Raw genomic sequence first — 71,366 nt, 5'->3', positions numbered from 1 at the left:
GCCTGGCTGAAGACGGCTGAAATGCCACAAACCGGTCCTAGGAAGCTTGTTTCCGGTCCAGGGAAGGCATGGCTTGGCAGTTCGGGCTGGAGTGTCCCCATGAGGCAAAGGGTCAGACTGAATTGCATATGGCCATGTCTGAACTGGGGTGGCAGAGTGGGCTAAAGAACAGTGATGGATCAAACTCGGATCTGTTGACTGGGTGTGAGTGTTTGATTGTTTCTCATGCTCCGTCCATCACCACCCCCTTTTGTACCGCTTTGTTCGCCATAAGTTGGCAGGGTATGCTCAGACGTGAGTCCCTTGCTCACTTTGCCACTGGATTCTGGCAAGCCTGGCTGAAGACTGCTGAAATGCCAGAAACCGGTCCTTGGAAGCTTGTTTCCGGTTCAGGGAAGGCATGGCTTGGCAGTTTGGGCTGGACTGTTCCCATGAGGCACAGGGTCAGACTGATTTGCATATGGCCATGTCTGAACTAGGGTGGCAGATTGGGCTAAAGAACGGTGATGGATCAAAGTCGGATTTGTTGACTGGGTGGGAGTGTTTGATTGGTTCTGATGCTCCGTCCATCACCACCCCCTTTTGTACCGCTTTGTTCGCCATAAGTTGGCAGGGTATGCTCAGACGTGAGTCCCTTGCTCACTTTGCCACTGGATTCAAGCAAGCCTGGCTGAAGACGGCTGAAATGCCAGAAACCCGTCCTAGGAAGCTTGTTTCCTGTCCAGGGAAGGCATGGCTTGGCAATTCGGTCTGGACTGTTCCCATGAGGCACAGGGTCAGACTGATTTGCATATGGCCATGTCTAAACTGGGGTGGCAGAGTGGGCTAAAGAACGGTGATGGATCAAACTCGGATCTGTAGAATGGGTGTGAGTGTTTGATTGTTTCTGATGCTCCGTCCATCACCATCCCCTTTTGTACCGCTTTGTCCGCCATAAGTTGGCAGGGTATACTCAGACGTGAGTCCCTTGCTCACTTTGCCACTGGATTCAACCAAGCCTGGCTGAAGACGGCTGAAATGCCAGAAACCGGTCCTAGGAAGCTTGTTTCCGGTCCAGGGAAGGTATGGCTTGGCAGTTCGGGCTGGACTGTTCCCATGAGGCACAGGGTCAGACTGATTTGCATATGGCCATGTCTGAACTGTGGTGGCAGAGTGGGCTAAAGAACGGTGATGGATCAAACTCGGATCTGTTGACTGGGTGTGAGTGTTTGATAGTTTCTGATGCTCCGTCCATCACCACCCCCTTTTGTACCGCTTTGTTCGCCATAAGTTGGCAGGGTATGCTCAGACGTGAGTCCCTTGCTCACTTTGCCACTGGATTCAAGCAAGCCTGGCTGAAGACGGCTAAAATGCCAGAAACCGGTCCTAGGAAGCTTGTTTCCGGTCCAGGGAAGGCATGTCTTGGCAGTTCGGGCTGGACTGTTCCCATGAGGCACAGGGTCAGACTGATTTGCATATGGCCATGTCTGAACTTGGGTGGCAGAGTGGGCTAAAGCACGGTGATGGATCAAACTCGGATCTGTTGACTGGGTGTGAGTGTTTGATTGGTTCTGATGCTCCGTCCATCACCACCCCCTTTTGTACTGCTTTGTTCGCCATAAGTTGGCAGGGTATGCTCAGACGTGAGTCCTTTGCCCACTTTGCCACTGGATTCAAGCAAGCCTGGCTGAAGACGGCTGAAATGCCAGAAACCGGTCCTAGGAAGCTTGTTTCCGGTCCAGGGAAGGCATGGCTTGGCAGTTCGGGCTGGACTGTTCCCATGAGGCACAGGGTCAGACTGATTTGCATACGGCCATGTCCGAACTGGGGTGGCAGAGTGGGCTAAAGATCGGTGATGGATCAAACTCGGATCTGTTGACTGGGTGTGAGTGTTTGATTGTTTCTGATGCTCCGTCCATCACCACCCCCTTTTGTACTGCTTTGTTCGCCATAAGTTGGCAGGGTATGCTCAGACGTGAGTCCCTTGCTCACTTTGCCACTGGATTCAAGCAAGCCTGGCTGAAGACGGCTGAAATGCCAGAAACCGGTCATTGGAAGCTTGTTTCCGGTCCAGGGAAGGCATGGCTTGGCAGTTTGGGTTGAACTGTTCCCATGAGGCACAGGGTCAGACTGATTTGCATATGGCCATGTCTGAACTAGGGTGGCAGAGTGGGCTAAAGAACGGTGATGGATCAAAGTCGGATTTGTTGACTGGGTGTGAGTGTTTGATTGGTTCTGATGCTCCGTCCATCACCACCGCCTTTTGTACCGCTTTGTTCGCCATAAGTTGGCAGGGTATGCTCAGACGTGAGGCCCTTGCTCACTTTGCCACTGGATTCAAGCAAGCCTGGGTGAAGACGGCTGAAATGCCAGAAACCCGGCCTAGGAAACGTGTTTCCTGTCCAGGGAAGGCATTGCTTGGCAATTCGGGCTGAACTGTTCCCATGAGGCACAGGGTCAGACTGATTTTCATATGGCCATGTCTGAACTTGGTTGGCAGAGTGAGCTAAAGAACAGTGATGGATCAAAGTCGGATCTGTTGAATGGGTGTGAGTGTTTGATTGGTTCTGATGCTCCGTCCATCACCATCCCCTTTTGTACCGCTTTGTCTGCCATAAGTTGGCAGGGTATGTTCAGATGTGAGTCCCTTGCTCACTTTGCCACTGGATTCAAGCAAGCCTGGCTGAAGACGGCTAAAATGCCAGAAACCGGTCCTAGGAAGCTTGTTTCCGGTCCAGGGAAGGCATGGCTTGGCAGTTCGGGCTGGAGTGTCCCCATGAGGCACAGGGTCAGACTGATTTGCATATGACCATGTCTGAACTGGGGTGGCAGAGTGGGCTAAAGAACGGTGATGGATCAAACTCGGATCTGTTGACTGGGTGTGAGTGTTTGATTGTTTCTGATGCTCCGTCCATCACCACCCCCTTTTGTACCGCTTTGTTCACCATAAGTTGGCAGGGTATGCTCAGACGTGAGTCCCATGCTCACTTTGCCACTGGATTCAACTAAGCCTGGCTGAAGACGGCTGAAATGCCAGAAACCGGTCCTAGGAAGCTTGTTTCCGGTCCAGGGAAGGTATGGCTTGGCAGTTCCGGCTGGACTGTTCCCATGAGGCACAGGGTCAGACTGATTTGCATATGGCCATGTCTGAACTAGGGTGGCAGAGTGGGCTAAAGAACGGTGATGGATCAAAGTCGGATTTGTTGACTGGGTGTGAGTGTTTGATTGGTTCTGATGCTCCGTCCATCACCACCGCCTTTTGTACCGCTTTGTTCGCCATAAGTTGGCAGGGTATGCTCAGACGTGAGGCCCTTGCTCACTTTGCCACTGGATTCAAGCAAGCCTGGGTGAAGACGGCTGAAATGCCAGAAACCCGGCCTAGGAAACGTGTTTCCTGTCCAGGGAAGGCATTGCTTGGCAATTCGGGCTGAACTGTTCCCATGAGGCACAGGGTCAGACTGATTTTCATATGGCCATGTCTGAACTTGGTTGGCAGAGTGAGCTAAAGAACAGTGATGGATCAAAGTCGGATCTGTTGAATGGGTGTGAGTGTTTGATTGGTTCTGATGCTCCGTCCATCACCATCCCCTTTTGTACCGCTTTGTCTGCCATAAGTTGGCAGGGTATGTTCAGATGTGAGTCCCTTGCTCACTTTGCCACTGGATTCAAGCAAGCCTGGCTGAAGACGGCTAAAATGCCAGAAACCGGTCCTAGGAAGCTTGTTTCCGGTCCAGGGAAGGCATGGCTTGGCAGTTCGGGCTGGAGTGTCCCCATGAGGCACAGGGTCAGACTGATTTGCATATGGCCATGTCTGAACTGGGGTGGCAGAGTGGGCTAAAGAACGGTGATGGATCAAACTCGGATCTGTTGACTGGGTGTGAGTGTTTGATTGTTTCTGATGCTCCGTCCATCACCACCCCCTTTTGTACCGCTTTGTTCACCATAAGTTGGCAGGGTATGCTCAGACGTGAGTCCCATGCTCACTTTGCCACTGGATTCAACTAAGCCTGGCTGAAGACGGCTGAAATGCCAGAAACCGGTCCTAGGAAGCTTGTTTCCGGTCCAGGGAAGGTATGGCTTGGCAGTTCCGGCTGGACTGTTCCCATGAGGCACAGGGTCAGACTGATTTGCATATGGCCATGTCTGAACTAGGGTGGCAGAGTGGGCTAAAGAACGGTGATGGATCAAAGTCGGATTTGTTGACTGGGTGTGAGTGTTTGATTGGTTCTGATGCTCCGTCCATCATCACCGCCTTTTGTACCGCTTTGTTCGCCATAAGTTGGCAGGGTATGCTCAGACGTGAGGCCCTTGCTCACTTTGCCACTGGATTCAAGCAAGCCTGGGTGAAGACGGCTGAAATGCCAGAAACCCGGCCTAGGAAACGTGTTTCCTGTCCAGGGAAGGCATTGCTTGGCAATTCGGGCTGAACTGTTCCCATGAGGCACAGGGTCAGACTGATTTGCATATGGCCATGTCTGAACTTGGGTGGCAGAGTGGGCTAAAGCACGGTGATGGATCAAACTCGGATCTGTTGACTGGGTGTGAGTGTTTGATTGGTTCTGATGCTCCGTCCATCACCACCCCCTTTTGTACTGCTTTGTTCGCCATAAGTTGGCAGGGTATGCTCAGACGTGAGTCCTTTGCCCACTTTGCCACTGGATTCAAGCAAGCCTGGCTGAAGACGGCTGAAATGCCAGAAACCGGTCCTAGGAAGCTTGTTTCCGGTCCAGGGAAGGCATGGCTTGGCAGTTCGGGCTGGACTGTTCCCATGAGGCACAGGGTCAGACTGATTTGCATACGGCCATGTCCGAACTGGGGTGGCAGAGTGGGCTAAAGATCGGTGATGGATCAAACTCGGATCTGTTGACTGGGTGTGAGTGTTTGATTGTTTCTGATGCTCCGTCCATCACCACCCCCTTTTGTACTGCTTTGTTCGCCATAAGTTGGCAGGGTATGCTCAGACGTGAGTCCCTTGCTCACTTTGCCACTGGATTCAAGCAAGCCTGGCTGAAGACGGCTGAAATGCCAGAAACCGGTCATTGGAAGCTTGTTTCCGGTCCAGGGAAGGCATGGCTTGGCAGTTTGGGTTGAACTGTTCCCATGAGGCACAGGGTCAGACTGATTTGCATATGGCCATGTCTGAACTAGGGTGGCAGAGTGGGCTAAAGAACGGTGATGGATCAAAGTCGGATTTGTTGACTGGGTGTGAGTGTTTGATTGGTTCTGATGCTCCGTCCATCATCACCGCCTTTTGTACCGCTTTGTTCGCCATAAGTTGGCAGGGTATGCTCAGACGTGAGGCCCTTGCTCACTTTGCCACTGGATTCAAGCAAGCCTGGGTGAAGACGGCTGAAATGCCAGAAACCCGGCCTAGGAAACGTGTTTCCTGTCCAGGGAAGGCATTGCTTGGCAATTCGGGCTGAACTGTTCCCATGAGGCACAGGGTCAGACTGATTTTCATATGGCCATGTCTGAACTTGGGTGGCAGAGTGAGCTAAAGAACAGTGATGGATCAAAGTCGGATCTGTTGAATGGGTGTGAGTGTTTGATTGGTTCTGATGCTCCGTCCATCACCACTCCCTTTTGTACCGCTTTGTTCGCCATAAGTTGGCAGGGTATGCTCAGACGTGAGTCCCTTGCTCACTTTGCCACTGGATTCAAGCAAGCCTGGCTGAAGACGGCTGAAATGCCAGAAACCGGTCATTGGAAGCTTGTTTCCGGTCCAGGGAAGGCATGGCTTGGCAGTTTGGGTTGAACTGTTCCCATGAGGCACAGGGTCAGACTGATTTGCATATGGCCATGTCTGAACTAGGGTGGCAGAGTGGGCTAAAGAACGGTGATGGATCAAAGTCGGATTTGTTGACTGGGTGTGAGTGTTTGATTGGTTCTGATGCTCCGTCCATCATCACCGCCTTTTGTACCGCTTTGTTTGCCATAAGTTGGCAGGGTATGCTCAGACGTGAGGCCCTTGCTCACTTTGCCACTGGATTCAAGCAAGCCTGGGTGAAGATGGCTGAAATGCCAGAAACCCAGCCTAGGAAACGTGTTTCCTGTCCAGGGAAGGCATTGCTTGGCAATTCGGGCTGAACTGTTCCCATGAGGCACAGGGTCAGACTGATTTTCATATGGCCATGTCTGAACTTGGGTGGCAGAGTGAGCTAAAGAACAGTGATGGATCAAAGTCGGATCTGTTGAATGGGTGTGAGTGTTTGATTGGTTCTGATGCTCCGTCCATCACCACTCCCTTTTGTACCGCTTTGTTCGCCATAAGTTGGCAGGGTATGCTCAGACGTGAGTCCCTTGCTCACTTTGCCACTGGATTCAAGCAAGCCTGGCTGAAGACTTCTGAAATGCCAGAAACCCGTCCTAGGAAGCTTGTTTCCTGTCCAGGGAAGGCATGGCTTGGCAATTCGGGCTGGACTGTTCCCATGAGGCACAGGGTCAGACTGATTTGCATATGGCCATGTCTGAACTGGGGTGGCAGAGTGGGCTAAAGCAAGGTGATGGATCAAACTCGGATCTGTTGACTGGGTGTGAGTGTTTGATTGTTTCTGATGCTCCGTCCATCACTGTGAGAAGTTGGCCTGGTATATGATGCTCACTAGTTAAAGTGATCACCTTGTACCATGCCAAGCAACCCTTATGGTGTGGTTGTAAGTCAACCTTTTCGGACTAGCTGCCCTAGTGGTAGCGTAGGCTAAGCAGTCTTTGAGGCTAAACTCGTGAAGCGTGTTAAGCCAGCTGTTTTACCAAATGTAACCCCCTTTTATACCAATGAAAGGACACCACACAGATATATATTCAAAATATATATGTATTTATTTCTCAAAGTAACCCCTAGTCTCTTTATGAGCACAGGAGCACAAATCGTCAAACAAGATTACAGTAGAATACACAGAAGTTGCACTTTATATGGATAGGCCCTGGTGGCCGCTCAAACCATATACTAAAATAGTGGTATAAGTACCACGAACAGAAAAGGGAAAAGGCCTAGGGCCTCTAGAATCGCTGGGCCTACAAGGAGCTAACTTCAGTTAGTGACCAGGAGGTCCACGGGTGGCGTGTGCAGAGCAAATAGTCACACGCGTGCTCCCATAGGTTTCAATGGGTGCGTAAAAAGTACAAAGTTACTGCAAAGAGGATCTTCCGGATGGACTAGGAACTCAAGATTTGGAACACAGGCACTAGAGATGTAATACTACACTTGGGCACAGGTGTGTCAGCTTTACCTCACCCACAGGAAGCGGGTGCCTAGGCCTCGAAGTGCGTCGGGTTTCTTCTATCTGTTCCGTGGAGCCTAAAGACAAAGATGCTGCAGGCGGTCGGTCCGGGAGAGATGCAGTGGATCCAAGAGTGGATCGGGGATGTTGAAGACCTGTAAGCAGAGGGGACAGTGTTCACAGTCACTAGCCAGTGACCGGCGTGGCACCAGGTGGGTACCAGGCGATGTCGGGTGCAAACAGGAAGACAGGTGTAGCTTGTCTCTGCAGCCACGTGGTCCCTGGAGGTCGACGACGTCCAGGAGTCGGTTCACGAGCTGTCCCACGCAGGCTCTCGCTGTCGGCGGTGTCCGCGACTTGATCGAAGCAAACAAGCCTTGGCAAAAGCAATTGTTGTAGGAGATGAAATAAGCTGGTGGTTCTGACCAGCAAGGTCAGAAGGACTGCTCCTTTGGAGGGGAGCAAGGGCCAGTCTGGAGCAACCAGACCAGTGGTGTATTTCGTAAAGTTCGTTGCCAAGATGGCTACTAGCCAGCGGGCCAGCAACCGGTTAGGCGCGTCGAGTGGCAAAATGCAGAAGGGCCCCACGCAGATCGTGGAGATGCTGGAGGGCTCACCTTTGGTGCAGATGCTGCTCGAGGGTTGGGCTTCTCAGATCCCAAAGCACAACTTGGAGGGAGCCTCGGTTGTTGCACTTGTCAGCTTGTCGTGGTCGTTTCAAGATGGCTGGCTCCACGTGTCTCGGTGCCTCCACGGGTCTCCTCTTTGCAGGGACTGTGGATCGGGCGGTGAGAGGTCTGGAGGTCGAAGTCTTGTCAGTCTCTGGGCTCGGGCTCCGGCGGGAGGCGGCGGCAAAGCAGACGTTGATTCGCTGGATGGTGCTTGCGTTAGCAAGGTGGTCACTCCCTGACCACAGGGGAGATTGGCTTCAGTCCTCTGTGCAGCAGAGCGTCGAGATTCCCGTCTTCTTCTTAGTTTTAAGTTGATTCCAGGATGTCTGAAGTCTTAGGACACAGCTCCTACCTTTAAGCGGATTCTAGGGGCCGGACTACCTGCTAGGTCCCTCCCTATGGGTGGGACCAGGAAGGGGGGTGGTTACACCCCCAATACTTTGTCCAGCTCGCCACAGGCCCGGGACTGGTGTGCCCCAGGACCGGTTTGAAATGGCATATGCACCGAGGCTCCTTGTGAGCCACAGGCATGTCTGGTTTCTTTCAAGCCCTACCTGACCAATACACAAAATCCTGTCTGGGGTGGTGCACGCACCTCCCCTGGCAGGAAACCCTTTGTCCACACCTCCCAAGCTGGAAGGACTCCCAGCAGCAGGAGGGCAGACTTGTGTCTGTGGTGGCAGCATCCATTTTGTGGAGCTGAGGCTATGTCTGATTTTACCCGGGTTTCAGGTACTGTACATGTCGTGTCCCTCTAGAAGGGTGGAATGCTAACCCCGTCGCCAGAATTGGCGAGGGGTTAGTATTCCAATTCGTATGACACCTTACTCGACATATTTTGATAAAGCCAAACCAAAGATAGCATTTAACAGCGAGGTTCATAATGCACTTAAGAGTATATGGTATGACGATATCTGGAAACAGTAGAAGGAAGTTGTTCCGACCATTGCAGACAGGCTCAGCTCATGCCAGAGCACCATCTCACATGGAACCAAGCACTCTGCCTTCAGGATTGTTAAGGCCTGCCATAGGAGTGACTTATAGGTTACCATGTGTCCCATTTAAGGTTAGGTATAGGTATACTACACTTAAGTAAGAGGTGGTTACACCAACTTACCCCAGCTGAGTGATCAGCCAGTTGTGTCAAATTGTTAGGCCAAGCCTGGGGTGGCATAATACATGCTTCAGCCCCTGGCAGGCCTTGGGTACACCAATGCCCTGGGTACCTAGTGTACACTGGTACAGGGGCTGACAGGGTGATCCACTTCCAATTGGTTATGCACCTAGGGGGCATAGTTTTAATTTAGTAGAGAGAACAGCAGGCTGGGGGTCTGATTGGCAGGCCCACAGCCTCAATATGTCAAAAACCAGTGAAGCAAAAAGCAAAAATTTGGGGTGACCATAGGATAGCAGACCCTACTCTCCTACAATCACCACCCCCTTTTGTACCGCTTTGTTCACCATAAGTTGGCAGGGTATGCTCAGACGTGAGTCCCTTGCTCACATTGCCACTGGATTCAAGCAAGCCTGGCTGAAGACGGCTGAAATGCCAGAAACCCAGCCTAGGAAACGTGTTTCCTGTCCAGGGGAGGCATTGCTTGGCAATTCGGGCTGGACTGTTCCCATGAGGCACAGGGTCAGACTGATTTTCATATGGCCATGTCTGAACTTGGGTGGCAGAGTGAGCTAAAGAACGGTGATGGATCAAAGTCGGATCTGTTGACTGGGTGTGAGTGTTTGATTGGTTCCGATGCTCCGTCCATCACCACCCCCTTTTGTACCGCTTTGTTCGCCATAAGGTATGCTCAGACGTGAGTCCCTTGCTCACTTTGCCACTGGATTCAAGCAAGCCTGGCTGAAGACGGCTGAAATGCCAGAAACCCGTCCTAGGAAGCTTGTTTCCTGTCCAGGGAAGGCATGGCTTGGCAATTCGGGCTGGACTGTTCCCATGAGGCACAGGGTCAGACTGATTTGCATATGGCCATATCTGAACTTGGGTGGCAGAGTGATCTAAAGAACGGTGATGGATCAAAGTCGGATCTGTTGACTGGGTGTGAGTGTTTGATTGGTTCTGATGCTCCGTCCATCACCACCCCCTTTTGTACCGCTTTGTTCGCCATAAGTTGGCAGGGTATGCTCAGACGTGAGTCCCTTGCTCACTTTGCCACTGGATTCAAGCAAGCCTGGCTGAAGACGGCTGAAATGCCAGAAACCCGTCCTAGGAAGCTTGTTTCCTGTCCAGGGAAGGCATGGCTTGGCAATTCGGGCTGGACTGTTCCCATGAGGCACAGGGTCAGACTGATTTGCATATGGCCATGTCTGAACTGGGGTGGCAGAGTGGGCTAAAGAACGGTGATGGACCAAACTCGGATCTGTTGACTGGGTATGAGTGTTTGATTGGTTCTGATGCTCCGTCCATCAGCACCCCCTTTTGTACCGCTTTGTTCACCATAAGTTGGCAGGGTATGTTCAGACGTGAGTCCATTGCTCACTTTGCCACTGGATTCAACTAAGCCTGGCTGAAGACGGCTGAAATGCCAGAAACCGGTCCTAGGAAGCTTGTTTCCGGTCCAGGGAAGGTATGGCTTGGCAGTTCGGGCTGGACTGTTCCCATGAGGCACAGGGTCAGACTGCTTTGCATATGACCATGACTGAACTGGGGTGGCAGAGTGGGCTAAAGAACGGTGATGGATCAAACTTGGATCTGTTGACTGGGTGTGAGTGTTTGATTGGTTCTGATGCTCCGTCCATCACCACCCCCTTTTGTACCGCTTTGCTCGCCATAAGTTGGCAGGGTATGCTCAGACGTGAGTCCCTTGCTCACTTTGCCACTGGATTCAAGCAAGCCTGGCTGAAGACTTCTGAAATGCCAGAAACCCGTCCTAGGAAGCTTGTTTCCTGTCCAGGGAAGGCATGGCTTGGCAATTCGGGCTGGACTGTTCCCATGAGGCACAGGGTCAGACTGATTTGCATATGTCCATGTCTGAACTGGGGTGGCAGAGTGGGCTAAAGCAAGGTGATGGATCAAACTCGGATCTGTTGACTGGGTGTGAGTGTTTGATTGTTTCTGATGCTCCGTCCATCACCACCCCCTTTTGTACCGCTTTGTCCGCCATAAGTTGGCAGGGTATGCTCAGACGTGAGTCCCTTGCTCACTTTGCCACTGGATTCAAGCAAGCCTGGCTGAAGACGGCTGAAATGCCACAAACCGGTCCTAGGAAGCTTGTTTCCGGTCCAGGGAAGGTATGGCTTGGCAGTTCGGGCTGGACTGTTCCCATGAGGCACAGGGTCAGACTGATTTGCATATGGCCATGTCTGAACTGGGGTGGCAGAGTGGGCTAAAGAACGGTGATGGATCAAACTCGGATCTGTTGACTGGGTGTGAGTGTTTGATTGTTTCTGATGCTCCGTCCATCACCACCCCATTTTGTACCGCTTTGTTCGCCATAAGTTGGCAGGGTATGCTCAGACGTGAGTCCCTTGCTCACTTTGCCACTGGATTCAAGCAAGCCTGGCTGAAGACGGCTAAAATGCCAGAAACCGGTCCTAGCAAGCTTGTTTCCGGTCCAGAGAAGGCATGGCTTGGCAGTTCGGGCTGGACTGTTCCCATGAGACACAGGGTCAGACTGATTTGCATATGGCCATGTCTGAACAGGGGTGGCAGAGTGGGCTAAAGAACGGTGATGGATCAAACTCGGATCTGTTGACTGAGTGTGAGTGTTTGATTGGTTCTGATGCTCCGTCCATCACCACCCCCTTTTGTACCGCTTTGTTCACCATAAGTTGGCAGGGTATGCTCAGACGTGAGTCCCTTGCTCACTTTGCCACTGGATTCAAGAAAGCCTGGCTGAAGACGGCTGAAATGCCAGAAACCGGTCCTAGGAAGCCTGTTTCCGGTCCAGGGAAGGCATGGCTTGGCAGTTCGGGCTGGACTGTTCCCATGAGGCACAGGGTCAGACTGCTTTGCATATGGCCATGTATGAACTGGGGTGGCAGAGTGGGCTAAAGTACGGTGATGGATCAAAATCGGATCTGTTGACTGGGTGTGAGTGTTTGATTGGTTCTGATGCTCCGTCCATCACCACCCCCTTTTGTACCACTTTGCTCGCCATAAGTTGGCAGGGTATGCTCAGACGTGAGTCCCTTGCTCACTTTGCCACTGGATTCATGCAAGCCTGGCTGAAGACGGCTGAAATGCCAGAAACCGCTCCTAGGAAGCTTGTTTCCGGTCCAGTCAAGGCATTTCTTGGCAGTTCGGGCTGGACTGTTCCCATGAGGCACAGGGTCAGACTGATTTGCATATGGCCATGTCTGAACTGGGGTGGCAGAGTGGGCTAAAGCACGGTGATGGATCAAACTCGGATCTGTTGACTGGGTGTGAGTGTTTGATTGGTTCTGATGCTCCGTCCATCACCACCCCCTTTTGTACTGCTTTGTTCGCCATAAGTTGGCAGGGTATGCTCACACGTGAGTCTCTTGCTCACTTTGCCACTGGATTCAAGCAAGCCTGGCTGAAGACGGCTGAAATGCCAGAAACCCGTCCTAGGAAGCTTGTTTCCTGTCCAGGGAAGTTATGGCTTGGCAATTCGGGCTGGACTGTTCCCATGAGGCACAGGGTCAGAATGATTTGCAAATGGCCATGTCTGAACTGGGGTGGCAGAGTGGGCTAAAGAACGGTGATGGACCAAACTCGGATCTGTTGACTGGGTATGAGTGTTTGATTGGTTCTGATGCTCCGTCCATCACCACCCCCTTTTTTACCGCTTTGGTCGCCATAAGTTGGCAGGGTATGCTCAGACGTGAGTCCCTTGCTCACTTTGCCACTTGATTCAAGCAAGCCTGGCTGAAGACGGCTGAAATGCCACAAACCGGTCCTAGGAAGCTTGTTTCCGGTCCAGGGAAGGCATGGCTTGGCAGTTCGGGCTGGAGTGTCCCCATGAGGCACAGGGGCAGACTGAATTGCATATGGCCATGTCTGAACTGGGGTGGCAGAGTGGGCTAAAGAACGGTGATGGATCATACTCGGATCTGTTGACTGGGTGTGAGTGTTTGATTGTTTCTGATGCTCCGTCCATCACCACCCCCTTTTGTACCGCTTTGTTCGCCATAAGTTGGCAGGGTATGCTCAGACGTGAGTCCCTTGCTCACTTTGCCACTGGATTCAACCAAGCCTGGCTGAAGACGGCTGAAATGCCAGAAACCGGTCCTAGGAAGCTTGTTTCTGGTCCAGGGAAGGTATGGCTTGGCAGTTCGGGCTGGACTGTTCCCATGAGGCACAGGGTCAGACTGATTTGCATATGGCCATGTCTGAACTGGGGTGGCAGAGTGGGCTAAAGAACGGTGATGGATCAAACTCGGATCTGTTGACTGGGTGTGAGTGTTTGATTGTTTCTGATGCTCCGTCCATCACCACCCCCTTTTGTACCGCTTTGTTCGCCATAAGTTGGCAGGGTATGCTCAGACGTGAGTCCCTTGCTCACTTTGCCACTGGATTCAAGCAAGCCTCGCTGAAGACGGCTAAAATGCCAGAAACCGGTCCTAGGAAGCTTGTTTCCGGTCCAGGGAAGGCATGGCTTGGCAGTTCGGGCTGGACTGTTCCCATGAGACACAGAGTCAGACTGATTTGCATATGGCCATGTCTGAACTGGGGTGGCAGAGTGGGCTAAAGAGCGGTGATGGATCAAACTCGGATCTGTTGACTGGGTGTGAGTGTTTGATTGTTTCTGATGCTCCGTCCATCACCACCCCCTTTTGTACCACTTTGTTCGCCATAAGTTGGCGGGGTATGCTCAGACGTGAGTCCCTTGCTCACTTTGCCACTGGATTCAAGCAAGCCTCGCTGAAGATGGCTGAAATGCCAGAAACCGGTCCTAGAAAGCTTGTTTCCGGTCCAGGGAAGGCATGGCTTGGCAGTTCAGGCTGGACTGTTCTCATGAGGCACAAGGTCAGACTGATTTGCATATGGCCATGTCTGAAATGGGGTGGCAGAGTGGGCTAAAGAACGGTGATGGATCAAATTTGGATCTGTTGACTGGGTGTGAGTGTTTGATTGGTTCTGATGCTCCATCCATCACCACCCCCTTTTGTACCGCTTTGTTCGCCATAAGTTGGCAGGGTATGCTCAGATGTGAGTCCCTTGCTCACTTTGCCACTGGATTCAAGCAAGCCTGGCTGAAGACGGCTGAAATGCCAGAAACCGGCCCTAGGAAGCTTGTTTCTGGTCCAGGGAAGGCATGGCTTGGCAGTTCGGGCTGGACTGTTCCCATGAGGCACAGGGTCAGACTGATTTGCATATGGCCATGTCTGAACAGGGGTGGCAGAGTGGGCTAAAGAATGGTGATGGATCAAACTCGGATATGTTGACTGGGTGTGAGTGTTTGATTGGTTCTGATGCTCCGTCCATCACCACCCCCTTTTGTACCGCTTTGTTCACCATAAGTTGGCAGGGTATGCTCAGACGTGAGTCCCTTGCACACTTTGCCACTGGATTCAAGCAAGCCTGGCTGAAGACGGCTGAAATGCCAGAAACCCGTCCTAGGAAGCTTGTTTCCTGTTCAGGGAAGGCATGGCTTGGCAATTCGGGCTGGACTGTTCCCATGAGGCACAGGGTCAGACTGATTTGCATATGGCCATGTCTGAACTGGGGTGGCAGAGTGGGCTAAAGAACGGTGATGGACCAAACTCGGATCTGTTGACTGGGTATGAGTGTTTGATTGGTTCTGATGCTCCGTCCATCACACCCCCTTTTGTACCACTTTGTTCGCCATAAGTTGGCAGGGTATGCTCAGACGTGAGTCCCTTGCTCACTTTGCCACTGGATTCAAGCAAGCCTGTCTGAAGACGGCCGAAATGCCACAAACCGGTCCTAGGAAGCTTGTTTCCGGTCCAGGGAAGGCATGGCTTGGCAATTCGGGCTGGAGTGTCCCCATGAGGCACAGGGTCAGACTGATTTGCATATGGCCATGTCTGAACTGGGGTGGCAGAGTGGGCTAAAGAACGGTGATGGATCAAACTCGGATCTGTTGACTGGGTGTGAGTGTTTGATTGTTTCTGATGCTCCGTCCATCACCACCCCCTTTTGTACCGCTTTGTTCACCATAAGTTGGCAGGGTATGCTCAGACGTGAGTCCCTTGCTCACATTGCCTCTGGATTCAAGCAAGCCTGGCTGAAGACGGCTGAAATGCCAGAAACCCGGCCTAGGAGACGTGTTTCCTGTCCAGGGGAGGCATTGCCTGGCAATTCGGGCTGGACTGTTCCCATGAGGCACAGGGTCAGACTGATTTTCATATGGCCATATCTGAACTTGGGTGGCAGAGTGAGCTAAAGAACGGTGATGGATCAAAGTCGGATCTGTTGACTGGGTGTGAGTGTTTGATTGGTTCTGATGCTCCGTCCATCACCACCCCCTTTAGTACCGCTTTGTTCGCCATAAGTTGGCAGGGTATGCTCTGACGTGAGTCCCTTGCTCACTTTGCCACTGGATTCAAGCAAGCCTGGCTGAAGACGGCTGAAATGCCAGAAACCCGTCCTAGGAAGCTTGTTTCCTGCCCAGGGAAGGCATGGCTTGGCAATTCGGGCTGGACTGTTCCCATGAGGCACAGGATCAGACTGATTTGCATATGGCCATGTCTGAACTGGGGTGGCAGAGTGGGCTAAAGAACGGTGATGGATCAAACTCGGATCTGTTGACTGGGTGTGAGTGTTTGATAGTTTCTGATGCTCCGTCCATCACCACCCCCTTTTGTACCGCTTTGTTCGCCATAAGTTGGCAGGGTCTGCTCAGACGTGAGTCCCTTGCTCACTTTGCCACTGGATTCAAGCAAGCCTGGCTGAAGACGGCTAAAATGCCAGAAACCGGTCCTAGGAAGCTTGTTTTCGGTCCAGGGAAGGCATGGCTTGGCAGTTTGGGCTGGACTGTTCCCATGAGACACAGGGTCAGACTGATTTGCATATGGCCATGTCTGAACTGGGGTGGCAGAGTGGGCTAAAGAACGGTGATGGATCAAACTCGGATCTGTTGACTGGGTGTGAGTGTTTGATTGGTTCTGATGCTCCGTCCATCACCACTTCCTTTTGTACCGCTTTGTTCGCCATAAGTTGGCAGGGTATGCTCAGACGTGAGTCCCTTGCTCACTTTGCCACTGGATTCAAGCAAGCCTGGCTGAAGACGGCTGAAATGCCAGAAACCGGTCCTAGGAAGCTTGTTTCTGGTCCAGGGAAGGCATGGCTTGGCAGTTCGGTCTGGACTGTTCCCATGAGACACATGGTCAGACTGATTTGCATATGGCCATGTCTGAACTGGTGTGGCAGAGTGGGCTAAAGAACGGTGATGGATCAAAGTCAGATTTGTTGACTCGGTGTGAGTCTTTGATTGGTTCTGATGCTCCGTCCATCACCACCCCCTTTTGTACCGCTTTGTTCACCATAAGTTGGCAGGGTATGCTCAGACGTGAGTCCCTTGCTCACATTGCCACTGGATTCAAGCAAGCCTGGCTGAAGACGGCTGAAATGCCAGAAACCCGGCCTAGGAAACGTGTTTCCTGTCCAGGGGAGGCATTGCTTGGCAATTCGGGCTGGACTGTTCCCATGAGGCACAGGGTCAGACTGATTTTCATATGGCCATGTCTGAACTTGGGTGGCAGAGTGAGCTAAAGAAAGGTGATGGATCAAAGTCGGATCTGTTGACTGGGTGTGAGTGTTTGATTGGTTCCGATGCTCCGTCCATCACCACCCCCTTTTGTACCGCTTTGTTCGCCATAAGTTGGCAGGGTATGCTCAGACGTGAGTCCCTTGCTCACTTTGCCACTGGATTCAAGCAAGCCTGGCTGAAGACGGCTGAAATGCCAGAAACCCGTCCTAGGAAGCTTGTTTCCTGTCCAGGGAAGGCATGGCTTGGCAATTCGGGCTGGACTGTTCCCATGAGGCACAGGGTCAGACTGATTTGCATATGGCCATGTCTGAACTGGGGTGGCAGAGTGGGCTAAAGAACGGTGATGGACCAAACTCGGATCTGTTGACTGGGTATGAGTGTTTGATTGGTTCTGATGCTCCGTCCATCACCACCCCCTTTTGTACCACTTTGTTCGCCATAAGTTGGCAGGGTATGCTCAGACGTGAGTCCCTTGCTCACTTTGCCACTGGATTCAAGCAAGCCTGGCTGAAGACGGCTGAAATTGCCACAAACCGGTCGTAGGAAGCTTGTTTCCGGTCCAGGGAAGGCATGGCTTGGCAGCTCGGGCTGGAGTGTCCCCATGAGGCACAGGGTCAGACTGATTTGCATATGGCCATGTCTGAACTGGGGTGGCAGAGTGGGCTAAAGAACGGTGATGGATCAAACTCGGATCTGTTGACTGGGTGTGAGTGTTTGATTGTTTCTGATGCTCCGTCCATCACCACCGCCTTTTGTACCGCTTTGTTCGCGATAAGTTGGCAGGGTCTGCTCAGACGTGAGTCCCTTGCTCACTTTGCCACTGGATTCAACCAAGCCTGGCTGAAGACGGCTGAAATGCCAGAAACCGGTCCTAGGAAGCTTGTTTCCGGTCCAGGGAAGGTATGGCTTGGCAGTTCGGGCTGGACTGTTCCCATGAGGCACAGGGTCAGACTGATTTGCATATGGCCATGTCTGAACTGGGGTGGCAGAGTGGGCTAAAGAACGGTGATGGATCAAACTCGGATCTGTTGACTGGGTGTGAGTGTTTGATAGTTTCTGATGCTCCGTCCATCACCACCCCCTTTTGTACCGCTTTGTTCGCCATAAGTTGGCAGGGTCTGCTCAGACGTGAGTCCCTTGCTCACTTTGCCACTGGATTCAAGCAAGCCTGGCTGAAGACGGCTAAAATGCCAGAAACCGGTCCTAGGAAGCTTGTTTCCGGTCCAGGGAAGGCATGGCTTTGCAGTTCGGGCTGGACTGTTCCCATGAGACACAGGGTCAGACTGATTTGCATATGGCCATGTCTGAACTGGGGTGGCAGAGTGGGCTAAAGAACGGTGATGGATCAAACTCGGATCTTTTGACTGGGTGTGAGTGTTTGATTGGTTCTGATGCTCCGTCCATCACCACTTCCTTTTGTACCGCTTTGTTCGCCATAAGTTGGCAGGGTATGCTCAGACGTGAGTCCCTTGCTCACTTTGCCACTGGATTGAAGCAAGCCTGGCTGAAGACGGCTGAAATGCCACAAACCGGTCCTAGGAAGCTTGTTTCCGGTCCAGGGAAGGCATGGCTTGGCAGTTCGGGCTGGAGTGTCCCCATGAGGCAAAGGGTCAGACTGAATTGCATATGGCCATGTCTGAACTGGGGTGGCAGAGTGGGCTAAAGAACAGTGATGGATCAAACTCGGATCTGTTGACTGGGTGTGAGTGTTTGATTGTTTCTCATGCTCCGTCCATCACCACCCCCTTTTGTACCGCTTTGTTCGCCATAAGTTGGCAGGGTATGCTCAGACGTGAGTCCCTTGCTCACTTTGCCACTGGATTCTGGCAAGCCTGGCTGAAGACGGCTGAAATGCCAGAAACCGTTCCTTGGAAGCTTGTTTCCGGTTCAGGGAAGGCATGGCTTGGCAGTTTGGGCTGGACTGTTCCCATGAGGCACAGGGTCAGACTGATTTGCATATGGCCATGTCTGAACTAGGGTGGCAGATTGGGCTAAAGAACGGTGATGGATCAAAGTCGGATTTGTTGACTGGGTGTGAGTGTTTGATTGGTTCTGATGCTCCGTCCATCACCACCCCCTTTTATACTGCTTTGTTCGCCATAAGTTGGCAGGGTATGCTCAGACGTGAGTCCCTTGCTCACTTTGCCACTGGATTCAAGCAAGCCTGGCTGAAGACGGCTGAAATGCCAGAAACCCGGCCTAGGAAACGTGTTTCCTGTCCAGGAAAGGCATTGCTTGGCAATTCGGGCTGGACTGTTCCCATGAGGCACAGGGTCAGACTGATTTTCATATGGCCATGTCTGAACTTGGGTGGCAGAGTGAGCTAAAGAACGGTGATGGATCAAAGTCGGATCTGTTGAATGGGTGGGAGTGTTTGATTGGTTCTGATGCTCCGTCCATCACCACCCCCTTTTGTACCGCTTTGTTCGCCATAAGTTGGCAGGGTATGCTCAGACGTGAGTCCCTTGCTCACTTTGCCACTGGATTCAAGCAAGCCTGGCTGAAGACGGCTGAAATGCCAGAAACCCGTCCTAGGAAGCTTGTTTCCTGTCCAGGGAAGGCATGGCTTGGCAATTCGGTCTGGACTGTTCCCATGAGGCACAGGGTCAGACTGATTTGCATATGGCCATGTCTAAACTGGGGTGGCAGAGTGGGCTAAAGAACGGTGATGGATCAAACTCGGATCTGTAGAATGGGTGTGAGTGTTTGATTGGTTCTCATGCTCCGTCCATCACCACCCCCTTTTGTACCGCTTTGTTCGCCATAAGTTGGCAGGGTGTGCTCAGACGTGAGTCCCTTGCTCACTTTGCCACTGGATTCAAGCAAGCCTGGCTGAAGACGGCTGAAATGCCAGAAACCGGTCCTAGGAAGCTTGTTTCTGGTCCAGGGAAGGCATGGCTTGGCAGTTCGGGCTGGACTGTTCCCATGAGACACATGGTCAGACTGATTTGCATATGGCCATGTCTGAACTGGGGTGGCAGAGTGGGCTAAAGAACGGTGATGGATCAAAGTCAGATTTGTTGACTCGGTGTGAGTCTTTGATTGGTTCTGATGCTCCGTCCATCACCACCCCCTTTTGTACCGCTTTGTTCACCATAAGTTGGCAGGGTATGCTCAGACGTGAGTCCCTTGCTCACATTGCCACTGGATTCAAGCAAGCCTGGCTGAAGACGGCTGAAATGCCAGAAACCCGGCCTAGGAAACGTGTTTCCTGTCCAGGGGAGGCATTGCTTGGCAATTCGGGCTGGACTGTTCCCATGAGGCACAGGGTCAGACTGATTTTCATATGGCCATGTCTGAACTTGGGTGGCAGAGTGAGCTAAAGAACGGTGATGGATCAAAGTCGGATCTGTTGACTGGGTGTGAGTGTTTGATTGGTTCCGATGCTCCGTCCATCACCACCCCCTTTTGTACCGCTTTGTTCGCCATAAGTTGGCAGGGTATGCTCAGACGTGAGTCCCTTGCTCACTTTGCCACTGGATTCAAGCAAGCCTGGCTGAAGACGGCTGAAATGCCAGAAACCCGTCCTAGGAAGCTTGTTTCCTGTCCAGGGAAGGCATGGCTTGGCAATTCGGGCTGGACTGTTCCCATGAGGCACAGGGTCAGACTGATTTGCATATGGCCATGTCTGAACTGGGGTGGCAGAGTGGGCTAAAGAACGGTGATGGACCAAACTCGGATCTGTTGACTGGGTATGAGTGTTTGATTGGTTCTGATGCTCCGTCCATCACCACCCCCTTTTGTACCACTTTGTTCGCCATAAGTTGGCAGGGTATGCTCAGACGTGAGTCCCTTGCTCACTTTGCCACTGGATTCAAGCAAGCCTGGCTGAAGACGGCTGAAATTGCCACAAACCGGTCGTAGGAAGCTTGTTTCCGGTCCAGGGAAGGCATGGCTTGGCAGCTCGGGCTGGAGTGTCCCCATGAGGCACAGGGTCAGACTGATTTGCATATGGCCATGTCTGAACTGGGGTGGCAGAGTGGGCTAAAGAACGGTGATGGATCAAACTCGGATCTGTTGACTGGGTGTGAGTGTTTGATTGTTTCTGATGCTCCGTCCATCACCACCGCCTTTTGTACCGCTTTGTTCGCGATAAGTTGGCAGGGTCTGCTCAGACGTGAGTCCCTTGCTCACTTTGCCACTGGATTCAACCAAGCCTGGCTGAAGACGGCTGAAATGCCAGAAACCGGTCCTAGGAAGCTTGTTTCCGGTCCAGGGAAGGTATGGCTTGGCAGTTCGGGCTGGACTGTTCCCATGAGGCACAGGGTCAGACTGATTTGCATATGGCCATGTCTGAACTGGGGTGGCAGAGTGGGCTAAAGAACGGTGATGGATCAAACTCGGATCTTTTGACTGGGTGTGAGTGTTTGATTGGTTCTGATGCTCCGTCCATCACCACTTCCTTTTGTACCGCTTTGTTCACCATAAGTTGGCAGGGTATGCTCAGACGTGAGTCCCTTGCTCACTTTGCCACTGGATTGAAGCAAGCCTGGCTGAAGATGGCTGAAATGCCACAAACCGGTCCTAGGAAGCTTGTTTCCGGTCCAGGGAAGGCATGGCTTGGCAGTTCGGGCTGGAGTGTCCCCATGAGGCAAAGGGTCAGACTGAATTGCATATGGCCATGTCTGAACTGGGGTGGCAGAGTGGGCTAAAGAACAGTGATGGATCAAACTCGGATCTGTTGACTGGGTGTGAGTGTTTGATTGTTTCTCATGCTCCGTCCATCACCACCCCCTTTTGTACCGCTTTGTTCGCCATAAGTTGGCAGGGTATGCTCAGACGTGAGTCCCTTGCTCACTTTGCCACTGGATTCTGGCAAGCCTGGCTGAAGACGGCTGAAATGCCAGAAACCGGTCCTTGGAAGCTTGTTTCCGGTCCAGGGAAGGCATGGCTTGGCAGTTTGGGCTGGACTGTTCCCATGAGGCACAGAGTCAGACTGATTTGCATATGGCCATGTCTGAACTAGGGTGGCAGATTGGGCTAAAGAACGGTGATGGATCAAAGTCGGATCTGTTGAATGGGTGGGAGTGTTTGATTGGTTCTGATGCTCCGTCCATCACCACCCCCTTTTGTACCGCTTTGTTCGCCATAAGTTGGCAGGGTATGCTCAGACGTGAGTCCCTTGCTCACTTTGCCACTGGATTCAAGCAAGCCTGGCTGAAGACGGCTGAAATGCCAGAAACCCGTCCTAGGAAGCTTGTTTCCTGTCCAGGGAAGGCATGGCTTGGCAATTCGGTCTGGACTGTTCCCATGAGGCACAGGGTCAGACTGATTTGCATATGGCCATGTCTAAACTGGGGTGGCAGAGTGGGCTAAAGAACGGTGATGGATCAAACTCGGATCTGTAGAATGGGTGTGAGTGTTTGATTGTTTCTGATGCTCCGTCCATCACCATCCCCTTTTGTACCGCTTTGTCCGCCATAAGTTGGCAGGGTATGCTCAGACGTGAGTCCCTTGCTCACTTTGCCACTGGATTCAACCAAGCCTGGCTGAAGACGGCTGAAATGCCAGAAACCGGTCCTAGGAAGCTTGTTTCCGGTCCAGGGAAGGTATGGCTTGGCAGTTCGGGCTGGACTGTTCCCATGAGGCACAGGGTCAGACTGATTTGCATATGGCCATGTCTGAACTGGGGTGGCAGAGTGGGCTAAAGAACGGTGATGGATCAAACTCGGATCTGTTGACTGGGTGTGAGTGTTTGATTGTTTCTGATGCTCCGTCCATCACCACCCCCTTTTGTACCGCTTTGTTCGCCATAAGTTGGCAGGGTATGCTCAGACGTGAGTCCCTTGCTCACTTTGCCACTGGATTCAAGCAAGCCTGGCTGAAGACGGCTAAAATGCCAGAAACCGGTCCTAGGAAGCTTGTTTCCGGTCCAGGGAAGGCATGTCTTGGCAGTTCGGGCTGGACTGTTCCCATGAGGCACAGGGTCAGACTGATTTGCATATGGCCATGTCTGAACTTGGGTGGCAGAGTGGGCTAAAGCACGGTGATGGATCAAACTCGGATCTGTTGACTGGGTGTGAGTGTTTGATTGGTTCTGATGCTCCGTCCATCACCACCCCCTTTTGTACTGCTTTGTTCGCCATAAGTTGGCAGGGTATGCTCAGACGTGAGTCCTTTGCCCACTTTGCCACTGGATTCAAGCAAGCCTGGCTGAAGACGGCTGAAATGCCAGAAACCGGTCCTAGGAAGCTTGTTTCCGGTCCAGGGAAGGCATGGCTTGGCAGTTCGGGCTGGACTGTTCCCATGAGGCACAGGGTCAGACTGATTTGCATACGGCCATGTCCGAACTGGGGTGGCAGAGTGGGCTAAAGATCGGTGATGGATCAAACTCGGATCTGTTGACTGGGTGTGAGTGTTTGATTGTTTCTGATGCTCCGTCCATCACCACCCCCTTTTGTACTGCTTTGTTCGCCATAAGTTGGCAGGGTATGCTCAGACGTGAGTCCCTTGCTCACTTTGCCACTGGATTCAAGCAAGCCTGGCTGAAGACGGCTGAAATGCCAGAAACCGGTCATTGGAAGCTTGTTTCCGGTCCAGGGAAGGCATGGCTTGGCAGTTTGGGTTGAACTGTTCCCATGAGGCACAGGGTCAGACTGATTTGCATATGGCCATGTCTGAACTAGGGTGGCAGAGTGGGCTAAAGAACGGTGATGGATCAAAGTCGGATTTGTTGACTGGGTGTGAGTGTTTGATTGGTTCTGATGCTCCGTCCATCACCACCGCCTTTTGTAACGCTTTGTTCGCCATAAGTTGGCAGGGTATGCTCAGACGTGAGGCCCTTGCTCACTTTGCCACTGGATTCAAGCAAGCCTGGGTGAAGACGGCTGAAATGCCAGAAACCCGGCCTAGGAAACGTGTTTCCTGTCCAGGGAAGGCATTGCTTGGCAATTCGGGCTGAACTGTTCCCATGAGGCACAGGGTCAGACTGATTTTCATATGGCCATGTCTGAACTTGGGTGGCAGAGTGAGCTAAAGAACAGTGATGGATCAAAGTCGGATCTGTTGACTGGGTGTGAGTGTTTGATTGGTTCTGATGCTCCGTCCATCACCACCGCCTTTTGTAACGCTTTGTTCGCCATAAGTTGGCAGGGTATGCTCAGACGTGAGGCCCTTGCTCACTTTGCCACTGGATTCAAGCAAGCCTGGGTGAAGACCGCTGAAATGCCAGAAACCCGGCCTAGGAAACGTGTTTCCTGTCCAGGGAAGGCATTGCTTGGCAATTCGGGCTGAACTGTTCCCATGAGGCACAGGGTCAGACTGATTTTCATATGGCCATGTCTGAACTTGGGTGGCAGAGTGAGCTAAAGAACAGTGATGGATCAAAGTCGGATCTGTTGAATGGGTGTGAGTGTTTGATTGGTTCTGATGCTCCGTCCATCACCACTCCCTTTTGTACCGCTTTGTTCGCCATAAGTTGGCAGGGTATGCTCAGACGTGAGTCCCTTGCTCACTTTGCCACTGGATTCAAGCAAGCCTGGCTGAAGACGGCTGAAATGCCACAAACCGGTCCTAGGAAGCTTGTTTCCGGTCCAGGGAAGGTATGGCTTGGCAGTTCGGGCTGGACTGTTCCCATGAGGCACAGGGTCAGACTGATTTGCATATGGCCATGTCTGAACAGGGGTGGCAGAGTGGGCTAAAGAACGGTGATGGATCAAACTCGGATCTGTTGACTGAGTGTGAGTGTTTGATTGGTTTAGATGCTCCGTCCATCACCACTTCCTTTTGTACCGCTTTGTTCGCCATAAGTTGGCAGGGTATGCTCAGACGTGAGTCCCTTGCTCACTTTGTCACTGGATTCAAGCAAGCCTGGCTGAAGACGGCTGAAATGCCAGAAACCGGTACTAGGAAGCTTGTTTCCGGTCCAGGGAAGGCATGGCTTGGCAGTTCGGGCTGGACTGCTCCCATGAGGCACAGGGTCAGACTGATTTGCATATGGCCATGTCTGAACTGGGGTGGCAGAGTGGGCTTAAGAACGGTGATGGATCAAACACGGATCTGTTGACTGGGTGTGAGTGTTTGATTGGTTCTGATGCTCCGTCCATCACCACCCCCTTTTGTACCGCTTTGTTCACCATAAGTTGGCAGGGTATGCTCAGACGTGAGTCCCTTGCTCACTTTGCCACTGGATTCAAGCAAGCCTGGCTGAAGACGGCTGAAATGCCAGAAACCGGTCCTAGGAAGCCTGTTTCCGGTCCAGGGAAGGCATGGCTTGGCAGTTCGGGCTGGACTGTTCCCATGAGGCACAGGGTCAGACTGCTTTGCATATGGCCATGTATGAACTGGGGTGGCAGAGTGGGCTAAAGTACGGTGATGGATCAAAATCGGATCTGTTGACTGGGTGTGAGTGTTTGATTGGTTCTGATGCTCCGTCCATCACCACCCCCTTTTGTACCGCTTTGCTCGCCATAAGTTGGCAGGGTATGCTCAGACGTGAGTCCCTTGCTCACTTTGCCACTGGATTCATGCAAGCCTGGCTGAAGACGGCTGAAATGCCAGAAACCGCTCCTAGGAAGCTTGTTTCCGGTCCAGTCAAGGCATTTCTTGGCAGTTCGGGCTGGACTGTTCCCATGAGGCACAGGGTTAGACTGATTTGCATATGGCCATGTCTGAACTGGGGTGGCAGAGTGGGCTAAAGCACGGTGATGGATCAAACTCGGATCTGTTGACTGGGTGTGAGTGTTTGATTGGTTCTGATGCTCCGTCCATCACCACCCCCTTTTGTACTGCTTTGTTCGCCATAAGTTGGCAGGGTATGCTCACACGTGAGTCCCTTGCTCACTTTGCCACTGGATTCAAGCAAGCCTGGCTGAAGACGGCTGAAATGCCAGAAACCCGTCCTAGGAAGCTTGTTTCCTGTCCAGGGAAGGCATGGCTTGGCAATTCGGGCTGGACTGTTCCCATGAGGCACAGGGTCAGAATGATTTGCAAATGGCCATGTCTGAACTGGGGTGGCAGAGTGGGCTAAAGAACGGTGATGGACCAAACTCGGATCTGTTGACTGGGTATGAGTGTTTGATTGGTTCTGATGCTCCGTCCATCACCACCCCCTTTTTTACCGCTTTGGTCGCCATAAGTTGGCAGGGTATGCTCAGACGTGAGTCCCTTGCTCACTTTGCCACTTGATTCAAGCAAGCCTGGCTGAAGACGGCTGAAATGCCACAAACCGGTCCTAGGAAGCTTGTTTCCGGTCCAGGGAAGGCATGGCTTGGCAGTTCGGGCTGGAGTGTCCCCATGAGGCACAGGGGCAGACTGAATTGCATATGGCCATGTCTGAACTGGGGTGCCAGAGTGGGCTAAAGAACGGTGATGGATCATACTCGGATCTGTTGACTGGGTGTGAGTGTTTGATTGTTTCTGATGCTCCGTCCATCACCACCCCCTTTTGTACCGCTTTGTTCGCCATAAGTTGGCAGGGTATGCTCAGACGTGAGTCCCTTGCTCACTTTGCCACTGGATTCAACCAAGCCTGGCTGAAGACGGCTGAAATGCCAGAAACCGGTCCTAGGAAGCTTGTTTCCGGTCCAGGGAAGGTATGGCTTGGCAGTTCGGGCTGGACTGTTCCCATGAGGCACAGGGTCAGACTGATTTGCATATGGCCATGTCTGAACTGGGGTGGCAGAGTGGGCTAAAGAACGGTGATGGATCAAACTCGGATCTGTTGACTGGGTGTGAGTGTTTGATTGTTTCTGATGCTCCGTCCATCACCACCCCCTTTTGTACCGCTTTGTTCGCCATAAGTTGGCAGGGTATGCTCAGACGTGAGTCCCTTGCTCACTTTGCCACTGGATTCAAGCAAGCCTCGCTGAAGACGGCTAAAATGCCAGAAACCGGTCCTAGGAAGCTTGTTTCCGGTCCAGGGAAGGCATGGCTTGGCAGTTCGGGCTGGACTGTTCCCATGAGACACAGAGTCAGACTGATTTGCATATGGCCATGTCTGAACTGGGGTGGCAGAGTGGGCTAAAGAGCGGTGATGGATCAAACTCGGATCTGTTGACTGGGTGTGAGTGTTTGATTGTTTCTGATGCTCCGTCCATCACCACCCCCTTTTGTACCGCTTTGTTCGCTATAAGTTGGCGGGGTATGCTCAGACGTGAGTCCCTTGCTCACTTTGCCACTGGATTCAAGCAAGCCTCGCTGAAGATGGCTGAAATGCCAGAAACCGGTCCTAGAAAGCTTTTTTCCGGTCCAGGGAAGGCATGGCTTGGCAGTTCAGGCTGGACTGTTCTCATGAGGCACAAGGTCAGACTGATTTGCATATGGCCATGTCTGAAATGGGGTGGCAGAGTGGGCTAAAGAACGGTGATGGATCAAACTTGGATCTGTTGACTGGGTGTGAGTGTTTGATTGGTTCTGATGCTCCATCCATCACCACCCCCTTTTGTACCGCTTTGTTCGCCATAAGTTGGCAGGGTATGCTCAGACGTGAGTCCCTTGCTCACTTTGCCACTGGATTCAAGCAAGCCTGGCTGAAGACGGCTGAAATGCCAGAAACCGGCCCTAGGAAGCTTGTTTCTGGTCCAGGGAAGGCATGGCTTGGCAGTTCGGGCTGGACTGTTCCCATGAGGCACAGGGTCAGACTGATTTGCATATGGCCATGTCTGAACTGGGGTGGCAGAGTGGGCTAAAGAATGGTGATGGATCAAACTCGGATATGTTGACTGGGTGTGAGTGTTTGAATGGTTCTGATGCTCCGTCCATCACCACCCCCTTTTGTACCGCTTTGTTCACCATAAGTTGGCAGGGTATGCTCAGACGTGAGTCCCTTGCACACTTTGCCACTGGATTCAAGCAAGCCTGGCTGAAGACGGCTGAAATGCCAGAAACCCGTCCTAGGAAGCTTGTTTCCTGTCCAGGGAAGGCATGGCTTGGCAATTCGGGCTGGACTGTTCCCATGAGGCACAGGGTCAGACTGATTTGCATATGGCCATGTCTGAACTGGGGTGGCAGAGTGGGCTAAAGAACGGTGATGGACCAAACTCGGATCTGTTGACTGGGTATGAGTGTTTGATTGGTTCTGATGCTCCGTCCATCACCACCCCCTTTTGTACCACTTTGTTCCCCATAAGTTGGCAGGGTATGCTCAGACGTGAGTCCCTTGCTCACTTTGCCACTGGATTCAAGCAAGCCTGTCTGAAGACGGCCGAAATGCCACAAACCGGTCCTAGGAAGCTTGTTTCCGGTCCAGGGAAGGCATGGCTTGGCAGTTCGGGCTGGAGTGTCCCCATGAGGCACAGGGTCAGACTGATTTGCATATGGCCATGTCTGAACTGGGGTGGCAGAGTGGGCTAAAGAACGGTGATGGATCAAACTCGGATCTGTTGACTGGGTGTGAGTGTTTGATTGTTTCTGATGCTCCGTCCATCACCACCCCCTTTTGTACCGCTTTGTTCACCATAAGTTGGCAGGGTATGCTCAGACGTGAGTCCCTTGCTCACATTGCCACTGGATTCAAGCAAGCCTGGCTGAAGACGGCTGAAATGCCAGAAACCCGGCCTAGGAAACGTGTTTCCTGTCAAGGGGAGGCATTGCTTGGCAATTCGGGCTGGACTGTTCCCATGAGGCACAGGGTCAGACTGATTTTCATATGGCCATATCTGAACTTGGGTGGCAGAGTGAGCTAAAGAACGGTGATGGATCAAAGTTGGATCTGTTGACTGGGTGTGAGTGTTTGATTGGTTCTGATGCTCCGTCCATCACCACCCCCTTTAGTACCGCTTTGTTCGCCATAAGTTGGCAGGGTATGCTCTGACGTGAGTCCCTTGCTCACTTTGCCACTGGATTCAAGCAAGCCTGGCGGAAGACGGCTGAAATGCCAGAAACCCGTCCTAGGAAGCTTGTTTCCTGCCCAGGGAAGGCATGGCTTGGCAATTCGGGCTGGACTGTTCCCATGAGGCACAGGATCAGACTGATTTGCATATGGCCATGTCTGAACTGGGGTGGCAGAGTGGGCTAAAGAACGGTGATGGACCAAACTCGGATCTGTTGACTGGGTATGAGTGTTTGATTGGTTCTGATGCTCCGTCCATCACCACCCCCTTTTGTACCACTTTGTTCGCCATAAGTTGGCAGGGTATGCTCAGACGTGAGTCCCTTGCTCACTTTGCCACTGGATTCAAGCAAGCCTGTCTGAAGACGGCCGAAATGCCACAAACCGGTCCTAGGAAGCTTGTTTCCGGTCCATCGAAGGCATGGCTTGGCAGTTCGGGCTGGAGTGTCCCCATGAGGCACAGGGTCAGACTGATTTGCATATGGCCATGTCTGAACTGGGGTGGCAGAGTGGGCTAAAGAACGGTGATGGATCAAACTCGGATCTGTTGACTGGGTGTGAGTGTTTGATTGTTTCTGATGCTCCGTCCATCACCACCCCCTTTTGTACCGCTTTGTTCACCATAAGTTGGCAGGGTATGCTCAGACGTGAGTCCCATGCTCACTTTGCCACTGGATTCAACTAAGCCTGGCTGAAGACGGCTGAAATGCCAGAAACCGGTCCTAGGAAGCTTGTTTCCGGTCCAGGGAAGGTATGGCTTGGCAGTTCGGGCTGGACTGTTCCCATGAGGCACAGGGTCAGACTGATTTGCATATGGCCATGTCTGAACTGGGGTGGCAGAGTGGGCTAAAGAACGGTGATGGATCAAACTCGGATCTGTTGACTGGGTGTGAGTGTTTGATAGTTTCTGATGCTCCGTCCATCACCACCCCCTTTTGTACCGCTTTGTTCGCCATAAGTTGGCAGGGTCTGCTCAGACGTGAGTCCCTTGCTCACTTTGCCACTGGATTCAAGCAAGCCTGGCTGAAGACGGCTAAAATGCCAGAAACCGGTCCTAGGAAGCTTGTTTTCGGTCCAGGGAAGGCATGGCTTGGCAGTTCGGGCTGGACTGTTCCCATGAGACACAGGGTCAGACTGATTTGCATATGGCCATGTCTGAACTGGGGTGGCAGAGTGGGCTAAAGAACGGTGATGGATCAAACTCGGATCTGTTGACTGGGTGTGAGTGTTTGATTGGTTCTGATGCTCCGTCCATCACCACTTCCTTTTGTACCGCTTTGTTCGCCATAAGTTGGCAGGGTATGCTCAGACGTGAGTCCCTTGCTCACTTTGCCACTGGATTGAAGCAAGCCTGGCTGAAGACGGCTGAAATGCCACAAACCGGTCCTAGGAAGCTTGTTTCCGGTCCAGGGAAGGAATGGCTTGGCAGTTCAGGCTGGAGTGTCCCCATGAGGCAAAGGGTCAGACTGAATTGCATATGGCCATGTCTGAACTGGGGTGGCAGAGTGGGCTAAAGAACGGTGATGGATCAAACTCGGATCTGTTGACTGGGTGTGAGTGTTTGATTGTTTCTCATGCTCCGTCCATCACCACCCCCTTTTGTACCGCTTTGTTCGCCATAAGTTGGCAGGGTATGCTCAGACGTGAGTCCCTTGCTCACTTTGCCACTGGATTCAAGCAAGCCTGGCTGAAGACGGCTGAAATGCCAGAAACCGGTCCTAGGAAGCTTGTTTCTGGTCCAGGGAAGGCATGGCTTGGCAGTTCGGGCTGGACTGTTCCCATGAGACACATGGTCAGACTGATTTGCATACGGCCATGTCTGAACTGGGGTGGCAGAGTGGGCTAAAGAACGGTGATGGATCAAAGTCAGATTTGTTGACTCGGTGTGAGTCTTTGATTGGTTCTGATGCTCCGTCCATCACCACCCCCTTTTGTACCGCTTTGTTCACCATAAGTTGGCAGGGTATGCTCAGACGTGAGTCCCTTGCTCACATTGCCACTGGATTAAAGCAAGCCTGGCTGAAGACGGCTGAAATGCCAGAAACCCGGCCTAGGAAACGTGTTTCCTGTCCAGGGGAGGCATTGCTTGGCAATTCGGGCTGGACTGTTCCCATGAGGCACAGGGTCAGACTGATTTTCATATGGCCATGTCTGAACTTGGGTGGCAGAGTGAGCTAAAGAACGGTGATGGATCAAAGTCGGATCTGTTGACTGGGTGTGAGTGTTTGATTGGTTCCGCTGCTCCGTCCATCACCACCCCCTTTTGTACCGCTTTGTTCGCCATAAGTTGGCAGGGTATGCTCAGACGTGAGTCCCTTGCTCACTTTGCCACTGGATTCAAGCAAGCCTGGCTGAAGACGGCTGAAATGCCAGAAACCCGTCCTAGGAAGCTTGTTTCCTGTCCAGGGAAGGCATGGCTTGGCAATTCGGGCTGGACTGTTCCCATGAGGCACAGGGTCAGACTGATTTGCATAAGCCATGTCTGAACTGGGGTGGCAGAGTGGGCTAAAGAACGGTGATGGACCAAACTCGGATCTGTTGACTGGGTATGAGTGTTTGATTGGTTCTGATGCTCCGTCCATCACCACCCCCTTTTGTACCACTTTGTTCCCCATAAGTTGGCAGGGTATGCTCAGACGTGAGTCCCTTGCTCACTTTGCCACTGGATTCAAGCAAGCCTGTCTGAAGACGGCCGAAATGCCACAAACCGGTCCTAGGAAGCTTGTTTCCGGTCCAGGGAAGGCATGGCTTGGCAGTTCGGGCTGGAGTGTCCCCATGAGGCACAGGGTCAGACTGATTTGCATATGGCCATGTCTGAACTGGGGTGGCAGAGTGGGCTAAAGAACGGTGATGGATCAAACTCGGATCTGTTGACTGGGTGTGAGTGTTTGATTGTTTCTGATGCTCCGTCCATCACCACCCCCTTTTGTACCGCTTTGTTCACCATAAGTTGGCAGGGTATGCTCAGACGTGAGTCCCTTGCTCACATTGCCACTGGATTCAAGCAAGCCTGGCTGAAGACGGCTGAAATGCCAGAAACCCGGCCTAGGAAACGTGTTTCCTGTCCAGGGGAGGCATTGCTTGGCAATTCGGGCTGGACTGTTCCCATGAGGCACAGGGTCAGACTGATTTTCATATGGCCATATCTGAACTTGGGTGGCAGAGTGAGCTAAAGAACGGTGATGGATCAAAGTCGGATCTGTTGACTGGGTGTGAGTGTTTGATTGGTTCTGATGCTCCGTCCATCACCACCCCCTTTAGTACCGCTTTGTTCGCCATAAGTTGGCAGGGTATGCTCTGACGTGAGTCCCTTGCTCACTTTGCCACTGGATTCAAGCAAGCCTGGCTGAAGACGGCTGAAATGCCAGAAACCCGTCCTAGGAAGCTTGTTTCCTGCCCAGGGAAGGCATGGCTTGGCAATTCGGGCTGGACTGTTCCCATGAGGCACAGGATCAGACTGATTTGCATATGGCCATGTCTGAACTGGGGTGGCAGAGTGGGCTAAAGAACGGTGATGGACCAAACTCGGATCTGTTGACTGGGTATGAGTGTTTGATTGGTTCTGATGCTCCGTCCATCACCACCCCCTTTTGTACCACTTTGTTCGCCATAAGTTGGCAGGGTATGCTCAGACGTGAGTCCCTTGCTCACTTTGCCACTGGATTCAAGCAAGCCTGTCTGAAGACGGCCGAAATGCCACAAACCGGTCCTAGGAAGCTTGTTTCCGGTCCATGGAAGGCATGGCTTGGCAGTTCGGGCTGGAGTGTCCCCATGAGGCACAGGGTCAGACTGATTTGCATATGGCCATGTCTGAACTGGGGTGGCAGAGTGGGCTAAAGAACGGTGATGGATCAAACTCGGATCTGTTGACTGGGTGTGAGTGTTTGATTGTTTCTGATGCTCCGTCCATCACCACCCCCTTTTGTACCGCTTTGTTCACCATAAGTTGGCAGGGTATGCTCAGACGTGAGTCCCATGCTCACTTTGCCACTGGATTCAACTAAGCCTGGCTGAAGACGGCTGAAATGCCAGAAACCGGTCCTAGGAAGCTTGTTTTCGGTCCAGGGAAGGCATGGCTTGGCAGTTCGGGCTAGACTGTTCCCTTGAGACACAGGGTCAGACTGATTTGCATATGGCCATGTCTGAACTGGGGTGGCAGAGTGGGCTAAAGAACGGTGATGGATCAAACTCGGATCTGTTGACTGGGTGTGAGTGTTTGATTGGTTCTGATGCTCCGTCCATCACCACTTCCTTTTGTACCGCTTTGTTCGCCATAAGTTGGCAGGGTATGCTCAGACGTGAGTCCCTTGCTCACTTTGCCACTGGATTGAAGCAAGCCTGGCTGAAGACGGCTGAAATGCCACAAACCGGTCCTAGGAAGCTTGTTTCCGGTCCAGGGAAGGAATGGCTTGGCAGTTCAGGCTGGAGTGTCCCCATGAGGCAAAGGGTCAGACTGAATTGCATATGGCCATGTCTGAACTGGGGTGGCAGAGTGGGCTAAAGAACGGTGATGGATCAAACTCGGATCTGTTGACTGGGTGTGAGTGTTTGATTGTTTCTCATGCTCCGTCCATCACCACCCCCTTTTGTACCGCTTTGTTCGCCATAAGTTGGCAGGGTATGCTCAGACGTGAGTCCCTTGCTCACTTTGCCACTGGATTCAAGCAAGCCTGGCTGAAGACGACTGAAATGCCAGAAACCGGTCCTAGGAAGCTTGTTTCTGGTCCAGGGAAGGCATGGCTTGGCAGTTCAGGCTGGACTGTTCCCATGAGACACATGGTCAGACTGATTTGCATATGGCCATGTCTGAACTGGGGTGGCAGAGTGGGCTAAAGAACGGTGATGGATCAAAGTCAGATTTGTTGACTCGGTGTGAGTCTTTGATTGGTTCTGATGCTCCGTCCATCACCACCCCCTTTTGTACCGCTTTGTTCACCATAAGTTGGCAGGGTATGCTCAGACGTGAGTCCCTTGCTCACATTGCCACTGGATTCAAGCAAGCCTGGCTGAAGACGGCTGAAATGCCAGAAACCCGGCCTAGGAAACGTGTTTCCTGTCCAGGGGAGGCATTGCTTGGCAATTCGGGCTGGACTGTTCCCATGAGGCACAGGGTCAGACTGATTTTCATATGGCCATGTCTGAACTTGGGTGGCAGAGTGAGCTAAAGAACGGTAATGGATCAAAGTCGGATCTGTTGACTGGGTGTGAGTGTTTGATTGGTTCCGATGCTCCGTCCATCACCACCCCCTTTTGTACCGCTTTGTTCGCCATAAGTTGGCAGGGTATGCTCAGACGTGAGTCCCTTGCTCACTTTGCCACTGGATTCAAGCAAGCCTGGCTGAAGACGGCTGAAATGCCAGAAACCCGTCCTAGGAAGCTTGTTTCCTGTCCAGGGAAGGCATGGCTTGGCAATTCGGGCTGGACTGTTCCCATGAGGCACAGGGTCAGACTGATTTGCATATGGCCATGTCTGAACTGGGGTGGCAGAGTGGGCTAAAGAACGGTGATGGACCAAACTCGGATCTGTTGACTGGGTATGAGTGTTTGATTGGTTCTGATGCTCCGTCCATCACCACCCCCTTTTGTACCACTTTGTTCGCCATAAGTTGGCAGGGTATGCTCAGACGTGAGTCCCTTGCTCACTTTGCCACTGGATTCAAGCAAGCCTGGCTGAAGACGGCTGAAATTGCCACAAACCGGTCGTAGGAAGCTTGTTTCCGGTCCAGGGAAGGCATGGCTTGGCAGCTCGGGCTGGAGTGTCCCCATGAGGCACAGGGTCAGACTGATTTGCATATGGCCATGTCTGAACTGGGGTGGCAGAGTGGGCTAAAGAACGGTGATGGATCAAACTCGGATCTGTTGACTGGGTGTGAGTGTTTGATTGTTTCTGATGCTCCGTCCATCACCACCGCCTTTTGTACCGCTTTGTTCGCGATAAGTTGGCAGGGTCTGCTCAGACGTGAGTCCCTTGCTCACTTTGCCACTGGATTCAACCAAGCCTGGCTGAAGACGGCTGAAATGCCAGAAACCGGTCCTAGGAAGCTTGTTTCCGGTCCAGGGAAGGTATGGCTTGGCAGTTCGGGCTGGACTGTTCCCATGAGGCACAGGGTCAGACTGATTTGCATATGGCCATGTCTGAACTGGGGTGGCAGAGTGGGCTAAAGAACGGTGATGGATCAAACTCGGATCTGTTGACTGGGTGTGAGTGTTTGATAGTTTCTGATGCTCCGTCCATCACCACCCCCTTTTGTACCGCTTTGTTCGCCATAAGTTGGCAGGGTCTGCTCAGACGTGAGTCCCTTGCTCACTTTGCCACTGGATTCAAGCAAGCCTGGCTGAAGACGGCTAAAATGCCAGAAACCGGTCCTAGGAAGCTTGTTTCCGGTCCAGGGAAGGCATGGCTTTGCAGTTCGGGCTGGACTGTTCCCATGAGACACAGGGTCAGACTGATTTGCATATGGCCATGTCTGAACTGGGGTGGCAGAGTGGGCTAAAGAACGGTGATGGATCAAACTCGGGTCTTTTGACTGGGTGTGAGTGTTTGATTGGTTCTGATGCTCCGTCCATCACCACTTCCTTTTGTACCGCTTTGTTCGCCATAAGTTGGCAGGGTATGCTCAGACGTGAGTCCCTTGCTCACTTTGCCACTGGATTCAAGCAAGCCTGGCTGAAGACGGCTGAAATGCCACATACCGTTCCTAGGAAGCTTGTTTCCGGTCCAGGGAAGGCATGGCTTGGCAGTTCGGGCTGGAGTGTCCCCATGAGGCAAAGGGTCAGACTGAATTGCATATGGCCATGTCTGAACTGGGGTGGCAGAGTGGGCTAAAGAACAGTGATGGATCAAACTCGGATCTGTTGACTGGGTGTGAGTGTTTGATTGTTTCTCATGCTCCGTCCATCACCACCCCCTTTTGTACCACTTTGTTCGCCATAAGTTGGCAGGGTATGCTCAGACGTGAGTCCCTTGCTCACTTTGCCACTGGATTCTGGCAAGCCTGGCTGAAGACGGCTGAAATGCCAGAAACCGGTCCTTGGAAGCTTGTTTCCGGTTCAGGGAAGGCATGGCTTGGCAGTTTGGGCTGGACTGTTCCCATGAGGCACAGGGTCAGACTGATTTGCATATGGCCATGTCTGAACTAGGGTGGCAGATTGGGCTAAAGAACGGTGATGGATCAAAGTCGGATTTGTTGACTGGGTGTGAGTGTTTGATTGGTTCTGATGCTCCGTCCATCACCACCCCCTTTTATACTGCTTTGTTCGCCATTAGTTGGCAGGGTATGCTCAGACGTGAGTCCCTTGCTCACTTTGCCACTGGATTCAAGCAAGCCTGGCTGAAGACGGCTGAAATGCCAGAAACCCGGCCTAGGAAACGTGTTTCCTGTCCAGGGAAGGCATTGCTTGGCAATTCGGGCTGGACTGTTCCCATGAGGCACAGGGTCAGACTGATTTTCATATGGCCATGTCTGAACTTGGGTGGCAGAGTGAGCTAAAGAACGGTGATGGATCAAAGTCGGATCTGTTGAATGGGTGGGAGTGTTTGATTGGTTCTGATGCTCCGTCCATCACCACCCCCTTTTGTACCGCTTTGTTCGCCATAAGTTGGCAGGGTATGCTCAGACGTGAGTCCCTTGCTCACTTTGCCACTGGATTCAAGCAAGCCTGGCTGAAGACGGCTGAAATGCCAGAAACCCGTCCTAGGAAGCTTGTTTCCTGTCCAGGGAAGGCATGGCTTGGCAATTCGGTCTGGACTGTTCCCATGAGGCACAGGGTCAGACTGATTTGCATATGGCCATGTCTAAACTGGGGTGGCAGAGTGGGCTAAAGAACGGTGATGGATCAAACTCGGATCTGTAGAATGGGTGTGAGTGTTTGATTGTTTCTGATGCTCCGTCCATCACCATCCCCTTTTGTACCGCTTTGTCCGCCATAAGTTGGCAGGGTATGCTCAGACGTGAGTCCCTTGCTCACTTTGCCACTGGATTCAACCAAGCCTGGCTGAAGACGGCTGAAATGCCAGAAACCGGTCCTAGGAAGCTTGTTTCCGGTCCAGGGAAGGTATGGCTTGGCAGTTCGGGCTGGACTGTTCCCATGAGGCACAGGGTCAGACTGATTTGCATATGGCCATGTCTGAACTGGGGTGGCAGAGTGGGCTAAAGAACGGTGATGGATCAAACTCGGATCTGTTGACTGGGTGTGAGTGTTTGATAGTTTCTGATGCTCCGTCCATCACCACCCCCTTTTGTACCGCTTTGTTCGCCATAAGTTGGCAGGGTATGCTCAGACGTGAGTCCCTTGCTCACTTTGCCACTGGATTCAAGCAAGCCTGGCTGAAGACGGCTAAAATGCCAGAAACCGGTCCTAGGAAGCTTGTTTCCGGTCCAGGGAAGGCATGTCTTGGCAGTTCGGGCTGGACTGTTCCCATGAGGCACAGGGTCAGACTGATTTGCATATGGCCATGTCTGAACTTGGGTGGCAGAGTGGGCTAAAGCACGGTGATGGATCAAACTCGGATCTGTTGACTGGGTGTGAGTGTTTGATTGGTTCTGATGCTCCGTCCATCACCACCCCCTTTTGTACTGCTTTGTTCGCCATAAGTTGGCAGGGTATGCTCAGACGTGAGTCCTTTGCCCACTTTGCCACTGGATTCAAGCAAGCCTGGCTGAAGACGGCTGAAATGCCAGAAACCGGTCCTAGGAAGCTTGTTTCCGGTCCAGGGAAGGCATGGCTTGGCAGTTCGGGCTGGACTGTTCCCATGAGGCACAGGGTCAGACTGATTTGCATACGGCCATGTCCGAACTGGGGTGGCAGAGTGGGCTAAAGATCGGTGATGGATCAAACTCGGATCTGTTGACTGGGTGTGAGTGTTTGATTGTTTCTGATGCTCCGTCCATCACCACCCCCTTTTGTACTGCTTTGTTCGCCATAAGTTGGCAGGGTATGCTCAGACGTGAGTCCCTTGCTCACTTTGCCACTGGATTCAAGCAAGCCTGGCTGAAGACGGCTGAAATGCCAGAAACCGGTCATTGGAAGCTTGTTTCCGGTCCAGGGAAGGCATGGCTTGGCAGTTTGGGTTGAACTGTTCCCATGAGGCACAGGGTCAGACTGATTTGCATATGGCCATGTCTGAACTAGGGTGGCAGAGTGGGCTAAAGAACGGTGATGGATCAAAGTCGGATTTGTTGACTGGGTGTGAGTGTTTGATTGGTTCTGATGCTCCGTCCATCACCACCGCCTTTTGTACCGCTTTGTTCGCCATAAGTTGGCAGGGTATGCTCAAACGTGAGGCCCTTGCTCACTTTGCCACTGGATTCAAGCAAGCCTGGGTGAAGACGGCTGAAATGCCAGAAACCCGGCCTAGGAAACGTGTTTCCTGTCCAGGGAAGGCATTGCTTGGCAATTCGGGCTGAACTGTTCCCATGAGGCACAGGGTCAGACTGATTTTCATATGGCCATGTCTGAACTTGGGTGGCAGAGTGAGCTAAAGAACAGTGATGGATCAAAGTCGGATCTGTTGAATGGGTGTGAGTGTTTGATTGGTTCTGATGCTCCGTCCATCACCATCCCCTTTTGTACCGCTTTGTCCGCCATAAGTTGGCAGGGTATGCTCAGACGTGAGTCCCTTGCTCACTTTGCCACTGGATTCAAGCAAGCCTGGCTGAAGACGGCTAAAATGCCAGAAACCGGTCCTAGGAAGCTTGTTTCCGGTCCAGGGAAGGCATGGCTTGGCAGTTCGGGCTGGAGTGTCCCCATGAGGCACAGGGTCAGACTGATTTGCATATGGCCATGTCTGAACTGGGGTGGCAGAGTGGGCTAAAGAACGGTGATGGATCAAACTCGGATCTGTTGACTGGGTGTGAGTGTTTGATTGTTTCTGATGCTCCGTCCATCACCACCCCCTTTTGTACCGCTTTTTTCACCATAAGTTGGCAGGGTATGCTCAGACGTGAGTCCCATGCTCACTTTGCCACTGGATTCAACTAAGCCTGGCTGAAGACGGCTGAAATGCCAGAAACCGGTCCTAGGAAGCTTGTTTCCGGTCCAGGGAAGGTATGGCTTGGCAGTTCGGGCTGGACTGTTCCCATGAGGCACAGGGTCAGACTGATTTGCATATGGCCATGTCTGAACTGGGGTGGCAGAGTGGGCTAAAGAACGGTGATGGATCAAACTCGGATCTGTTGACTGGGTGTGAGTGTTTGATAGTTTCTGATGCTCCGTCCATCACCACCCCCTTTTGTACCGCTTTGTTCGCCATAAGTTGGCAGGGTCTGCTCAGACGTAAGTCCCTTGCTCACTTTGCCACTGGATTCAAGCAAGCCTGGCTGAAGACGGCTAAAATGCCAGAAACCGGTCCTAGGAAGCTTGTTTTCGGTCCAGGGAAGGCATGGCTTGGCAGTTCGGGCTGGACTGTTCCCATGAGACACAGGGTCAGACTGATTTGCATATGGCCATGTCTGAACTGGGGTGGCAGAGTGGGCTAAAGAACGGTGATGGATCAAACTCGGATTTGTTGACTGGGTGTGATTGTTTGATTGGTTCTGATGCTCCGTCCATCACCACTTCCTTTTGTACCGCTTTGTTCGCCATAAGTTGGCAGGGTATGCTCAGACGTGAGTCCCTTGCTCACTTTGCCACTGGATTGAAGCAAGCCTGGCTGAAGACGGCTGAAATGCCACAAACCGGTCCTAGGAAGCTTGTTTCCGGTCCAGGGAAGGCATGGCTTGGCAGTTCAGGCTGGAGTGTCCCCATGAGGCAAAGGGTCAGACTGAATTGCATATGGCCATGTCTGAACTGGGGTGGCAGAGTGGGCTAAAGAACGGTGATGGATCAAACTCGGATCTGTTGACTGGGTGTGAGTGTTTGATTGTTTCTCATGCTCCGTCCATCACCACCCCCTTTTGTACCGCTTTGTTCGCCATAAGTTGGCAGGGTATGCTCAGACGTGAGTCCCTTGCTCACTTTGCTACTGGATTCAAGCAAGCCTGGCTGAAGACGGCTGAAATGCCAGAAACCGGTCCTAGGAAGCTTGTTTCTGGTCCAGGGAAGGCATGGCTTGGCAGTTCGGGCTGGACTGTTCCCATGAGACACATGGTCAGACTGATTTGCATATGGCCATGTCTGAACTGGGGTGGCAGAGTGGGCTAAAGAACGGTGATGGATCAAAGTCAGATTTGTTGACTCGGTGTGAGTCTTTGATTGGTTCTGATGCTCCGTCCATCACCACCCCCTTTTGTACCGCTTTGTTCACCATAAGTTGGCAGGGTATGCTCAGACGTGAGTCCCTTGCTCACATTGCCTCTGGATTCAAGCAAGCCTGGCTGAAGACGGCTGAAATGCCAGAAACCCGGCCTAGGAAACGTGTTTCCTGTCCAGGGGAGGCATTGCTTGGCAATTCGGGCTGGACTGTTCCCATGAGGCACAGGGTCAGACTGATTTTCATATGGCCATGTCTGAACTTGGGTGGCAGAGTGAGCTAAAGAACGGTGATGGATCAAAGTCGGATCTGTTGACTGGGTGTGAGTGTTTGATTGGTTCCGATGCTCCGTCCATCACCACCCCCTTTTGTAAAGCTTTGTTCGCCATAAGTTGGCAGGGTATGCTCAGACGTGAGTCCCTTGCTCACTTTGCCACTGGATTCAAGCAAGCCTGGCTGAAGACGGCTCAAATGCCAGAAACCCGTCCTAGGAAGCTTGTTTCCTGTCCAGGGAAAGCATGGCTTGGCAATTCGGGCTGGACTGTTCCCATGAGGCACAGGGTCAGACTGATTTGCATATGGCCATGTCTGAACTGGGGTGGCAGAGTGGGCTAAAGAACGGTGATGGACCAAACTCGGATCTGTTGACTGGGTATGAGTGTTTGATTGGTTCTGATGCTCCGTCCATCACCACCGCCTTTTGTACCGCTTTGTTCGCGATAAGTTGGCAGGGTCTGCTCAGACGTGAGTCCCTTGCTCACTTTGCCACTGGATTCAACCAAGCCTGGCTGAAGACGGCTGAAATGCCAGAAACCGGTCCTAGGAAGCTTGTTTCCGGTCCAGGGAAGGCATGGCTTGGCAGTTCGGGCTGGAGTGTCCCCATGAGGCAAAGGGTCAGACTGAATTGCATATGGCCATGTCTGAACTGGGGTGGCAGAGTGGGCTAAAGAACGGTGATGGATCAAACTCGGATCTGTTGACTGGGTGTGAGTGTTTGATAGTTTCTGATGCTCCGTCCATCACCACCCCCTTTTGTACCGCTTTGTTCGCCATAAGTTCTCAGTGTCTGCTCAGACGTGAGTCCCTTGCTCACTTTGCCACTGGATTCAAGCAAGCCTGGCTGAAGACGGCTAAAATGCCAGAAACCGGTCCTAGGAAGCTTGTTTCCGGTCCAGGGAAGGCATGGCTTTGCAGTTCGGGCTGGACTGTTCCCATGAGACACAGGGTCAGACTGATTTGCATATGGCCATGTCTGAACTGGGGTGGCAGAGTGGGCTAAAGAACGGTGATGGATCAAACTCGGATCTTTTGACTGGGTGTGAGTGTTTGATTGGTTCTGATGCTCCGTCCATCACCACTTCCTTTTGTACCGCTTTGTTCGCCATAAGTTGGCAGGGTATGCTCAGACGTGAGTCCCTTGCTCACTTTACCACTGGATTGAAGCAAGCCTGGCTGAAGACGGCTGAAATGCCACAAACCGGTCCTAGGAAGCTTGTTTCCGGTCCAGGGAAGGCATGGCTTGGCAGTTCGGGCTGGAGTGTCCCCATGAGGCAAAGGGTCAGACTGAATTGCATATGGCCATGTCTGAACTGGGGTGGCAGAGTGGGCTAAAGAACAGTGATGGATCAAACTCGGATCTGTTGACTGGGTGTGAGTGTTTGATTGTTTCTCATGCTCCGTCCATCACCACCCCCTTTTGTACCGCTTTGTTCGCCATAAGTTGGCAGGGTATGCTCAGACGTGAGTCCCTTGCTCACTTTGCCACTGGATTCTGGCAAGCCTGGCTGAAGACGGCTGAAATGCCAGAAACCGGTCCTTGGAAGCTTGTTTCCGGTCCAGGGAAGGCATGGCTTGGCAGTTTGGGCTGGACTGTTCCCATGAGGCACAGGGTCAGACTGATTTGCATATGGCCATGTCTGAACTAGGGTGGCAGATTGGGCTAAAGAACGGTGATGGATCAAAGTCGGATTTGTTGACTGGGTGTGAGTGTTTGATTGGTTCTGATGCTCCGTCCATCACCACCCCCTTTTATACTGCTTTGTTCGCCATAAGTTGGCAGGGTATGCTCAGACGTGAGTCCCTTGCTCACTTTGCCACTGGATTCAAGCAAGCCTGGCTGAAGACGGCTGAAATGCCAGAAACCCGGCCTAGGAAACGTGTTTCCTGTCCAGGGAAGGCATTGCTTGGCAATTCGGGCTGGACTGTTCCCATGAGGCACAGGGTCAGACTGATTTTCATATGGCCATGTCTGAACTTGGGTGGCAGAGTGAGCTAAAGAACGGTGATGGATCAAAGTCGGATCTGTTGAATGGGTGGGAGTGTTTGATTGGTTCTGATGCTCCGTCCATCACCACCCCCTTTTGTACCGCTTTGTTCGCCATAAGTTGGCAGGGTATGCTCAGACGTGAGTCCCTTGCTCACTTTGCCACTGGACTCAAGCAAGCCTGGCTGAAGACGGCTGAAATGCCAGAAACCCGTCCTAGGAAGCTTGTTTCCTGTCCAGGGAAGGCATGGCTTGGCAATTCGGTCTGGACTGTTCCCATGAGGCACAGGGTCAGACTGATTTGCATATGGCCATGTCTAAACTGGGGTGGCAGAGTGGGCTAAAGAACGGTGATGGATCAAACTCGGATCTGTAGAATGGGTGTGAGTGTTTGATTGTTTCTGATGCTCCGTCCATCACCATCCCCTTTTGTACCGCTTTGTCCGCCATAAGTTGGCAGGGTATGCTCAGACGTGAGTCCCTTGCTCACTTTGCCACTGGATTCAACCAAGCCTGGCTGAAGACGGCTGAAATGCCAGAAACCGGTCCTAGGAAGCTTGTTTCCGGTCCAGGGAAGGTATGGCTTGGCAGTTCGGGCTGGACTGTTCCCATGAGGCACAGGGTCAGACTGATTTGCATATGGCCATGTCTGAACTGGGGTGGCAGAGTGGGCTAAAGAACGGTGATGGATCAAACTCGGATCTGTTGACTGGGTGTGAGTGTTTGATTGTTTCTGATGCTCCGTCCATCACCACCCCCTTTTGTACCGCTTTGTTCGCCATAAGTTGGCAGGGTATGCTCAGACGTGAGTCCCTTGCTCACTTTGCCACTGGATTCAAGCAAGCCTGGCTGAAGACGGCTAAAATGCCAGAAACCGGTCCTAGGAAGCTTGTTTCCGGTCCAGGGAAGGCATGTCTTGGCAGTTCGGGCTGGACTGTTCCCATGAGGCACAGGGTCAGACTGATTTGCATATGGCCATGTCTGAACTTGGGTGGCAGAGTGGGCTAAAGCACGGTGATGGATCAAACTCGGATCTGTTGACTGGGTGTGAGTGTTTGATTGGTTCTGATGCTCCGTCCATCACCACCCCCTTTTGTACTGCTTTGTTCGCCATAAGTTGGCAGGGTATGCTCAGACGTGAGTCCTTTGCCCACTTTGCCACTGGATTCAAGCAAGCCTGGCTGAAGACAGCTGAAATGCCAGAAACCGGTCCTAGGAAGCTTGTTTCCGGTCCAGGGAAGGCATGGCTTGGCAGTTCGGGCTGGACTGTTCCCATGAGGCACAGGGTCAGACTGATTTGCATACGGCCATGTCCGAACTGGGGTGGCAGAGTGGGCTAAAGATCGGTGATGGATCAAACTCGGATCTGTTGACTGGGTGTGAGTGTTTGATTGTTTCTGATGCTCCGTCCATCACCACCCCCTTTTGTACTGCTTTGTTCGCCATAAGTTGGCAGGGTATGCTCAGACGTGAGTCCCTTGCTCACTTTGCCACTGGATTCAAGCAAGCCTGGCTGAAGACGGCTGAAATGCCAGAAACCGGTCATTGGAAGCTTGTTTCCGGTCCAGGGAAGGCATGGCTTGGCAGTTTGGGTTGAACTGTTCCCATGAGGCACAGGGTCAGACTGATTTGCATATGGCCATGTCTGAACTAGGGTGGCAGAGTGGGCTAAAGAACGGTGATGGATCAAAGTCGGATTTGTTGACTGGGTGTGAGTGTTTGATTGGTTCTGATGCTCCGTCCATCACCACCGCCTTTTGTACCGCTTTGTTCGCCATAAGTTGGCAGGGTATGCTCAGACGTGAGGCCCTTGCTCACTTTGCCACTGGATTCAAGCAAGCCTGGGTGAAGACGGCTGAAATGCCAGAAACCCGGCCTAGGAAACGTGTTTCCTGTCCAGGGAAGGCATTGCTTGGCAATTCGGGCTGAACTGTTCCCATGAGGCACAGGGTCAGACTGATTTTCATATGGCCATGTCTGAACTTGGGTGGCAGAGTGAGCTAAAGAACAGTGATGGATCAAAGTCGGATCTGTTGAATGGGTGTGAGTGTTTGATTGGTTCTGATGCTCCGTCCATCACCACTCCCTTTTGTACCGCTTTGTTCGCCATAAGTTGGCAGGGTATGCTCAGACGTGAGTCCCTTGCTCACTTTGCCACTGGATTCAAGCAAGCCTGGCTGAAGACTTCTGAAATGCCAGAAACCCGTCCTAGGAAGCTTGTTTCCTGTCCAGGGAAGGCATGGCTTGGCAATTCGGGCTGGACTGTTCCCATGAGGCACAGGGTCAGACTGATTTGCATATGGCCATGTCTGAACTGGGGTGGCAGAGTGGGCTAAAGCAAGGTGATGGATCAAACTCGGATCTGTTGACTGGGTGTGAGTGTTTGATTGTTTCTGATGCTCCGTCCATCACTGTGAGAAGTTGGCCTGGTATATGATGCTCACTAGTTAAAGTGATCACCTTGTACCATGCCAAGCAACCCTTATGGTGTGGTTGTAAGTCAACCTTTTCGGACTAGCTGCCCTAGTGGTAGCGTAGGCTAAGCAGTCTTTGAGGCTAAACTCGTGAAGCGTGTTAAGCCAGCTGTTTTACCAAATGTAACCCCCTTTTATACCAATGAAAGGACACCACACAGATATATATTCAAAATATATATGTATTTATTTCTCAAAGTAACCCCTAGTCTCTTTATGAGCACAGGAGCACAAATCGTCAAACAAGATTACAGTAGAATACACAGAAGTTGCACTTTATATGGATAGGCCCTGGTGGCCGCTCAAACCATATACTAAAATAGTGGTATAAGTACCACGAACAGAAAAGGGAAAAGGCCTAGGGCCTCTAGAATCGCTGGGCCTACAAGGAGCTAACTTCAGTTAGTGACCAGGAGGTCCACAGGTGGCGTGTGCAGAGCAAATAGTCACACGCGTGCTCCCATAGGTTTCAATGGGTGCGTAAAAAGTACAAAGTTACTGCAAAGAGGATCTTCCGGATGGACTAGGAACTCAAGATTTGGAACACAGGCACTAGAGATGTAATACTACACTTGGGCACAGGTGTGCCAGCTTTACCTCACCCACAGGAAGCGGGTGCCAAGGCCTCGAAGTGCGTCGGGTTTCTTCTATCTGTTCCGTGGAGCCTGAAGACAAAGATGCTGCAGGCGGTCGGTCCGGGAGAGATGCAGTGGATCCAAGAGTGGATCGGGGATGTTGAAGACCTGTAAGCAGAGGGGACAGTGTTCACAGTCACTAGCCAGTGACCGGCGTGGCACCAGGTGGGTACCAGGCGATGTCGGGTGCAAACAGGAAGAAAGGTGTAGCTTGTCTCTGCAGCCACGTGGTCCCTGGAGGTCGACGACGTCCAGGAGTCGGTTCACGAGCTGTCCCACGCAGGCTCTCGCTGTCGGCGGTGTCGGCGACTTGATCGAAGCAAACAAGCCTTGGCAAAAGCAATTGTTGTAGGAGATGAAATAAGCTGGTGGTTCTGACCAGCAAGGTCAGAAGGACTGCTCCTTTGGAGGGGAGCAAGGGCCAGTCTGGAGCAACCAGACCAGCAGTGTATTTTGTAAAGTTCGTCGCCAAGATGGCTACTAGCCAGCGGGCCAGCAACCGGTTAGGCGCATCGAGTGGCAAAATGCAGAAGGGCCCCACGCAGATCGTGGAGATGCTGGAGGGCTCACCTTTGGTGCAGATGCTGCTCGAGGGTTGGGCTTCTCAGATCCCAAAGCACAACTTGGAGGGAGCCTCGGTTGTTGCACTTGTCAGCTTGTCGTGGTCGTTTCAAGATGGCTGGCTCCACGTGTCTCGGTGCCTCCACGGGTCTCCTCTTTGCAGGGACTGTGGATCGGGCAGTGAGAGGTCTGGAGGTCCAGGTCTTGTCAGTCTCTGGGCTCGGGCTCCGGCGGGAGGCGGCGGCAAAGCAGACGTTGATTCGCTGGATGGTGCTTGCGTTAGCAAGGTGGTCACTCCCTGACCACAGGGGAGATTGGCTTCAGTCCTCTGTGCAGCAGAGCGTCGAAGTTCCCGTCTTCTTCTTAGTTTTAAGTTGATTCCAGGATGTCTGAAGTCTTAGGACACAGCTCCTACCTTTAAGCGGATTCTAGGGGCCGGACTACCTGCTAGGTCCCTCCCTATGGGTGGGACCAGGAAGGGGGGTGGTTACACCCCCAATCCTTTGTCCAGCTCGCCCCAGGCCCGGGACTGGTGTGCCCCAGGACCGGTTTGAACTGGCATATGCACCGAGGCTCCTTGTGAGCCACAGGCATGTCTGGTTTCTTTCAAGCCCTACCTGACCAATACACAAAATCCTGTCTGGGGTGGTGCATGCACCTCCCCTGGCAGGAAACCCTTTGTCCACACCTCCCAAGCTGGAAGGACTCCCAGCAGCAGGAGGGCAGACTTGTGTCTGTGGTGGCAGCATCCATTTTGTGGAGCTGAGGCTATGTCTGATTTTACCCGGGTTTCAGGTACTGTACATGTCGTGTCCCTCTAGAAGGGTGGAATGCTAACCCCGTCGCCAGAATTGGCGAGGGGTTAGTATTCCAATTCGTATGACACCTTACTCGACATGTTTTGATAAAGCCAAACCAAAGATAGCATTTAACAGCGAGGTTCATAATGCACTTAAGAGTATATGGTATGACGATATCTGGAAACAGTAGAAGGAAGTTGTTCCGACCATTGCAGACAGGCTCAGCTCATGCCAGAGCACCATCTCACATGGAACCAAGCACTCTGCCTTCAGGATTGTTAAGGCCTGCCATAGGAGTGACTTATAGGTTACCATGTGTCCCATTTAAGGTTAGGTATAGGTATACTACACTCAAGTAAGAGGTGGTTACACCAACTTACCCCAGCTGAGTGATCAGCCAGTTGTGTCAAATTGTTAGGCCAAGCCTGGGGTGGCATAATACATGCTTCAGCCCCTGGCAGGCCTTGGGTACACCAATGCCCTGGGTACCTAGTGTACACTGGTACAGGGGCTGACAGGGTGATCCACTTCCAATTGGTTATGCACCTAGGGGGCATAGTTTTAATTTAGTAGAGAGAACAGCAGGCTGGGGGTCTGATTGGCAGGCCCACAGCCTCAATATGTCAAAAACCAGTGAAGCAAAAAGCAAAAATTTGGGGTGACCATAGGATAGCAGACCCTACTCTCCTACAATCACCACCCCCTTTTGTACCGCTTTGTTCACCATAAGTTGGCAGGGTATGCTCAGACGTGAGTCCCTTGCTCACATTGCCACTGGATTCAAGCAAGCCTGGCTGAAGACGGCTGAAATGCCAGAAACCCAGCCTAGGAAACGTGTTTCCTGTCCAGGGGAGGCATTGCTTGGCAATTCGGGCTGGACTGTTCCCATGAGGCACAGGGTCAGACTGATTTTCATATGGCCATGTCTGAACTTGGGTGGCAGAGTGAGCTAAAGAACGGTGATGGATCAAAGTCGGATCTGTTGACTGGGTGTGAGTGTTTGATTGGTTCCGATGCTCCGTCCATCACCACCCCCTTTTGTACCGCTTTGTTCGCCATAAGGTATGCTCAGACGTGAGTCCCTTGCTCACTTTGCCACTGGATTCAAGCAAGCCTGGCTGAAGACGGCTGAAATGCCAGAAACCCGTCCTAGGAAGCTTGTTTCCTGTCCAGGGAAGGCATGGCTTGGCAATTAGGGCTGGACTGTTCCCATGAGGCACAGGGTCAGACTGATTTGCATATGGCCATATCTGAACTTGGGTGGCAGAGTGATCTAAAGAACGGTGATGGATCATAGTCGGATCTGTTGACTGGGTGTGAGTGTTTGATTGGTTCTGATGCTCCGTCCATCCCCACCCCCTTTTGTACCGCTTTGTTCGCAATAAGTTGGCAGGGTATGCTCAGACGTGAGTCCCTTGCTCACTTTGCCACTGGATTCAAGCAAGCCTGGCTGAAGACGGCTGAAATGCCAGAAACCCGTCCTAGGAAGCTTGTTTCCTGTCCAGGGAAGGCATGGCTTGGCAATTCGGGCTGGACTGTTCCCATGAGGCACAGGGTCAGACTGATTTGTATATGGCCATGTCTGAACTGGGGTGGCAGAGTGGGCTAAAGAACGGTGATGGACCAAACTCGGATCTGTTGACTGGGTATGAGTGTTTGATTGGTTCTGATGCTCCGTCCATCAGCACCCCCTTTTGTACCGCTTTGTTCACCATAAGTTGGCAGGGTATGTTCAGACGTGAGTCCATTGCTCACTTTGCCACTGGATTCAACTAAGCCTGGCTGAAGACGGCTGAAATGCCAGAAACCGGTCCTAGGAAGCTTGTTTCCGGTCCAGGGAAGGTATGGCTTGGCAGTTCGGGCTGGACTGTTCCCATGAGGCACAGGGTCAGACTGATTTGCATATGGCCATGTCTGAACTGGGGTGGCAGAGTGGGCTAAAGAACGGTGATGGATCAAACTCGGATCTGTTGACTGGGTGTGAGTGTTTGATAGTTTCTGATGCTCCGTCCATCACCACCCCCTTTTGTACCGCTTTGTTCGCCATAAGTTGGCAGGGTATGCTCAGACGTGAGTCCCTTGCTCACTTTGCCACTGGATTCTGGCAAGCCTGGCTGAAGACGGCTGAAATGCCAGAAACCGGTCCTTGGAAGCTTGTTTCCGGTCCAGGGAAGGCATGGCTTGGCAGTTTGGGCTGGACTGTTCCCATGAGGCACAGGGTCAGACTGATTTGCATATGGCCATGTCTGAACTAGGGTGGCAGATTGGGCTAAAGAACGGTGATGGATCAAAGTCGGATTTGTTGACTGGGTGTGAGTGTTTGATTGGTTCTGATGCTCCGTCCATCACCACCCCCTTTTATACTGCTTTGTTCGCCATAAGTTGGCAGGGTATGCTCAGACGTGAGTCCCTTGCTCACTTTGCCACTGGATTCAAGCAAGCCTGGCTGAAGACGGCTGAAATGCCAGAAACCCGGCCTAGGAAACGTGTTTCCTGTCCAGGGAAGGCATTGCTTGGCAATTCGGGCTGGACTGTTCCCATGAGGCACAGGGTCAGACTGATTTTCATATGGCCATGTCTGAACTTGGGTGGCAGAGTGAGCTAAAGAACGGTGATGGATCAAAGTCGGATCTGTTGAATGGGTGGGAGTGTTTGATTGGTTCTGATGCTCCGTCCATCACCACCCCCTTTTGTACCGCTTTGTTCGCCATAAGTTGGCAGGGTATGCTCAGACGTGAGTCCCTTGCTCACTTTGCCACTGGACTCAAGCAAGCCTGGCTGAAGACGGCTGAAATGCCAGAAACCCGTCCTAGGAAGCTTGTTTCCTGTCCAGGGAAGGCATGGCTTGGCAATTCGGTCTGGACTGTTCCCATGAGGCACAGGGTCAGACTGATTTGCATATGGCCATGTCTAAACTGGGGTGTCAGAGTGGGCTAAAGAACGGTGATGGATCAAACTCGGATCTGTAGAATGGGTGTGAGTGTTTGATTGTTTCTGATGCTACGTCCATCACCATCCCCTTTTGTACCGCTTTGTCCGCCATAAGTTGGCAGGGTATGCTCAGACGTGAGTCCCTTGCTCACTTTGCCACTGGATTCAACCAAGCCTGGCTGAAGACGGCTGAAATGCCAGAAACCGGTCCTAGGAAGCTTGTTTCCGGTCCAGGGAAGGTATGGCTTGGCAGTTCGGGCTGGACTGTTCCCATGAGGCACAGGGTCAGACTGATTTGCATATGGCCATGTCTGAACTGGGGTGGCAGAGTGGGCTAAAGAACGGTGATGGATCAAACTCGGATCTGTTGACTGGGTGTGAGTGTTTGATTGTTTCTGATGCTCCGTCCATCACCACCCCCTTTTGTACCGCTTTGTTCGCCATAAGTTGGCAGGGTATGCTCAGACGTGAGTCCCTTGCTCACTTTGCCACTGGATTCAAGCAAGCCTGGCTGAAGACGGCTAAAATGCCAGAAACCGGTCCTAGGAAGCTTGTTTCCGGTCCAGGGAAGGCATGTCTTGGCAGTTCGGGCTGGACTGTTCCCATGAGGCACAGGGTCAGACTGATTTGCATATGGCCATGTCTGAACTTGGGTGGCAGAGTGGGCTAAAGCACGGTGATGGATCAAACTCGGATCTGTTGACTGGGTGTGAGTGTTTGATTGGTTCTGATGCTCCGTCCATCACCACCCCCTTTTGTACTGCTTTGTTCGCCATAAGTTGGCAGGGTATGCTCAGACGTGAGTCCTTTGCCCACTTTGCCACTGGATTCAAGCAAGCCTGGCTGAAGACGGCTGAAATGCCAGAAACCGGTCCTAGGAAGCTTGTTTCCGGTCCAGGGAAGGCATGGCTTGGCAGTTCGGGCTGGACTGTTCCCATGAGGCACAGGGTCAGACTGATTTGCATACGGCCATGTCCGAACTGGGGTGGCAGAGTGGGCTAAAGATCGGTGATGGTTCAAACTCAGATCTGTTGACTGGGTGTGAGTGTTTGATTGTTTCTGATGCTCCGTCCATCACCACCCCCTTTTGTACTGCTTTGTTCGCCATAAGTTGGCAGGGTATGCTCAGACGTGAGTCCCTTGCTCACTTTGCCACTGGATTCAAGCAAGCCTGGCTGAAGACGGCTGAAATGCCAGAAACCGGTCATTGGAAGCTTGTTTCCGGTCCAGGGAAGGCATGGCTTGGCAGTTTGGGTTGAACTGTTCCCATGAGGCACAGGGTCAGACTGATTTGCATATGGCCATGTCTGAACTAGGGTGGCAGAGTGGGCTAAAGAACGGTGATGGATCAAAGTCGGATTTGTTGACTGGGTGTGAGTGTTTGATTGGTTCTGATGCTCCGTCCATCACCACCGCCTTTTGTACCGCTTTGTTCGCCATAAGTTGGCAGGGTATGCTCAGACGTGAGGCCCTTGCTCACTTTGCCACTGGATTCAAGCAAGCCTGGGTGAAGACGGCTGAAATGCCAGAAACCCGGCCTAGGAAACGTGTTTCCTGTCCAGGGGAGGCATTGCTTGGCAATTCGGGCTGGACTGTTCCCATGAGGCACAGGGTCAGACTGATTTTCATATGGCCATGTCTGAACTTGGGTGGCAGAGTGAGCTAAAGAACGGTGATGGATCAAAGTCGGATCTGTTGACTGGGTGTGAGTGTTTGATTGGTTCCGATGCTCCGTCCATCACCACCCCCTTTTGTACCGCTTTGTTCGCCATAAGTTGGCAGGGTATGCTCAGACGTGAGTCCCTTGCTCACTTTGCCACTGGATTCAAGCAAGCCTGGCTGAAGACGGCTGAAATGCCAGAAACCCGTCCTAGGAAGCTTGTTTCCTGTCCAGGGAAGGCATGGCTTGGCAATTCGGGCTGGACTGTTCCCATGAGGCACAGGGTCAGACTGATTTGCATATGGCCATGTCTGAACTGGGGTGGCAGAGTGGGCTAAAGAACGGTGATGGACCAAACTCGGATCTGTTGACTGGGTATGAGTGTTTGATTGGTTCTGATGCTCCGTCCATCACCACCCCCTTTTGTACCACTTTGTTCGCCATAAGTTGGCAGGGTATGCTCAGACGTGAGTCCCTTGCTCACTTTGCCACTGGATTCAAGCAAGCCTGGCTGAAGACGGCTGAAATTGCCACAAACCGGTCGTAGGAAGCTTGTTTCCGGTCCAGGGAAGGCATGGCTTGGCAGCTCGGGCTGGAGTGTCCCCATGAGGCACAGGGTCAGACTGATTTGCATATGGCCATGTCTGAACTGGGGTGGCAGAGTGGGCTAAAGAACGGTGATGGATCAAACTCGGATCTGTTGACTGGGTGTGAGTGTTTGATTGTTTCTGATGCTCCGTCCATCACCACCGCCTTTTGTACCGCTTTGTTCGCGATAAGTTGGCAGGGTCTGCTCAGACGTGAGTCCCTTGCTCACTTTGCCACTGGATTCAACCAAGCCTGGCTGAAGACGGCTGAAATGCCAGAAACCGGTCTTAGGAAGCTTGTTTCCGGTCCAGGGAAGGTATGGCTTGGCAGTTCGGGCTGGACTGTTCCCATGAGGCACAGGGTCAGACTGATTTGCATATGGCCATGTCTGAACTGGGGTGGCAGAGTGGGCTAAAGAACGGTGATGGATCAAACTCGGATCTGTTGACTGGGTGTGAGTGTTTGATAGTTTCTGATGCTCCGTCCATCACCACCCCCTTTTGTACCGCTTTGTTCGCCATAAGTTGGCAGGGTCTGCTCAGACGTGAGTCCCTTGCTCACTTTGCCACTGGATTCAAGCAAGCCTGGCTGAAGACGGCTAAAATGCCAGAAACCGGTCCTAGGAAGCTTGTTTCCGGTCCAGGGAAGGCATGGCTTTGCAGTTCGGGCTGGACTGTTCCCATGAGACACAGGGTCAGACTGATTTGCATATGGCCATGTCTGAACTGGGGTGGCAGAGTGGGCTAAAGAACGGTGATGGATCAAACTCGGGTCTTTTGACTGGGTGTGAGTGTTTGATTGGTTCTGATGCTCCGTCCATCACCACTTCCTTTTGTACCGCTTTGTTCGCCATAAGTTGGCAGGGTATGCTCAGACGTGAGTCCCTTGCTCACTTTGCCACTGGATTGAAGCAAGCCTGGCTGAAGACGGCTGAAATGCCACATACCGTTCCTAGGAAGCTTGTTTCCGGTCCAGGGAAGGCATGGCTTGGCAGTTCGGGCTGGAGTGTCCCCATGAGGCAAAGGGTCAGACTGAATTGCATATGGCCATGTCTGAACTGGGGTGGCAGAGTGGGCTAAAGAACAGTGATGGATCAAACTCGGATCTGTTGACTGGGTGTGAGTGTTTGATTGTTTCTCATGCTCCGTCCATCACCACCCCCTTTTGTACCGCTTTGTTCGCCATAAGTTGGCAGGGTATGCTCAGACGTGAGTCCCTTGCTCACTTTGCCACTGGATTCTGGCAAGCCTGGCTGAAGACGGCTGAAATGCCAGAAACCGGTCCTTGGAAGCTTGTTTCCGGTTCAGGGAAGGCATGGCTTGGCAGTTTGGGCTGGACTGTTCCCATGAGGCACAGGGTCAGACTGATTTGCATATGGCCATGTCTGAACTAGGGTGGCAGATTGGGCTAAAGAACGGTGATGGATCAAAGTCGGATTTGTTGACTGGGTGTGAGTGTTTGATTGGTTCTGATGCTCCGTCCATCACCACCCCCTTTTATACTGCTTTGTTCGCCATAAGTTGGCAGGGTATGCTCAGACGTGAGTCCCTTGCTCACTTTGCCACTGGATTCAAGCAAGCCTGGCTGAAGACGGCTGAAATGCCAGAAACCCGGCCTAGGAAACGTGTTTCCTGTCCAGGGAAGGCATTGCTTGGCAATTCGGGCTGGACTGTTCCCATGAGGCACAGGGTCAGACTGATTTTCATATGGCCATGTCTGAACTTGGGTGGCAGAGTGAGCTAAAGAACGGTGATGGATCAAAGTCGGATCTGTTGAATGGGTGGGAGTGTTTGATTGGTTCTGATGCTCCGTCCATCACCACCCCCTTTTGTACCGCTTTGTTCGCCATAAGTTGGCAGGGTATGCTCAGACGTGAGTCCCTTGCTCACTTTGCCACTGGATTCAAGCAAGCCTGGCTGAAGACGGCTGAAATGCCAGAAACCCGTCCTAGGAAGCTTGTTTCCTGTCCAGGGAAGGCATGGCTTGGCAATTCGGTCTGGACTGTTCCCATGAGGCACAGGGTCAGACTGATTTGCATATGGCCATGTCTAAACTGGGGTGGCAGAGTGGGCTAAAGAACGGTGATGGATCAAACTCGGATCTGTAGAATGGGTGTGAGTGTTTGATTGTTTCTGATGCTCCGTCCATCACCATCCCCTTTTGTACCGCTTTGTCCGCCATAAGTTGGCAGGGTATGCTCAGACGTGAGTCCCTTGCTCACTTTGCCACTGGATTCAACCAAGCCTGGCTGAAGACGGCTGAAATGCCAGAAACCGGTCCTAGGAAGCTTGTTTCCGGTCCAGGGAAGGTATGGCTTGGCAGTTCGGGCTGGACTGTTCCCATGAGGCACAGGGTCAGACTGATTTGCATATGGCCATGTCTGAACTGGGGTGGCAGAGTGGGCTAAAGAACGGTGATGGATCAAACTCGGATCTGTTGACTGGGTGGGAGTGTTTGATAGTTTCTGATGCTCCGTCCATCACCACCCCCTTTTGTACCGCTTTGTTCGCCATAAGTTGGCAGGGTATGCTCAGACGTGATTCCCTTGCTCACTTTGCCACTGGATTCAAGCAAGCCTGGCTGAAGACGGCTAAAATGCCAGAAACCGGTCCTAGGAAGCTTGTTTCCGGTCCAGGGAAGGCATGTCTTGGCAGTTCGGGCAGGACTGTTCCCATGAGGCACAGGGTCAGACTGATTTGCATATGGCCATGTCTGAACTTGGGTGGCAGAGTGGGCTAAAGCACGGTGATGGATCAAACTCGGATCTGTTGACTGGGTGTGAGTGTTTGATTGGTTCTGATGCTCCGTCCATCACCACCCCCTTTTGTACTGCTTTGTTCGCCATAAGTTGGCAGGGTATGCTCAGACGTGAGTCCTTTGCCCACTTTGCCACTGGATTCAAGCAAGCCTGGCTGAAGACGGCTGAAATGCCAGAAACCGGTCCTAGGAAGCTTGTTTCCGGTCCAGGGAAGGCATGGCTTGGCAGTTCGGGCTGGACTGTTCCCATGAGGCACAGGGTCAGACTGATTTGCATACGGCCATGTCCGAACTGGGGTGGCAGAGTGGGCTAAAGATCGGTGATGGATCAAACTCGGATCTGTTGACTGGGTGTAAGTGTTTGATTGTTTCTGATGCTCCGTCCATCACCACCCCCTTTTGTACTGCTTTGTTCGCCATAAGTTGGCAGGGTATGCTCAGACGTGAGTCCCTTGCTCACTTTGCCACTGGATTCAAGCAAGCCTGGCTGAAGACGGCTGAAATGCCAGAAACCGGTCATTGGAAGCTTGTTTCCGGTCCAGGGAAGGCATGGCTTGGCAGTTTGGGTTGAACTGTTCCCATGAGGCACAGGGTCAGACTGATTTGCATATGGCCATGTCTGAACTAGGGTGGCAGAGTGGGCTAAAGAACGGTGATGGATCAAAGTCGGATTTGTTGACTGGGTGTGAGTGTTTGATTGGTTCTGATGCTCCGTCCATCACCACCGCCTTTTGTACCGCTTTGTTCGCCATAAGTTGGCAGGGTATGCTCAAACGTGAGGCCCTTGCTCACTTTGCCACTGGATTCAAGCAAGCCTGGGTGAAGACGGCTGAAATGCCAGAAACCCGGCCTAGGAAACGTGTTTCCTGTCCAGGGAAGGCATTGCTTGGCAATTCGGGCTGAACTGTTCCCATGAGGCACAGGGTCAGACTGATTTTCATATGGCCATGTCTGAACTTGGGTGGCAGAGTGAGCTAAAGAACAGTGATGGATCAAAGTCGGATCTGTTGAATGGGTGTGAGTGTTTGATTGGTTCTGATGCTCCGTCCATCACCATCCCCTTTTGTACCGCTTTGTCCGCCATAAGTTGGCAGGGTATGCTCAGACGTGAGTCCCTTGCTCACTTTGCCACTGGATTCAAGCAAGCCTGGCTGAAGACGGCTAAAATGCCAGAAACCGGTCCTAGTAAGCTTGTTTCCGGTCCAGGGAAGGCATGGCTTGGCAGTTCGGGCTGGAGTGTCCCCATGAGGCACAGGGTCAGACTGATTTGCATATGGCCATGTCTGAACTGGGGTGGCAGAGTGGGCTAAAGAACGGTGATGGATCAAACTCGGATCTGTTGACTGGGTGTGAGTGTTTGATTGTTTCTGATGCTCCGTCCATCACCACCCCCTTTTGTACCGCTTTGTTCACCATAAGTTGGCAGGGTATGCTCAGACGTGAGTCCCATGCTCACTTTGCCACTGGATTCAACTAAGCCTGGCTGAAGACGGCTGAAATGCCAGAAACCGGTCCTAGGAAGCTTGTTTCCGGTCCAGGGAAGGTATGGCTTGGCAGTTCGGGCTGGACTGTTCCCATGAGGCACAGGGTCAGACTGATTTGCATATGGCCATGTCTGAACTGGGGTGGCAGAGTGGGCTAAAGAACGGTGATGGATCAAACTCGGATCTGTTGACTGGGTGTGAGTGTTTGATAGTTTCTGATGCTCCGTCCATCACCACCCCCTTTTGTACCGCTTTGTTCGCCATAAGTTGGCAGGGTCTGCTCAGACGTAAGTCCCTTGCTCACTTTGCCACTGGATTCAAGCAAGCCTGGCTGAAGACGGCTAAAATGCCAGAAACCGGTCCTAGGAAGCTTGTTTTCGGTCCAGGGAAGGCATGGCTTGGCAGTTCGGGCTGGACTGTTCCCATGAGACACAGGGTCAGACTGATTTGCATATGGCCATGTCTGAACTGGGGTGGCAGAGTGGGCTAAAGAACGGTGATGGATCAAACTCGGATTTGTTGACTGGGTGTGATTGTTTGATTGGTTCTGATGCTCCGTCCATCACCACTTCCTTTTGTACCGCTTTGTTCGCCATAAGTTGGCAGGGTATGCTCAGACGTGAGTCCCTTGCTCACTTTGCCACTGGATTGAAGCAAGCCTGGCTGAAGACGGCTGAAATGCCACAAACCGGTCCTAGGAAGCTTGTTTCCGGTCCAGGGAAGGCATGGCTTGGCAGTTCAGGCTGGAGTGTCCCCATGAGGCAAAGGGTCAGACTGAATTGCATATGGCCATGTCTGAACTGGGGTGGCAGAGTGGGCTAAAGAACGGTGATGGATCAAACTCGGATCTGTTGACTGGGTGTGAGTGTTTGATTGTTTCTCATGCTCCGTCCATCACCACCCCCTTTTGTACCGCTTTGTTCGCCATAAGTTGGCAGGGTATGCTCAGACGTGAGTCCCTTGCTCACTTTGCTACTGGATTCAAGCAAGCCTGGCTGAAGACGGCTGAAATGCCAGAAACCGGTCCTAGGAAGCTTGTTTCTGGTCCAGGGAAGGCATGGCTTGGCAGTTCGGGCTGGACTGTTCCCATGAGACACATGGTCAGACTGATTTGCATATGGCCATGTCTGAACTGGGGTGGCAGAGTGGGCTAAAGAACGGTGATGGATCAAAGTCAGATTTGTTGACTCGGTGTGAGTCTTTGATTGGTTCTGATGCTCCGTCCATCACCACTCCCTTTTGTACCGCTTTGTTCACCATAAGTTGGCAGGGTATGCTCAGACGTGAGTCCCTTGCTCACATTGCCTCTGGATTCAAGCAAGCCTGGCTGAAGACGGCTGAAATGCCAGAAACCCGGCATAGGAAACGTGTTTCCTGTCCAGGGGAGGCATTGCTTGGCAATTCGGGCTGGACTGTTCCCATGAGGCACAGGGTCAGACTGATTTTCATATGGCCATGTCTGAACTTGGGTGGCAGAGTGAGCTAAAGAACGGTGATGGATCAAAGTCGGATCTGTTGACTGGGTGTGAGTGTTTGATTGGTTCCGATGCTCCGTCCATCACCACCCCCTTTTGTAAAGCTTTGTTCGCCATAAGTTGGCAGGGTATGCTCAGACGTGAGTCCCTTGCTCACTTTGCCACTGGATTCAAGCAAGCCTGGCTGAAGACGGCTCAAATGCCAGAAACCCGTCCTAGGAAGCTTGTTTCCTGTCCAGGGAAGGCATGGCTTGGCAATTCGGGCTGGACTGTTCCCATGAGGCACAGGGTCAGACTGATTTGCATAAGGCCATGTCTGAACTGGGGTGGCAGAGTGGGCTAAAGAACGGTGATGGACCAAACTCGGATCTGTTGACTGGGTATGAGTGTTTGATTGGTTCTGATGCTCCGTCCATCACCACCGCCTTTTGTACCGCTTTGTTCGCGATAAGTTGGCAGGGTCTGCTCAGACGTGAGTCCCTTGCTCACTTTGCCACTGGATTCAACCAAGCCTGGCTGAAGACGGCTGAAATGCCAGAAACCGGTCCTAGGAAGCTTGGTTCCGGTCCAGGGAAGGTATGGCTTGGCAGTTCGGGCTGGACTGTTCCCATGAGGCACAGGGTCAGACTGATTTGCATATGGCCATGTCTGAACTGGGGTGGCAGAGTGGGCTAAAGAACGGTGATGGATCAAACTCGGATCTGTTGACTGGGTGTGAGTGTTTGATAGTTTCTGATGCTCCGTCCATCACCACCCCCTTTTGTACCGCTTTGTTCGCCATAAGTTCTCAGTGTCTGCTCAGACGTGAGTCCCTTGCTCACTTTGCCACTGGATTCAAGCAAGCCTGGCTGAAGACGGCTAAAATGCCAGAAACCGGTCCTAGGAAGCTTGTTTCCGGTCCAGGGAAGGCATGGCTTTGCAGTTCGGGCTGGACTGTTCCCATGAGACACAGGGTCAGACTGATTTGCATATGGCCATGTCTGAACTGGGGTGGCAGAGTGGGCTAAAGAACGGTGATGGATCAAACTCGGATCTTTTGACTGGGTGTGAGTGTTTGATTGGTTCTGATGCTCCGTCCATCACCACTTCCTTTTGTACCGCTTTGTTCGCCATAAGTTGGCAGGGTATGCTCAGACGTGAGTCCCTTGCTCACTTTACCACTGGATTGAAGCAAGCCTGGCTGAAGACGGCTGAAATGCCACAAACCGGTCCTAGGAAGCTTGTTTCCGGTCCAGGGAAGGCATGGCTTGGCAGTTCGGGCTGGAGTGTCCCCATGAGGCAAAGGGTCAGACTGAATTGCATATGGCCATGTCTGAACTGGGGTGGCAGAGTGGGCTAAAGAACAGTGATGGATCAAACTCGGATCTGTTGACTGGGTGTGAGTGTTTGATTGTTTCTCATGCTCCGTCCATCACCACCCCCTTTTGTACCGCTTTGTTCGCCATAAGTTGGCAGGGTATGCTCAGACGTGAGTCCCTTGCTCACTTTGCCACTGGATTCTGGCAAGCCTGGCTGAAGACGGCTGAAATGCCAGAAACCGGTCCTTGGAAGCTTGTTTCCGGTCCAGGGAAGGCATGGCTTGGCAGTTTGGGCTGGACTGTTCCCATGAGGCACAGGGTCAGACTGATTTGCATATGGCCATGTCTGAACTAGGGTGGCAGATTGGGCTAAAGAACGGTGATGGATCAAAGTCGGATTTGTTGACTGGGTGTGAGTGTTTGATTGGTTCTGATGCTCCATCACCACCCCCTTTTATACTGCTTTGTTCGCCATAAGTTGGCAGGGTATGCTCAGACGTGAGTCCCTTGCTCACTTTGCCACTGGATTCAAGCAAGCCTGGCTGAAGACGGCTGAAATGCCAGAAACCCGGCCTAGGAAACGTGTTTCCTGTCCAGGGAAGGCATTGCTTGGCAATTCGGGCTGGACTGTTCCCATGAGGCACAGGGTCAGACTGATTTTCATATGGCCATGTCTGAACTTGGGTGGCAGAGTGAGCTAAAGAACGGTGATGGATCAAAGTCGGATCTGTTGAATGGGTGGGAGTGTTTGATTGGTTCTGATGCTCCGTCCATCACCACCCCCTTTTGTACCGCTTTGTTCGCCATAAGTTGGCAGGGTATGCTCAGACGTGAGTCCCTTGCTCACTTTGCCACTGGACTCAAGCAAGCCTGGCTGAAGACGGCTGAAATGCCAGAAACCCGTCCTAGGAAGCTTGTTTCCTGTCCAGGGAAGGCATGGCTTGGCAATTCGGTCTGGACTGTTCCCATGAGGCACAGGGTCAGACTGATTTGCATATGGCCATGTCTAAACTGGGGTGGCAGAGTGGGCTAAAGAACGGTGATGGATCAAACTCGGATCTGTAGAATGGGTGTGAGTGTTTGATTGTTTCTGATGCTCCGTCCATCACCATCCCCTTTTGTACCGCTTTGTCCGCCATAAGTTGGCAGGGTATGCTCAGACGTGAGTCCCTTGCTCACTTTGCCACTGGATTCAACCAAGCCTGGCTGAAGACGGCTGAAATGCCAGAAACCGGTCCTAGGAAGCTTGTTTCCGGTCCAGGGAAGGTATGGCTTGGCAGTTCGGGCTGGACTGTTCCCATGAGGCACAGGGTCAGACTGATTTGCATATGGCCATGTCTGAACTGGGGTGGCAGAGTGGGCTAAAGAACGGTGATGGATCAAACTCGGATCTGTTGACTGGGTGTGAGTGTTTGATTGTTTCTGATGCTCCGTCCATCACCACCCCCTTTTGTACCGCTTTGTTCGCCATAAGTTGGCAGGGTATGCTCAGACGTGAGTCCCTTGCTCACTTTGCCACTGGATTCAAGCAAGCCTGGCTGAAGACGGCTAAAATGCCAGAAACCGGTCCTAGGAAGCTTGTTTCCGGTCCAGGGAAGGCATGTCTTGGCAGTTCGGGCTGGACTGTTCCCATGAGGCACAGGGTCAGACTGATTTGCATATGACCATGTCTGAACTTGGGTGGCAGAGTGGGCTAAAGCACGGTGATGGATCAAACTCGGATCTGTTGACTGGGTGTGAGTGTTTGATTGGTTCTGATGCTCCGTCCATCACCACCCCCTTTTGTACTGCTTTGTTCGCCATAAGTTGGCAGGGTATGCTCAGACGTGAGTCCTTTGCCCACTTTGCCACTGGATTCAAGCAAGCCTGGCTGAAGACGGCTGAAATGCCAGAAACCGGTCCTAGGAAGCTTGTTTCCGGTCCAGGGAAGGCATGGCTTGGCAGTTCGGGCTGGACTGTTCCCATGAGGCACAGGGTCAGACTGATTTGCATACGGCCATAAACGAACTGGGGTGGCAGAGTGGGCTAAAGATCGGTGATGGATCAAACTCGGATCTGTTGACTGGGTGTGAGTGTTTGATTGTTTCTGATGCTCCGTCCATCACCACCCCCTTTTGTACTGCTTTGTTCGCCATAAGTTGGCAGGGTATGCTCAGACGTGAGTCCCTTGCTCACTTTGCCACTGGATTCAAGCAAGCCTGGCTGAAGACGGCTGAAATGCCAGAAACCGGTCATTGGAAGCTTGTTTCCGGTCCAGGGAAGGCATGGCTTGGCAGTTTGGGTTGAACTGTTCCCATGAGGCACAGGGTCAGACTGATTTGCATATGGCCATGTCTGAACTAGGGTGGCAGAGTGGGCTAAAGAACGGTGATGGATCAAAGTCGGATTTGTTGACTGGGTGTGAGTGTTTGATTGGTTCTGATGCTCCGTCCATCACCACCGCCTTTTGTACCGCTTTGTTCGCCATAAGTTGGCAGGGTATGCTCAGACGTGAGGCCCTTGCTCACTTTGCCACTGGATTCAAGCAAGCCTGGGTGAAGACGGCTGAAATGCCAGAAACCCGGCCTAGGAAACGTGTTTCCTGTCCAGGGAAGGCATTGCTTGGCAATTCGGGCTGAACTGTTCCCATGAGGCACAGGGTCAGACTGATTTTCATATGGCCATGTCTGAACTTGGGTGGCAGAGTGAGCTAAAGAACAGTGATGGATCAAAGTCGGATCTGTTGAATGGGTGTGAGTGTTTGATTGGTTCTGATGCTCCGTCCATCACCACTCCCTTTTGTACCGCTTTGTTCGCCATAAGTTGGCAGGGTATGCTCAGACGTGAGTCCCTTGCTCACTTTGCCACTGGATTCAAGCAAGCCTGGCTGAAGACTTCTGAAATGCCAGAAACCCGTCCTAGGAAGCTTGTTTCCTGTCCAGGGAAGGCATGGCTTGGCAATTCGGGCTGGACTGTTCCCATGAGGCACAGGGTCAGACTGATTTGCATATGGCCATGTCTGAACTGGGGTGGCAGAGTGGGCTAAAGCAAGGTGATGGATCAAACTCGGATCTGTTGACTGGGTGTGAGTGTTTGATTGTTTCTGATGCTCCGTCCATCACTGTGAGAAGTTGGCCTGGTATATGATGCTCACTAGTTAAAGTGATCACCTTGTACCATGCCAAGCAACCCTTATGGTGTGGTTGTAAGTCAACCTTTTCGGACTAGCTGCCCTAGTGGTAGCGTAGGCTAAGCAGTCTTTGAGGCTAAACTCGTGAAGCGTGTTAAGCCAGCTGTTTTACCAAATGTAACCCCCTTTTATACCAATGAAAGGACACCACACAGATATATATTCAAAATATATATGTATTTATTTCTCAAAGTAACCCCTAGTCTCTTTATGAGCACAGGAGCACAAATCGTCAAACAAGATTACAGTAGAATACACAGAAGTTGCACTTTATATGGATAGGCCCTGGTGGCCGCTCAAACCATATACTAAAATAGTGGTATAAGTACCACGAACAGAAAAGGGAAAAGGCCTAGGGCCTCTAGAATCGCTGGGCCTACAAGGAGCTAACTTCAGTTAGTGACCAGGAGGTCCACAGGTGGCGTGTGCAGAGCAAATAGTCACACGCGTGCTCCCATAGGTTTCAATGGGTGCGTAAAAAGTACAAAGTTACTGCAAAGAGGATCTTCCGGATGGACTAGGAACTCAAGATTTGGAACACAGGCACTAGAGATGTAATACTACACTTGGGCACAGGTGTGCCAGCTTTACCTCACCCACAGGAAGCGGGTGCCTAGGCCTCGAAGTGCGTCGGGTTTCTTCTATCTGTTCCGTGGAGCCTGAAGACAAAGATGCTGCAGGCGGTCGGTCCGGGAGAGATGCAGTGGATCCAAGAGTGGATCGGGGATGTTGAAGACCTGTAAGCAGAGGGGACAGTGTTCACAGTCACTAGCCAGTGACCGGCGTGGCACCAGGTGGGTACCAGGCGATGTCGGGTGCAAACAGGAAGAAAGGTGTAGCTTGTCTCTGCAGCCACGTGGTCCCTGGAGGTCGACGACGTCCAGGAGTCGGTTCACGAGCTGTCCCACGCAGGCTCTCGCTGTCGGCGGTGTCGGCGACTTGATCGAAGCAAACAAGCCTTGGCAAAAGCAATTGTTGTAGGAGATGAAATAAGCTGGTGGTTCTGACCAGCAAGGTCAGAAGGACTGCTCCTTTGGAGGGGAGCAAGGGCCAGTCTGGAGCAACCAGACCAGCAGTGTATTTCGTAAAGTTCGTCGCCAAGATGGCTACTAGCCAGCGGGCCAGCAACCGGTTAGGCGCATCGAGTGGCAAAATGCAGAAGGGCCCCACGCAGATCGTGGAGATGCTGGAGGGCTCACCTTTGGTGCAGATGCTGCTCGAGGGTTGGGCTTCTCAGATCCCAAAGCACAACTTGGAGGGAGCCTCGGTTGTTGCACTTGTCAGCTTGTCGTGGTCGTTTCAAGATGGCTGGCTCCACGTGTCTCGGTGCCTCCACGGGTCTCCTCTTTGCAGGGACTGTGGATCGGGCGGTGAGAGGTCTGGAGGTCCAGGTCTTGTCAGTCTCTGGGCTCGGGCTCCGGCGGGAGGCGGCGGCAAAGCAGACGTTGATTCGCTGGATGGTGCTTGCGTTAGCAAGGTGGTCACTCCCTGACCACAGGGGAGATTGGCTTCAGTCCTCTGTGCAGCAGAGCGTCGAAGTTCCCGTCTTCTTCTTAGTTTTAAGTTGATTCCAGGATGTCTGAAGTCTTAGGACACAGCTCCTACCTTTAAGCGGATTCTAGGGGCCGGACTACCTGCTAGGTCCCTCCCTATGGGTGGGACCAGGAAGGGGGGTGGTTACACCCCCAATCCTTTGTCCAGCTCGCCCCAGGCCCGGGACTGGTGTGCCCCAGGACCGGTTTGAACTGGCATATGCACCGAGGCTCCTTGTGAGCCACAGGCATGTCTGGTTTCTTTCAAGCCCTACCTGACCAATACACAAAATCCTGTCTGGGGTGGTGCATGCACCTCCCCTGGCAGGAAACCCTTTGTCCACACCTCCCAAGCCGGAAGGACTCCCAGCAGCAGGAGGGCAGACTTGTGTCTGTGGTGGCAGCATCCATTTTGTGGAGCTGAGGCTATGTCTGATTTTACCCGGGTTTCAGGTACTGTACATGTCGTGTCCCTCTAGAAGGGTGGAATGCTAACCCCGTCGCCAGAATTGGCGAGGGGCTAGTATTCCAATTCGTATGACACCTTACTCGACATGTTTTGATAAAGCCAAACCAAAGATAGCATTTAACAGCGAGGTTCATAATGCACTTAAGAGTATATGGTATGACGATATCTGGAAACAGTAGAAGGAAGTTGTTCCGACCATTGCAGACAGGCTCAGCTCATGCCAGAGCACCATCTCACATGGAACCAAGCACTCTGCCTTCAGGATTGTTAAGGCCTGCCATAGGAGTGACTTATAGGTTACCATGTGTCCCATTTAAGGTTAGGTATAGGTATACTACACTCAAGTAAGAGGTGGTTACACCAACTTACCCCAGCTGAGTGATCAGCCAGTTGTGTCAAATTGTTAGGCCAAGCCTGGGGTGGCATAATACATGCTTCAGCCCCTGGCAGGCCTTGGGTACACCAATGCCCTGGGTACCTAGTGTACACTGGTACAGGGGCTGACAGGGTGATCCACTTCCAATTGGTTATGCACCTAGGGGGCATAGTTTTAATTTAGTAGAGAGAACAGCAGGCTGGGGGTCTGATTGGCAGGCCCACAGCCTCAATATGTCAAAAACCAGTGAAGCAAAAAGCAAAAATTTGGGGTGACCATAGGATAGCAGACCCTACTCTCCTACAATCACCACCCCCTTTTGTACCGCTTTGTTCACCATAAGTTGGCAGGGTATGCTCAGACGTGAGTCCCTTGCTCACATTGCCACTGGATTCAAGCAAGCCTGGCTGAAGACGGCTGAAATGCCAGAAACCCAGCCTAGGAAACGTGTTTCCTGTCCAGGGGAGGCATTGCTTGGCAATTCGGGCTGGACTGTTCCCATGAGGCACAGGGTCAGACTGATTTTCATATGGCCATGTCTGAACTTGGGTGGCAGAGTGAGCTAAAGAACGGTGATGGATCAAAGTCGGATCTGTTGACTGGGTGTGAGTGTTTGATTGGTTCCGATGCTCCGTCCATCACCACCCCCTTTTGTACCGCTTTGTTCGCCATAAGGTATGCTCAGACGTGAGTCCCTTGCTCACTTTGCCACTGGATTCAAGCAAGCCTGGCTGAAGACGGCTGAAATGCCAGAAACCCGTCCTAGGAAGCTTGTTTCCTGTCCAGGGAAGGCATGGCTTGGCAATTCGGGCTGGACTGTTCCCATGAGGCACAGGGTCAGACTGATTTGCATATGGCCATATCTGAACTTGGGTGGCAGAGTGATCTAAAGAACGGTGATGGATCATAGTCGGATCTGTTGACTGGGTGTGAGTGTTTGATTGGTTCTGATGCTCCGTCCATCCCCACCCCCTTTTGTACCGCTTTGTTCGCCATAAGTTGGCAGGGTATGCTCAGACGTGAGTCCCTTGCTCACTTTGCCACTGGATTCAAGCAAGCCTGGCTGAAGACGGCTGAAATGCCAGAAACCCGTCCTAGGAAGCTTGTTTCCTGTCCAGGGAAGGCATGGCTTGGCAATTCGGGCTGGACTGTTCCCATGAGGCACAGGGTCAGACTGATTTGTATATGGCCATGTCTGAACTGGGGTGGCAGAGTGGGCTAAAGAACGGTGATGGACCAAACTCGGATCTGTTGACTGGGTATGAGTGTTTGATTGGTTCTGATGCTCCGTCCATCAGCACCCCCTTTTGTACCGCTTTGTTCACCATAAGTTGGCAGGGTATGTTCAGACGTGAGTCCATTGCTCACTTTGCCACTGGATTCAACTAAGCCTGGCTGAAGACGGCTGAAATGCCAGAAACCGGTCCTAGGAAGCTTGTTTCCGGTCCAGGGAAGGTATGGCTTGGCAGTTCGGGCTGGACTGTTCCCATGAGGCACAGGGTCAGACTGATTTGCATATGGCCATGTCTGAACTGGGGTGGCAGAGTGGGCTAAAGAACGGTGATGGATCAAACTCGGATCTGTTGACTGGGTGTGAGTGTTTGATAGTTTCTGATGCTCCGTCCATCACCACCCCCTTTTGTACCGCTTTGTTCGCCATAAGTTGGCAGGGTATGCTCAGACGTGAGTCCCTTGCTCACTTTGCCACTGGATTCTGGCAAGCCTGGCTGAAGACGGCTGAAATGCCAGAAACCGGTCCTTGGAAGCTTGTTTCCGGTCCAGGGAAGGCATGGCTTGGCAGTTTGGGCTGGACTGTTCCCATGAGGCACAGGGTCAGACTGATTTGCATATGGCCATGTCTGAACTAGGGTGGCAGATTGGGCTAAAGAACGGTGATGGATCAAAGTCGGATTTGTTGACTGGGTGTGAGTGTTTGATTGGTTCTGATGCTCCGTCCATCACCACCCCCTTTTATACTGCTTTGTTCGCCATAAGTTGGCAGGGTATGCTCAGACGTGAGTCCCTTGCTCACTTTGCCACTGGATTCAAGCAAGCCTGGCTGAAGACGGCTGAAATGCCAGAAACCCGGCCTAGGAAACGTGTTTCCTGTCCAGGGAAGGCATTGCTTGGCAATTCGGGCTGGACTGTTCCCATGAGGCACAGGGTCAGACTGATTTTCATATGGCCATGTCTGAACTTGGGTGGCAGAGTGAGCTAAAGAACGGTGATGGATCAAAGTCGGATCTGTTGAATGGGTGGGAGTGTTTGATTGGTTCTGATGCTCCGTCCATCACCACCCCCTTTTGTACCGCTTTGTTCGCCATAAGTTGGCAGGGTATGCTCAGACGTGAGTCCCTTGCTCACTTTGGCACTGGACTCAAGCAAGCCTGGCTGAAGACGGCTGAAATGCCAGAAACCCGTCCTAGGAAGCTTGTTTCCTGTCCAGGGAAGGCATGGCTTGGCAATTCGGTCTGGACTGTTCCCATGAGGCACAGGGTCAGACTGATTTGCATATGGCCATGTCTAAACTGGGGTGGCAGAGTGGGCTAAAGAACGGTGATGGATCAAACTCGGATCTGTAGAATGGGTGTGAGTGTTTGATTGTTTCTGATGCTCCGTCCATCACCATCCCCTTTTGTACCGCTTTGTCCGCCATAAGTTGGCAGGGTATGCTCAGACGTGAGTCCCTTGCTCACTTTGCCACTGGATTCAACCAAGCCTTGCTGAAGACGGCTGAAATGCCAGAAACCGGTCCTAGGAAGCTTGTTTCCGGTCCAGGGAAGGTATGGCTTGGCAGTTCGGGCTGGACTGTTCCCATGAGGCACAGGGTCAGACTGATTTGCATATGGCCATGTCTGAACTGGGGTGGCAGAGTGGGCTAAAGAACGGTGATGGATCAAACTCGGATCTGTTGACTGGGTGTGAGTGTTTGATTGTTTCTGATGCTCCGTCCATCACCACCCCCTTTTGTACCGCTTTGTTCGCCATAAGTTGGCAGGGTATGCTCAGACGTGAGTCCCTTGCTCACTTTGCCACTGGATTCAAGCAAGCCTGGCTGAAGACGGCTAAAATGCAAGAAACCGGTCCTAGGAAGCTTGTTTCCGGTCCAGGGAAGGCATGTCTTGGCAGTTCGGGCTGGACTGTTCCCATGAGGCACAGGGTCAGACTGATTTGCATATGGCCATGTCTGAACTTGGGTGGCAGAGTGGGCTAAAGCACGGTGATGGATCAAACTCGGATCTGTTGACTGGGTGTGAGTGTTTGATTGGTTCTGATGCTCCGTCCATCACCACCCCCTTTTGTACTGCTTTGTTCGCCATAAGTTGGCAGGGTATGCTCAGACGTGAGTCCTTTGCCCACTTTGCCACTGGATTCAAGCAAGCCTGGCTGAAGACGGCTGAAATGCCAGAAACCGGTCCTAGGAAGCTTGTTTCCGGTCCAGGGAAGGCATGGCTTGGCAGTTCGGGCTGGACTGTTCCCATGAGGCACAGGGTCAGACTGATTTGCATACGGCCATGTCCGAACTGGGGTGGCAGAGTGGGCTAAAGATCGGTGATGGATCAAACTCGGATCTGTTGACTGGGTGTGAGTGTTTGATTGTTTCTGATGCTCCGTCCATCACCACCCCCTTTTGTACTGCTTTGTTCGCCATAAGTTGGCAGGGTATGCTCAGACGTGAGTCCCTTGCTCACTTTGCCACTGGATTCAAGCAAGCCTGGCTGAAGACGGCTGAAATGCCAGAAACCGGTCATTGGAAGCTTGTTTCCGGTCCAGGGAAGGCATGGCTTGGCAGTTTGGGTTGAACTGTTCCCATGAGGCACAGGGTCAGACTGATTTGCATATGGCCATGTCTGAACTAGGGTGGCAGAGTGGGCTAAAGAACGGTGATGGATCAAAGTCGGATTTGTTGACTGGGTGTGAGTGTTTGATTGGTTCTGATGCTCCGTCCATCACCACCGCCTTTTGTACCGCTTTGTTCGCCATAAGTTGGCAGGGTATGCTCAGACGTGAGGCCCTTGCTCACTTTGCCACTGGATTCAAGCAAGCCTGGGTGAAGACGGCTGAAATGCCAGAAACCCGGCCTAGGAAACGTGTTTCCTGTCCAGGGAAGGCATTGCTTGGCAATTCGGGCTGAACTGTTCCCATGAGGCACAGGGTCAGACTGATTTTCATATGGCCATGTCTGAACTTGGGTGGCAGAGTGAGCTAAAGAACAGTGATGGATCAAAGTCGGATCTGTTGAATGGGTGTGAGTGTTTGATTGGTTCTGATGCTCCGTCCATCACCACTCCCTTTTGTACCGCTTTGTTCGCCATAAGTTGGCAGGGTATGCTCAGACGTGAGTCCCTTGCTCACTTTGCCACTGGATTCAAGCAAGCCTGGCTGAAGACTTCTGAAATGCCAGAAACCCGTCCTAGGAAGCTTGTTTCCTGTCCAGGGAAGGCATGGCTTGGCAATTCGGGCTGGACTGTTCCCATGAGGCACAGGGTCAGACTGATTTGTATATGGCCATGTCTGAACTGGGGTGGCAGAGTGGGCTAAAGCAAGGTGATGGATCAAACTCGGATCTGTTGACTGGGTGTGAGTGTTTGATTGTTTCTGATGCTCCGTCCATCACTGTGAGAAGTTGGCCTGGTATATGATGCTCACTAGTTAAAGTGATCACCTTGTACCATGCCAAGCAACCCTTATGGTGTGGTTGTAAGTCAACCTTTTCGGACTAGCTGCCCTAGTGGTAGCGTAGGCTAAGCAGTCTTTGAGGCTAAACTCGTGAAGCGTGTTAAGCCAGCTGTTTTACCAAATGTAACCCCCTTTTATACCAATGAAAGGACACCACACAGATATATATTCAAAATATATATGTATTTATTTCTCAAAGTAACCCCTAGTCTCTTTATGAGCACAGGAGCACAAATCGTCAAACAAGATTACAGTAGAATACACAGAAGTTGCACTTTATATGGATAGGCCCTGGTGGCCGCTCAAACCATATACTAAAATAGTGGTATAAGTACCACGAACAGAAAAGGGAAAAGGCCTAGGGCCTCTAGAATCGCTGGGCCTACAAGGAGCTAACTTCAGTTAGTGACCAGGAGGTCCACGGGTGGCGTGTGCAGAGCAAATAGTCACACGCGTGCTCCCATAGGTTTCAATGGGTGCGTAAAAAGTACAAAGTTACTGCAAAGAGGATCTTCCGGATGGACTAGGAACTCAAGATTTGGAACACAGGCACTAGAGATGTAATACTACACTTGGGCACAGGTGTGCCAGCTTTACCTCACCCACAGGAAGCGGGTGCCTAGGCCTCGAAGTGCGTCGGGTTTCTTCTATCTGTTCCGTGGAGCCTGAAGACAAAGATGCTGCAGGCGGTCGGTCCGGGAGAGATGCAGTGGATCCAAGAGTGGATCGGGGATGTTGAAGACCTGTAAGCAGAGGGGACAGTGTTCACAGTCACTAGCCAGTGACCGGCGTGGCACCAGGTGGGTACCAGGCGATGTCGGGTGCAAACAGGAAGAAAGGTGTAGCTTGTCTCTGCAGCCACGTGGTCCCTGGAGGTCGACGACGTCCAGGAGTCGGTTCACGAGCTGTCCCACGCAGGCTCTCGCTGTCGGCGGTGTCGGCGACTTGATCGAAGCAAACAAGCCTTGGCAAAAGCAATTGTTGTAGGAGATGAAATAAGCTGGTGGTTCTGACCAGCAAGGTCAGAAGGACTGCTCCTTTGGAGGGGAGCAAGGGCCAGTCGGAGCTACCAGACCAGCAGTGTATTTCGTAAAGTTCGTCGCCAAGATGGCTACTAGCCAGCGGGCCAGCAACCGGTTAGGCGCGTCGAGTGGCAAAATGCAGAAGGGCCCCACGCAGATCGTGGAGATGCTGGAGGGCTCACCTTTGGTGCAGATGCTGCTCGAGGGTTGGGCTTCTCAGATCCCAAAGCACAACTTGGAGGGAGCCTCGGTTGTTGCACTTGTCAGCTTGTCGTGGTCGTTTCAAGATGGCTGGCTCCACGTGTCTCGGTGCCTCCACGGGTCTCCTCTTTGCAGGGACTGTGGATCGGGCGGTGAGAGGTCTGGAGGTCCAGGTCTTGTCAGTCTCTGGGCTCGGGCTCCAGCGGGAGGCGGCGGCAAAGCAGACGTTGATTCGCTGGATGGTGCTTGCGTTAGCAAGGTGGTCACTCCCTGACCACAGGGAAGATTGGCTTCAGTCCTCTGTGCAGCAGAGCGTCGAAGTTCCTGTCTTCTTCTTAGTTTTAAGTTGATTCCAGGATGTCTGAAGTCTTAGGACACAGCTCCTACCTTTAAGCGGATTCTAGGGGCCGGACTACCTGCTAGGTCCCTCCCTATGGGTGGGACCAGGAAGGGGGGTGGTTACACCCCCAATCCTTTGTCCAGCTCGCCCCAGGCCCGGGACTGGTGTGCCCCAGGACCGGTTTGAACTGGCATATGCACCGAGGCTCCTTGTGAGCCACAGGCATGTCTGGTTTCTTTCAAGCCCTACCTGACCAATACACAAAATCCTGTCTGGGGTGGTGCATGCACCTCCCCTGGCAGGAAACCCTTTGTCCACACCTCCCAAGCTGGAAGGACTCCCAGCAGCAGGAGGGCAGACTTGTGTCTGTGGTGGCAGCATCCATTTTGTGGAGCTGAGGCTATGTCTGATTTTACCCGGGTTTCAGGTACTGTACATGTCGTGTCCCTCTAGAAGGGTGGAATGCTAACCCCGTCGCCAGAATTGGCGAGGGGTTAGTATTCCAATTCGTATGACACCTTACTCGACATGTTTTGATAAAGCCAAACCAAAGATAGCATTTAACAGCGAGGTTCATAATGCACTTAAGAGTATATGGTATGACGATATCTGGAAACAGTAGAAGGAAGTTGTTCCGACCATTGCAGACAGGCTCAGCTCATGCCAGAGCACCATCTCTCATGGAACCAAGCACTCTGCCTTCAGGATTGTTAAGGCCTGCCATAGGAGTGACTTATAGGTTACCATGTGTCCCATTTAAGGTTAGGTATAGGTATACTACACTTAAGTAAGAGGTGGTTACACCAACTTACCCCAGCTGAGTGATCAGCCAGTTGTGTCAAATTGTTAGGCCAAGCCTGGGGTGGCATAATACATGCTTCAGCCCCTGGCAGGCCTTGGGTACACCAATGCCCTGGGTACCTAGTGTACACTGGTACAGGGGCTGACAGGGTGATCCACTTCCAATTGGTTATGCACCTAGGGGGCATAGTTTTAATTTAGTAGAGAGAACAGCAGGCTGGGGGTCTGATTGGCAGGCCCACAGCCTCAATATGTCAAAATCCAGTGAAGCAAAAAGCAAAAATTTGGGGTGACCATAGGATAGCAGACCCTACTCTCCTACAATCACCACCCCCTTTTGTACCGCTTTGTTCACCATAAGTTGGCAG

The sequence above is a fragment of the Triturus cristatus genome, chromosome 1_1 (genome assembly GCF_964204655.1).
Source record: "Triturus cristatus chromosome 1_1, aTriCri1.1, whole genome shotgun sequence".
Lineage (NCBI taxonomy): Eukaryota > Metazoa > Chordata > Amphibia > Caudata > Salamandridae > Triturus > Triturus cristatus.
The sequence above is the reverse complement of the archived record's forward strand: the minus strand, read 5'-3'. Positions refer to the sequence as shown.